Source organism: Phragmites australis, chromosome 22 (assembly GCF_958298935.1).
Source record: "Phragmites australis chromosome 22, lpPhrAust1.1, whole genome shotgun sequence".
In the NCBI taxonomy this organism is placed as follows: Eukaryota; Viridiplantae; Streptophyta; class Magnoliopsida; order Poales; family Poaceae; genus Phragmites; species Phragmites australis.
In genome coordinates, this window is record NC_084942.1 from 24,138,048 (window position 1) to 24,204,415 (window position 66,368).

General features: G+C 42.4%; 5 protein-coding genes and 2 pseudogenes across 10 annotated transcripts in view; 4 read left to right on the forward strand and 3 right to left on the reverse strand.

The window, feature by feature from the left end:
- The first annotated feature begins 3,633 nt into the window (after positions 1-3,633).
- Positions 3,634-10,963, forward strand: LOC133904447 (uridine kinase-like protein 3). 6 transcript variants are annotated; one of them, XM_062345953.1, is made up of 16 exons: positions 3,634-3,851; positions 4,005-4,171; positions 4,305-4,396; positions 4,610-4,679; positions 4,766-4,881; positions 5,268-5,364; positions 5,904-5,983; positions 6,185-6,379; positions 6,515-6,598; positions 6,677-6,737; positions 7,864-7,924; positions 8,348-8,441; positions 8,512-8,584; positions 9,568-9,650; positions 10,132-10,322; positions 10,408-10,606. In XM_062345953.1, exons 1-16 carry the CDS (start codon positions 3,649-3,651, stop codon positions 10,415-10,417), a joined length of 1,677 nt encoding a protein of 558 aa, XP_062201937.1. In that variant the 5' UTR covers positions 3,634-3,648; the 3' UTR covers positions 10,418-10,606. The 6 variants fall into 6 exon arrangements, with proteins under 6 accessions (XP_062201937.1, XP_062201938.1, XP_062201939.1 ...); XM_062345954.1 differs by having other exon boundaries at positions 4,008-4,171; XM_062345958.1 differs by having other exon boundaries at positions 3,707-3,851; positions 3,985-4,171.
- A 6,932-nt stretch (positions 10,964-17,895) lies between these two features.
- LOC133904449 (plasma membrane ATPase 1) lies at positions 17,896-24,142 on the forward strand. The gene is made up of 21 exons (XM_062345959.1): positions 17,896-18,241; positions 18,687-18,806; positions 18,931-19,029; positions 19,155-19,292; positions 19,395-19,529; positions 19,616-19,795; positions 19,887-20,093; positions 20,180-20,299; positions 20,378-20,497; positions 20,586-20,708; positions 20,823-20,927; positions 21,195-21,339; positions 21,418-21,582; positions 21,677-21,915; positions 21,994-22,026; positions 22,367-22,448; positions 22,541-22,701; positions 22,855-23,040; positions 23,122-23,304; positions 23,424-23,602; positions 23,821-24,142. The coding sequence occupies exons 1-21, from the start codon at positions 18,188-18,190 to the stop codon at positions 23,915-23,917; spliced, it is 2,871 nt and encodes a 956-aa protein (XP_062201943.1). The 5' UTR covers positions 17,896-18,187; the 3' UTR covers positions 23,918-24,142.
- A 7,889-nt stretch (positions 24,143-32,031) lies between these two features.
- LOC133904650 (uncharacterized) lies at positions 32,032-41,140 on the forward strand (annotated as a pseudogene).
- Positions 41,141-41,971: 831 nt separating this feature from the next.
- On the reverse strand, positions 41,972-48,150 carry LOC133905187 (pentatricopeptide repeat-containing protein At1g18900-like). Its single transcript, XM_062346913.1, has 3 exons — positions 47,868-48,150; positions 45,913-46,013; positions 41,972-44,846 (listed from the first exon to the last, which is right to left on the reverse strand). Exon 3 carries the CDS (start codon positions 44,841-44,843, stop codon positions 42,282-42,284), a length of 2,562 nt encoding a protein of 853 aa, XP_062202897.1. The 5' UTR covers positions 44,844-44,846; positions 45,913-46,013; positions 47,868-48,150; the 3' UTR covers positions 41,972-42,281.
- Positions 48,151-53,209: 5,059 nt separating this feature from the next.
- LOC133905188 (1,4-dihydroxy-2-naphthoyl-CoA thioesterase 1-like) lies at positions 53,210-59,882 on the reverse strand. Its single transcript, XM_062346914.1, has 3 exons — positions 59,389-59,882; positions 59,042-59,233; positions 53,210-53,639 (listed from the first exon to the last, which is right to left on the reverse strand). Exons 1-3 carry the CDS (start codon positions 59,512-59,514, stop codon positions 53,445-53,447), a joined length of 513 nt encoding a protein of 170 aa, XP_062202898.1. The 5' UTR covers positions 59,515-59,882; the 3' UTR covers positions 53,210-53,444.
- A 4,803-nt stretch (positions 59,883-64,685) lies between these two features.
- Positions 64,686-65,407, forward strand: LOC133904651 (uncharacterized; annotated as a pseudogene).
- A 230-nt stretch (positions 65,408-65,637) lies between these two features.
- Positions 65,638-66,368, reverse strand: part of LOC133905132 (AAA-ATPase ASD, mitochondrial-like) — a 1,856-nt gene continuing 1,125 nt past the window's right edge. Inside the window, exon 1 of the mRNA XM_062346843.1 lies at positions 65,638-66,368. This exon is cut by the window's right edge and continues 1,125 nt beyond it. Coding sequence (XP_062202827.1) covers positions 65,800-66,368 — 569 coding nt within the window. The 3' untranslated portion in view covers positions 65,638-65,799.

The following is a 66,368-nucleotide window of genomic DNA, read 5'->3' on the forward strand; positions in this document are numbered from 1 at the left end:
CATACATACATACATATATATATATATATATATATATATATATATATATATATATATATATATATATATATATACCATGTCAAACTATATTTATATAAATATTCGTGCCTAATGGAGTATATATCTTCCTACCGGTAGCTGCATGTGCAGTAGCTACCGAAGAGGACGTTCACAATTGACAATTCATGTCTTCAGAGGCAAAGTTGTGAGTTCACCATCGGAGCCGTCACGCCGAAGTGCAGGCCTGCAGTTGTGCAAGCTCCGTGGTTTTTAGCAGAGTTGTTGGTGTCCAGAGCAAGTTGCTCCTCGTCGATGTGCCTCTCACGAGAGGTGCCAAAGAAATTTTGTTGTTGGTATAGGGTTGGAAATTGGACAGGTGAGTTTGAATATTTGTGGTTTCTGTATTTGATGGGTTCGGGTCTATATTTTTGCCTCTAAAATTAGTCGGGTTAGGCTTGGGTTTTAAATTTTACCTGTGGGTATCTACGAGTTGCTCTGGATGTTAGATGCAGTGTAACCCAGCCCACACCACCTAGCTTAGCTTAGCTAGGGTTCTCCTTCCCCAATCCCCACCGCATCACACCCAGTCACACACCGCATACCCGAATGCCAGCTCTTGAGTTCTCTACCACCGCCGCTTGACAGCTGCCGCCACGTGTCCGGCTGCCCAACGACCATCGCATTGCTGAACTGAACCTAGCGGGTGCCCGAAATCCGATTAGCGTACGACGGGTTTGGGTTTCAATTTTCTCTCGTTTGGTAATTCGGGTTTGGGTTGGGGCTAGCGGGTTCAGCTTGGGCATGGTTTTGCTCCATCCAGACCGATCTGACCTATTGCCAACCCTAGCTATCGGCTTTCTGCATTTTGCTCTTTATCACTGACAAGCTGAATGCCTATCTCTCGCCTTTGCCATTCTGAAGTCGATGGTCAGAGGCTCTAACAGTGTCTACTCGCCGTGGGTTTTTTTTTTTGGACTGTGGTAAAGCGTGTGGTTCATCGTGCTGCTACTTCTATCCTTCTTTCTCAAGATTCGTGCAATGATGATCCTTCATAGTGTCTAGACTGTATCCGTGTTTGAAGCGTCTGTGTGTCAAAAGGTTTGAGACTGGCGTTGGTCAGATTGGCAGCAATGGCGCATTGATCCTCTTCTTATCCATGTGGTATTGCTGCTATTGGAGGTCTTTGGTGATTGGGGCATAGTTCTGGTGAGCTGCCTGACGATATGGCTTGCGCGGTGATCGCAACCGCTCCAGTCTCACTAGGCCGCTTCAGCTCCCCTCCCCCTTGCCGGATGGGTCTCTTTCCCCCGATATGTCCCACGAGGAGCTTGATGGTATCATGATGGCTCCGTTCGCGGCATGGTCTGGTGATTTTGGTTAGGTTGACCGCATTGGTACTCTAGTCCTCTTCAATGTCTTACAGGCTTCTCTGATCAGATTTGTCTTTCTCCTAAATGGCTAAATCTGGCTCGTAGGGAGCTTTGCGGCAACAATGGCATCAAAGACAGAGCACTATAGCTACTAGAGTTCACAAAACTATAGAATATATATATCAGGTCAAACTATATTTATATATATATTCGTAGCTAATGGAGTATCTACCAGTAGCTGCATGTGCAGTGGCTATCGAAGAGGACGTTCAGTTCATTACATCCTCAGTATCCTTCATTCTTTCCCCCTTTTTGTGCCCCTTTTTTAGCAGATGAAGCATCAATAATCATGGAGACCTAGCGTCAGTATTTTCTTCTTCCTTTTTTGGAGGGGGCGAAAGAGCATATTATTCGATGTATTTCCACACGTGCTGTCGTGGGTTGCTAGCTATTCACTTACCTCCTTGCGTCATTGTCCTTTCTCTTCACACTCCTTGTGTGTTGTGGCCTGTGGATATCGCCATAGACCATAGTATCTTTTGGTCTCTCTCCCACACAAATGTATCATATATGATTCTTCGTCTATGCGAGATAGTTTTATTCTTCGTCGCCGTAAGTAAATATGATACCTAGTTGACATTGCTAACAAAACTATCAAGGAATTCCTAAGGTTTTGGGCGAGATGACCCGCCATCGAGGAATCCTGGTCCGTAGCGCCTGGTATGAGCCTCGTGGAGAAGCAATGGCCGCGCATCCGTTTTCTTGCTCGGGAACGAGACCAAATATAACACCGGGGCTAAGGGTCAAATTGGTAATTTTTCTTACATCTCCCCCCCTGGGGCCCAGGTATCATATACGCCGCCAAAATAAAGAGCCCATTTTATATAGCAATCCCTGATCAAAGAGAGACGGGCTTCCGCCTGAGCTTCCAAGGATAAAGGTAGCTATTCCCTTTGCTTTCAATCTGTCTTGTGGCTTGACATGCCGCGAATCCTCTTGAAAGAGAGGGGTCCTTAGAGCAGCTTTAGTGTATAATTTTAACCAAAGGTGCTAGGTACTAGATGTTGTTGTTTATTCTTAGCGCTAGATGCTCAACTTGGCTCCCGGTAGACATGGTCAAATGGGTCGTGTCTATTGGGTGGATCGAGGTCCAGCACCGTAGGCACGATCCGAGTCGAGCTGGATCGGATCGGCACTGCACGAGGCTATAAATTGTATCTGGGCTAAGCACGCGGCACGGTATGACCCAACTAAGTCGGGTTGGCACGGATGGGCACAACCCGACCCGGCACGTGTAGATTCGACTATTTTATATTTTCTATATATATTTTTAATTTTGCTGTTATTTTTATCTATTTTCTATATTTTATCTCATTTTTATCTCTTTTCTATATATTTTTAAAAATTTGTAGCTATTTTTTATTTTTATTTTTTCAGGCCGCTCATGGCACCGTGCCTGTCGAGCCTATCGAGCCGGCCGTACCGCTAAACTGCAATCGTGCCCGAATCAACCCGGTATGGTACGATATATGACGGATCCTACCGTAAGCCGAGGGCGTAGCACGCGGACCGACACGACACGACCCATTATACTAGCCAGGCTTATCAAACCGTGCCTAATCGGATCCATACCAGATTGATCCGACTAACCCATTTAGCCATATCTAGCTCCAGATACTTAGATAGCACCGGTTGGAAGTTCTGCTCCCATGTACTGCAGCTTTGCCATCTCTATCCCTCTCCTCCTAGCACCATCTAAACACACACACTAGAGCAGCCCTTAGGGCATCGCTTTCCATGGGCCGGTCGACAAATGGATTCTCTTACCATGTTTTTGATTCCAGATCATCTATCAGGCTCAACCTAGTGGTGAATTGTCTGAAAAGACAGCCCTGTAAATAATAATATGGAACCACTCCAATCTAGCGATGAAAATAGTCCCGTCAAACTTAGGTGTGCCTTAGTCTTGCAAAATATGGATCTAAGATTTTAGTTATATTCCACTTTAATCTTGGATGTCATGTATGAAAAAAGATACTATATGGAACTGATATTTTGGCCTTGTAAAGTTGGTCCGTCGGGCTTTCTCTAATTAATACTCTCCTCCCGTCGTTTTAAAAAATAATTTGCTTCTACCTTCTTTCTAAAATAGATTTCATCCTAAAATACAGATAGTTAAACTTTAAAATTTTTAACCATTAATATACATAAAAATATTATAAAAAATGATGAAAAACTAGGAAAGCAGGCCCATTATTGATGTTAGAGCCATTGTTTCATGTCCCGTATTTCATTGGCTTTCCCGAATCATTGTCAGGTCGGCTCTCTCTCCACCGCCCGCCGCGCCGACCACGCCTCCACCTCCACCTCTCCCCTCGATCCAGATCCACCCCCACCCCCCTCTTCCTCCTCCCCTAGGCGGCGTCGGCGTTGGGTGGAGATCCCTCCCTCCGGACCTGGATTGATTCCCTCTCTGTGCTGGTAAGGAAACCTGGCCTCGCTCGCTCGCTCGCTCGCTTGGATGGATGGATGGTTCGTTTGGCTCTCAATAATCTCTCCTTTGATATGCGATCCCTAAAAATCAAATCTTTCTTCTCCGTTCCAATCCCTACAGTTTGTCCCTGGTGATTGCAGCAGGATTCCTGGGCATTCAGTATACATGGGTTCAAAATCGGTGGACCAGGTGCTTGATGCCGCCGCCGCCGGGGTCCATTACTCGGCACTCCGTCTGGATGAGCTGAACCTGGAACAACCAACGACGTCAGGCCTGGAGAATGGGTACCAGGAGCCATTTGTTATTGGTTCGTATACAATGACGCGCGCTGCTCTATCCACCTATTTGTTGCGTGTAATTCAATAGAATATCAATCGCCGCGCATAGTGTAGCCTGTTCGCCCTCGAATGCGGCACCCTCTAATGCGGTTTCGGTTGCAGGTGTCGCTGGAGGCGCATCTTCAGGTAAAAGTACCGTGTGCAGAATGATCATCGATCAGCTACGTGACCAGCGTGTAGTCGTTGTTACTCAGGTTTGTGTTAAACCTTCGGTTCTATTTTCTGATTCAACCTCACATCTTGTGGCATGGGTGCGATCGACAAACATGCTAGTTCAGCATTACCAACCTACATAGTATGCTATACTGCTAGACACCCAAAAAATGACCGTCAATGCTAAATACCACATTGTCATATGCACTTTCCAATCTTACGAGCAATAAGACTATTTCCTTGGAATATTGCAGGAATCCTTTTATTATGGACTGTCTGATGAGGAATTAGTCCATGTTCATGATTATAACTTTGATCATCCAGGTACAATTCACCCTTTCATGAGAATTTGATGTCCTAGTGGCAAGAGATGTGCACTGACTGTGCTGCTTCTTCTGTCCTGTTTTCAGATGCATTTGATACAGAGTTACTACTATCTTGTATGCAAAACTTGAAACGTGGCAAAGCTGTTGACATTCCTAGTTACAACTTCAAAACATACAAGAGTGTCTCAAATGCAAGGAAGGTACTACTTTAAGTTTAGTGCTATTCATAACCTACCCCACCTGATAAACTGATGGTTTCCAAGTCCTGAGTTTTATAGGACTCTGAATATAGCCGTACATTTCCAATAAATATCTGTGCATTATGCTGAAGAATTTACAGTGTTATAATTCTCCCTATAATAACTTGCTTGGAAAATATGATTGCAAGAAAATGCAGTAGGGTAAGTGTTAGCTGACACAATATTTAGCTAACACCCTTTTTCTTCATATCTATATCATCTTGTAACATTTGCTGCAAAAAAAGTTGGCTTTCTTCTTAGTATTTACATATTTCTCTTCACGCTATTTATTCATTTCTGTAATGCTTGATTTGTACAAGCAACCATAATTTTACCACTTCCGCCAGGTTAATCCCTCGGATGTGATTATTTTGGAAGGGATTCTAGTTTTTCACGATTCACGTCTCCGGGATTTGATGAACATGAAGATCTTCGTTGACACAGGTATCAATAATTCTCCGCTTTATAAGCTGGTAATATTTTCTTGTCTCTCGCTCCTATCTATCAATATATCGGAAATTCACTAGAAGTGTTTCATTCTTATCTGTTTTGTTGAATTATAAATATATTATACGGCGTTCTTAATAATTTCCCTCATTTCGTGATAAAAAAGTTTATGGATCATTTCATTTATAAGTTCATTTGTATCAATTCGTAATTATATTGAAGTCATTTCACGTTTATTTGATACACTGTTCACATAGGGATTGGTGATAATCTTGCTGACATATCATTAAGAGATATGCTTTATGCCATGAATTTCTTAGAGGGTTTGCTGCAAACTGCAGCAATGAACATAATCAAGATGCCGTAAATTATGATATCAAGAGATGTCCTCCTGATTTGTTGTAGCTTTGTTTCAGTGCCATACATTGAACGTAATATTGCCTGTCAGTAGACTCTAGGCTTTCAATACACAGAAATTGGTTTCATGGGTGTGTACCATTTCTTGTTATTTACAATCACTTCTATTAATTTCTCAGATGCTGACGTACGATTAACAAGGAGGATCCGTCGTGATACCATTGAGAAGGGTAGAGATATCAAAGCAGTGTTGGATCAGGTTACATATAATCCACTATTGCAATTTTTTGTTTTCCATTAAGTTTAACAGCATTCAGTTCATCTTGAATGTCCGGTTTTTTCATCTAAAAATGTTTTTTTTTTGGTGGCATTAAGGTATTTACAAAGGGTTATCTGTTATCTACACATGGTCTTGATGCTTTTATTAATTTTAGCATTCAATGCAACTCTTTTTCTGCAGTACTCAAAGTTTGTTAAGCCTGCTTTTGAAGACTTCATCCTCCCAACGAAGAAGTATGCTGATATTATCATCCCACGAGGTGGAGATAACGATGTGGCAATTGACCTAATTGTTCAGCATATTCGCACCAAACTTGGACAACATGATCTTTGTAAAATACACCCGAATTTGTATGTAATACAGACTACCTACCAGGTACGTAATGTAAATATATATTTTCCATTTTTGTTAAAGCTGCTCGTTGTTTAATATCCACATACCTACCAGGTACGTAGTGTTTTTTTTTTCATTTTGTATAACTGTTGGATTGTTCATGCTGCTTTCCTTCAGATACGAGGCATGCACACAATAATACGAGATGCTGCAACAGCAACACATGATTTCATATTTTACGCTGATCGGTTGATTCGATTGGTCAGTATATACATGTATTTGATGAGTTTTCTTGTATATGGGTTCACATGGTAGCTTGAATTTCCCTGTGGAAAATAGGTCGTCGAGCATGGTCTTGGTCATCTTCCTTTCCAGGAAAAGCAGGTCATAACCCCGACCGGTAAGTAGTATTGCACGGTGGTCACATATATTTCTCTGAATTCTTTTATTGCGTATAAGTTATCTCTTCAAATGCAATGGGAATACTACTCGATAGTTTGCGTTAAGGTGCTAATTTTGCACCAATACATGATTGGATAAAGTGTTATGTCCTAATGTTTTTCCCATCAAATTCAACTATTCAAGTTACATTTTTTACAGTATTCTGTACCTGTTTCCAAAAATAAGTTTCCTGTAGATACTAATATGTTGCCACATTTTGCTCTAAGTGTGTAAGGGCTGCAGTATCATGGTTGTGTGTTTCTCTTTTGTTTGCATTATGCAGTGTTTGATGTTGTACATGCACATACTTGTCAGATTTATCTCGTTGAAATTCTCAACAAGAACTTGCATCTGATGCAAATGCACAAATATTATTAGTTAAATATATTGCCCAGATAACAAATATTCAAGAGAACGCGGTAAAGTTCAAATCTTATATGATTGTTGAGTCCTGACACGGTTGTTGGATGCTACCACTGTTATCATCCTACTTGCTCCTTTAATATGATTTATCTTTATTAGCTACTTCCATTAGCTTGCACACAAGCAAAAAATAACGGTCATTTGCTTAGGATTTTAAACTTTATATTCAAAGTTAAATTTAAAACTTCTCAGAACAATATTTTTACTGGTCCAGGCCAGTATGGCAAGAATGCTGCGACTGTTTTAATTGCCTATTGAGACATTAATATATGGATGAGCAAATTTTTTAGAGTTAAAGGGGTGACACCACGGTCTCATTGCATTGCAAAGGACCATGCGTTTACAGCACCATATTAAACCATTTACGTTCAAGCTCACAATTGAGCATACAAAGTTTGTGTAAAAGTGCGAATTTGACTTGCTACACATGATTTATCTCGCTTGTTTAGTGTTGCATACGAAAACTTTGGCATGATTGGTACAAATAGGCGATGATATTCTTATGGTTAGTGGAGACAATGATTTATGATTTATCTACCTCCATACTTGATAATTCCGTTCTCTTGTAACATGCCTAGTTGCTGAGTTACCTGCACATGTACTCTGTACGGTTCAGTAAGTACTTTATATATTTTCGCTGATGCACTTTCTTATGCATTCAGGATCTGTTTACACTGGTGTGGACTTCTCTAAAAGATTGTGTGGTATCTCAGTGATTAGGAGGTAGTAACTTTTTCTAAAATATTTTCTTCATATGCTTTTTGAATTTTGAGTCTCTAATTGAGTTAATGACTTTGGCACTCACATAAGGGCAAAAAATTCTTGATTTTGTACCATGATAATATGTCAATGATATCATTATGTTGATACTATGCCCGAGACAGCTTTTACAAAAATGATACAGAGGCACTTTACAAGTGCTCCACACTTGGCGATATTGAGAACTTGGTTTTCAGTCTCCTTTATCTTTACCGTATGATATTTCTCCTACAAATACAATATTGTTGAATCATCTATTAAACATGCTTTGTTGAACCACTCACGAACTATAATTTAATTCATTATTAAGGCGTCTATGATAAAACACACCATACATCCTTGAATAAAAATGCATTTTGTTAATGATTTTCTACAATTGTTTTCCAGTGGCGAAAGCATGGAGAATGCACTGCGGGCATGCTGTAAAGGTATAAAGATTGGGAAGATTCTTATTCATAGGGAAGGAGACAATGGGCAACAGGTTTGGTTTAATCAACTTTTACCATTTATTTTGGGTGAGCCAAATTACTAAGATCTAAATTTCTTTGCAGCTCATATATCAGAATTTACCGAAAGATATTGCAAATAGGCATGTTCTGCTGTTGGACCCCATACTGGGAACAGGTTCGTTTATGATTCCTACATACCTATGCACTGACTACACTACTTTCCATGTGAATGAAATAAAATCCCAATCACCCTCTCCTCCATGCACATGAGTACTATCCTGTCTAATTGCATAACAAAATAGAACTGACATTCTTTTTTTGAGGGCAAAGCACCTTGAATAGGATGCAACGTCCCTTCTGCCATGATTTTTGTGTGTGAAAGGCATTAAACCAATATGATGATATTGAAGTTTCTTTTGCTAAGATAACCTTTATATTCATTAGCAAATTATAAATTTCATACTAATTCATTCATCTGTGGTGTGGTTCTCAATATATACCTTATCCTGACAGTGTACATAATCTATATGTTGAGTTGAATAAAATAGGTTTCTGAAAGCCTGGGCATTTTGACACAATTTACAAAATAGAAGACTTTTAAAAAGTTTAACATAACCACAGAAATTTCTGCAGAACATTTCAGTCTCCCTTATTTGATTTGATCTCATTTAAGCCTGTGTCATTTAACGGTGGAACCATTTATCAAAGAGATCTATCTGTAAATAAAGCAATCCTTCTACCAAATCCCTAGTAGCGATCACTCACACGTGCTGGCTGCTGAGGCTGTTAGAAAAGTTCAAGCTATTCGAGCTCCACCTGAGTTGGAGTTCAGCTCATACTTGAGCTCAAACCCCCCACCGACTTTGAGCTTGACTTAATTAGGCTCAAGTACATAGACGGGAGGTGCTTCAATGCTCTCCGTTAAAGTAAAAGGCACAATTTTTCTATATAAATATATCTAGTTCTCTACTATTGTGATTGGGGAATGTATGTTTTTTAAATCTATGTTTTTTGTATTACTAGCAATAGCATCGAAGTACGTGTCTTCTCTGAATACAGGTTCCAAGTATGGTTTGCATCATTGAGAGGGAACATGCTTTACTATTGGATATTAATGTCATCTCATTTAATCATGTTCTCCCTTTTGATCATTATCAGGAAACTCAGCAGTTCAAGCTATCTCTCTTCTATTGAAGAAGGGTGTGCAGGAAGCAAATATTATATTCCTCAATCTTATCTCAGTAAGTCTTTTGAAGTGTTTAGTATTTTTTATATATTGGAGTGTAATGGCATATAAATTGCACAACTACTCTTTGAAGCTCACAGATGGTGTTTGTTACTCGAGAAATAATATTTTTGTTATTCCCTGTTATAATACCATGGTTTACTGGAACTTATTTTTAGCTTTATCATCGTAACTGTCCATTGTTACTAATATCACTGGAGCAATTTGGTAGCTGCAACACTAGTTAACAATAGTCTCTGTAGTACATTTGGCAACCTTTTAATACAGAACAGATGGACGGTGCGGAAGATGATAAATTTTTAAGTCACTGAGAAATGTAGCTTTTATACCTATTTACCTATAAATATATCTTTTTCAATGAAGTTTGTTTTAGTTTCTCATCATTTTATACATAATTGCATGTTGACCTTCACAGTTAGTGCGTAGTGGTTGAAAACCATACAACTCATCACTGGAACTTCTTGGTGTTATCCCAGGCTCCCCAAGGTGTGCATGTGGTCAGCAAGAGATTCCCAAGAGTGAAGATTGTGACATCGGAGATTGAGTTTGGTCTAAATGATGATTTCCGTGTCATCCCTGGAATGGGTGAGTTTGGAGACAGATACTTTGGGACAGATGATTATCAGTCATCGACGCCATTCTTTTGTGATGATAAAAATCGTGTCAGGTGAGCTGTTATTTGTTTGCTACTCGGAGTGGCTTATTCCATTCATCAGATTCAAGCCTTACCACTTAACTGGTTCTGTTTGCAGGCTTTTGTGAGAGTTTTGCCCAGACATACCATGCCCTGCCTGCGGCATTATCTCCAAATTTTGAGAAATTTTTATCAGCATTTCAAAACTCTGGAATGCACATATTAATGTATTCATTACCGGAAACTGTGTATCATGCAACATTGCAGACTGAGCTCGCCTCTTGACATAATTGGAGCAATTCCATTTTTTGGTGCCACCAGATCTCCCATTCTGAATGAAGTCTCCTCTCCTGCCCATTTATACTCGCGGGCTCCTTCTCCAGCAGTTGCTACAGGGATATGTTTTGCTTTCTTGTAAACTAGGAAAAGATGTTATGTAAATGAAAGGACAGGAAGTTGTGGTGAACATCTGATCGTTCACCTGCTAGGCAGGCTCCTACTACAAATACTAGGTGTTGTGGCAGGCAGTTGTCTTGTCTTCGAAGGCAGATCCAACTTGGTAAATCGTCGTTGTTCTAGAACACTTGAATTGATAGAACACTGCTGTTGCAGGGTTAACTGTCAAAGTAGGACTCTTGTAGCCATCAATACATACCCAACAAACACTTGATTCACATGCTGACAGCATTCTTGGCCTCAATGATCCTGAAGAAGTTATATAGTTGCAAACTTTTCTTGTGACCACGGAAAGTTGCCTAATTTAGGTGCTCATGGACTCCTTGAGGCTTCGAAATGGGAAATACAAGTATGTATGAAAATCAACCCCGTGTCTTGCTGCATAATCTTGGACGAAACCAGATGAAACATTCCTATTCCGATCTACTGCGCTTGTTCCCAGGATCGGCAGAGTATATCATGCAGTTTGAAGGAATAACTTCATGTGACTCTATATCGTTCTCCACATGTTAAGAAGCTACCATGTTGCTAGGAGCATGCATGAGGTTAGCTAGCACTAGCAGGTGAGGATCTATCTCATGATTGAAGAAGCAGATCGCATGCAGAGAGAGAATCCTCCGAATCATTTGGACCTGAGTCCACATGCCTGGGTTTAGTCAGTGCCATCAATGGATCATAAGGTTCGAATCATCACCATATATATGATGAACTTGTTCAGCTGGTTAGGCTAGCTTATATACCTGCACTGCACGCATGACAACAAGATCCATGTGGTCGCAAGTTAAGCCCTGCGATCCTTGAGATGATGATTGGCTAGATAGCTTCCAAAGGATTTGGTGTCCTGTGATCTGGGTGCAGTAGGCCAAAATTGAAGCCTCAACCGTGTAATAGAGTGCCATGTGATTTGTAGCATGCCTCCATTGTCACAAATCATCTTCCCCTCCTTTTATTCTTGCACAATTAGGTACCGGAAGTAGATAGGATTGTTTCTTTTGCTCACAACACATGCATTATATTGCTTAGATGATCTAACACATGGGCATGCCGTAGGACAGGATGCTTTATTCCGAAGTGAGTGCATTCCTTCTTCCTTGCGTCTGAAATTGCACCACATGTCGCTTGTCTGTGTCTAGTCATCACTGCACCAAAGGAAGGAAGGAAAGAAAGAAAGAAAGAAACCCTGTCTAATCAATTCCTCACTTATTTCACCTTTTCTTCTCTCTCAAAGGCCAACCTTCATTTCATGGTTGCTATTTGTTGGCAACAAAAGCATCTCGATCTTATTAAAGGTGCTTTTGGTTCTACTTTTATACTATAAATATATACTGGCTTACTCCTAATCATTAATAAGCTGAAAAAACAAAGGCTAATTTCCTATTCCTTTTGGTTTGCTCCTGAATCCCGATAACATGTTGATGCTTGAAGTAGTCTGGTGACTCCTTGACCTCAGGCCTAATTTTTCTTGGGGTTTCACAAAGGCATTAACACTCTGCAATATGTGTCCTTTTGGATTAGTCAAGATATTGAAAGCACGTAAATGCTGAAATTAATTAGGGCTTGGAAAAATATGTTGCTTAATTTGAAGCAAATGAGAAAAGATTAGATCAAGTGCCTGATCATGCTTGATGCCTGGTTGTAGCTAGGTAAAACAGAAGCAAGCAGTCCAAGAATGATGACGCGCAGCAGTATGCATGACTGTGATTGCAACACCTAAAGTGCATTGTCGCTAGTTTCACCTTTGGTTCTGCCTGCCTTTCTGAAAAGAGAAGGAAAGGGGAAAGGCCTCGTCTTGCTTTGCTGAAAAGAAGAGGGGAAGGAATTAAAGCAAGGCCTGAACCTGACCAAGTTTGTTCTCTCCTCTTGCTCCTTGTTATTTTATCATGGATGCAGTTTGCAGCGTATGCTGCTGTGCTGTGACCAGCGACTAATCATTATGTATTGTTTTTTTTTAAACGAAACTATGAGTTGGTTTTACTTGTACGATTGCATCAACTGACGATGCCTGCCATACATTCGTTTTGCATTTGCCCTAATAATGGGCCAGACGCATTCTGCATTTCCCTCGACAAAGGTCATGCATGCATTTGACCACCAACGTTGACATTTTGCATTCCGCGTGCATTTGACCACCAACGTTGACATTTTGCATTCGGCATGCATTTGACCCACCACCGTTTGACATTTTGCGTTCTAATGTCACAGATGGATCGATAGTGCTCCGTACGTAGTTTCAGTCTAAGATCGAGCTTTGTTGCTCTGTATACATATCGTGTTTTTATTGATCTTATGTTAGATGCTCGATATATCGTGATTTATCTTACCAATTTTTCTTTTAGAATTCTTGGTGCCGACACTACTCCAAAACGGATTTTATACAGATGGATTTCAAACCCTATCACAGATGATTATATGTTTCGTCTCTGTAAAAATATCTGTGATATTGATTTTGTTATAGATGGTATTTATTTAAACCTATCTGTGAGTACTGAGAATCACATATGTTCTTTGGTTAAACCCGTCTGTGATGAAATGATTGATATCATAGCGATGTCATCTTCCAAAAGGACGAAAAGTGATTGGCAAATTTGGATTGATCGACGACGTCTTTCAAAAAGATAAGATGATAGACATTATCTCATGTGTTTTAACATAATGTCAACCCAAGAATTATCTTCAATTAGCAGCTTACAGTTATCCGGATCTGGCTGCACCTTGACGATCTCACGCATTAGCTAGAATAAGACTTTATTGCTGCTAAACCGCCAATCATGATTCAGCAAGAAATGGGCATTTAAGTCTGTCTTACCGTTCATGAAAATATCTCCATTCAGATGAACAGTAATTGAGAAATTTTCATCAGGTAGAATCAAATGGAGAACATGGTTGATGGTGTACACAAGGTCGATGGAGAGGCCTTCACAATAGCGAAGAAGATGAACTCCACAGGTCAAAGTCGGTGCGAAGCATACGCGTCGTCAAAGTCGCTCACAGGGACAACCCCATCCTGTCATCTCCTGATTACTGTAAATTACGTCATTGCAGATCTACAACGAAAACAAAGTTATGCCATCAGTTGTACAGATCGAAGCAATAAAAATCTCGGTGCAGTGAAAGAAACCACATGATACTCACCTCGATGCAATGAAAGGGATTCGCCCCATGACGGGATCTAGCTTCTCCAACATGGATAGCGAGTGACAATGCATAACACTCATCGCTTCTTAATATGGTGGACCACTTGGATATGACGAGTGAGAAAAAAAAACACTTATTGTCGCTTTATATTGAGGAGAGACGAGGATTTGTGTGTGTGAAGCCAAAAGAGTCTTCGGAGACAAGGTGTTGTGTGTGTTGGAAGGTAAAAGAGTCAGAAGAGATAAGTTGTCTGTATGTATTATCATAGACGGATGTTTTATAAAATCTATCTATGTCTAACTACTAGCTACATACAGATCTTATAAAAAAATTTATTTGTGATAATATCACAGATGAATTTTTCTAAAAACTGTCCGTGTCTGCATGATAGAAACAGATAGATTTATAAAAACTATATATGAGTTCATTCACATCTTGACGTTTGACTTGTTACAGATATGTCTGTGTTAACAATCATACGAGAATGTTTATTATGTGATAACTTAAAAAACTGTATATGACATACCATCTACTTTAAATGATTTTGTTGTAGTGCTATTTGAATCAACCTTTTGATAATACGTAGCATCTCATTGTGTATTGTTCTTTTAAACGAAACTATGAGTTGGTTTTACTGGTACGATTGTACGTGTACGCGAAGATCAGTTTATTTATCTATGTTAAAGAGAGAGAGGGAGATTAAAAAAATATTTCAGCTTCATGATCCACCTATTTTGTAAGGTATCTTACGTGGGCGTTAATTAGTACTTCCGTCCACTATAACCATTCCAAAGCCAAAAATGTCAAATTGTTTTGATTGCCGATTTGACAAATTGCGGTGTTATATTACTCAGAGTTCATCATCATAGTGGGTTTCTTAAGCAGCAAATGCCGCAAGTACAATTAATGCTCGATTTTCAACTCAATTCGATCATCTCTCTTAAATTATTGGCACATCATATCATTTTTTTGGCTCTCAATATCTCCTTTATCTTGCTTGTGACCTACATGTTTATAGAAAAAATTCAATAAAAATATCTATATTAAAAATATTATTGGTTGTGAGGATGGCGTAGTAACATATATTACATGTTATAGAGATATTGATAATATTTTTCTAACTTAGGTAATATTTGCTATAGTACTTTCCAAATTCGCTCGAAACCTTAATACTGAAGTGTAAGAGCTGTAATATTTGAACGGATATTACACTTTAATAAGCACGCTAGACCTATAATCTATACTCACACATATTAAAAAAAGATTTACGAAACCTCAGACTCCACAAACAATAGACACGATGTCTTTCTATTATGATCTATATGTGCTCGAGACTATAAAAAAATTATTATGGAGGGCTAGCCCCCTAAAACACTCGATCAATACCGGAAATGGAACTCGGGTGGGTGGCAGCGAACACCAACTCTGTGGTGGGCTATCAGCCCGTTCTCTCTACTTGTTTTGTTCGTGCAGTCTACAACTCAGCTGCTGGGAGGTCAGGTCTTATCACCTTCAACAGCACCAGGTACAGGTACACTAGCTAAGATCATCTCCCGCAGAGGAAGCAAATTTGCAGATTCGGGTGGTACAGTGGTTTTTGTCATTGTAGCAGTACCGTAGCATCTCCAGCAGAATCGGTATCTAGTGATACAGTGCGCTACAGTAGTGCTATACTGCGGGGGAGAATATGGAACTCCAAATCTGCGGAGTTGCTGTAGCACCCGTAACACTGTAGCACACTATTTACAGAGCCTGCCAGTGGGCTCAGAGACTGATAGCGGGACCGGAGAGAGAAAAAGATGAGTAGAAGGTAAAAAAATAGGGGAGCTGCTGGAGATGAAAAAAATAAGGGATGCTGTAATAGTGATATGAGATGCTGTAATAGTATTTTTGAGGATGGAAATTTGAGGTAGCTGTTGAAGATGACCTAAGTACTCTCAGTTATTTTAGCCTCTCAATTATTCTCTAAATATAAGTCTTTATCAAATTTTTATATATTTTTCTCTTTTTTTTTTTCACTTTTTGTCTTTTTAATAAATACTACCACTCTCATAAATAAATAAGTTATTTTTTCAATACAGAATAAATAAAGGGTAACAAGATCATTTATTTTATTTTTTTAATTCTTGTGTATAAATTTAAAACGAGCTATATTTACAATCAAAGGAGTATAACACACTGAAGACGCAGACAAGCACACAACATTCTATTTGCCAAGTCATCCAATCGCGGGGGTTTGTTAATTTGTTTCAGCTGTCACACTCCTAATTGAGTTCTTACGACCACTTTCACTTCACTGTACGTAGCACATGATGCTATATTTTTGGAACGAATGCTGAGAAGAGGCAGGCACCAACAAATTTGTGCCCATTCCTCATCATATATGATGTTTCAGAAATCAAATAATTGACCAAATTACAAAGCAACCATGGATTCATATATATTCAGGAGATGTGTAGGTAGATATTCATGCTACATGTAGATTTCATTTGCCACCTACTAGCGCGAAAGCAGGACAGTTGGTGCCAAGCCACCGATTTTTATCCTTTGTTTGCCAGAAGGATTAAGACAACAGTTTGACCTAATCTTTTATGGAGTACGCGACGCGCGTCACATGCCTGCCTCTGATTCGACGCTCTCAATTTTAAAAGAAAGGGGTCATGTTGATGCATCGAGGCCAGCTGCACAAGAAACACTCAACTGGAGATGCCATGCGTTTTGCATTCTTCTTCTTCTTCGGCAATTGTCCATGAAACGGCCATGCATTCGGCCTGCAAGATTTGGCAATTACCTTCGTGCTGATATCGTTTCCAGATAGACCAATGCAAGGAAATCTTGCATCAGACTTTTTTTTTTTTGGTGAAGTAGGTGTGTGAAATTGATTCCTGAATTCCACCTACTCTGCCTGATTGAAGAGGATGGAAGAAGGTTGAGTTCAGTCTTCGGCGTGAGATTTGGGAGACCAGCAGTCCGGTCCGGTCCTGTCCGTACAAGGAGACGACGGAGTCACGAGGTCAGCCACCGGCTGCTGACGTGCTGATTGAGATGAAACTTGACACCCTCCTTCCTCTTTACTGCTCATTTTCAGACCATCTCAAACAGTAACTTAAAAATTCGTTTCTTACCATATTATTATAATATCTTTTAATATTAATATAATATTTTCTATATTTTTTCATTTCTAACCGCTACTTATTTTCTACATTTCATTACTCTCCGTCCTTTTTAGACGCACGTTCATCCTCTATAAATAGTGTTGTCGGCCTCTTTTTCGTCCGCAAATTTGTTGCCACCGACTCTTTCCATATTACTGTAGTTCTTAGATACGAATATTGTTAGAGCACGTTGAGGCCGTTTCCAATCAGCACAAGGACAAAACAGTAATCGATACAGTGATACGGGAAGTTTTGTCAATCCTGCTCGAGTCGGCCTCACTTAACCTCTCTTTAAAATTGTTGATTAGTAGATAGAGGTGCTCTTGTTGTCTTTTAAGATCAAAGCTCAGCAATACTGTACTGTGTTTTAGTTTAATGCAAGTGCATGCTGTGGTTGATTATTTCTTTTAACCAAGGGCAGGACCTCTGTCATACATTTCAAATAGCAGATAATGTGTGGTTGATTAACAGTAACGAAGAACTTAACTTGGACCTGCGAGAACTCCACTGGAAGATGGAACCAAAATGCACAATAAAGTTGACACTAAAAGTGATTCTCGTAAACATCTATCCATCTCAATTTTACATGCATGTCAACAAGTGGTTAACAGTGCTTACATGTTCTTAAGAAAAATTGCAAGGTTCTCTAGCATTCATTGGCAAGGGAGTCAGGCACCAAATTGCAAGGTTTGAGTGCTGATATCATTCGATCGTCACAAGGTAAATCCTCATGTCTTACCCTTTTGTATTATAAGCTTAAGATTTTTTTCTTTGAAAAACGTTATATGAAAAAACTTTTTCCTAGACAAAAAACCTTTTTATGTTTTCTTTATATCCTATCCTTTATCCGTTTCTTTTCTTTCCCTTCACATTCTTCTCCACTCCTCTGCTGTCCCATGTGTGTATTGGACTCCCACTCCTGCTGCCACCCTTCCTGACCCTTCTTCTTCGTCAGTTCTTCACCGCCCCTACCACCTCATCTCATCTCGCTCTCGCTGTTTCACCGACCCCAATCCATCCATCTAGAGGTGAAAAGCCACATATAAAGATCAAGGTTTCCTTATTGCATATAAATCTTGAAGGGGAGCCGCACGAACAGGGGGGAGAGAGAGAGAGAGAGAGAGAGAGAGAGAGAGAGAGAGAGGCGCCTCCATGGCTGAGAAGGAGGGCAACCTCGAGGCCGTCCTCAAGGAGGCCGTCGACCTGGTACGGCACGCACGCTTTCCTCTTGTTGGGAGTGGTGTCTCTTAGGCTTATTGCACGAGTTCTTGTGAAAAGCTAGCGCCTTTCTGGTCTTTCTCGGTTCCTTTTCGTAGATTGGTGTTCCTGTAAGGCGAATTTCGCATCTTTAAGCAAATTCCTTAATGCTCTGTACACCAGGCTTCGGGTTCTTTTTCTGTGGATTCCCAAATTCGTTCTGACATTTCTGCATAGGGGTTCTTTCTCTACCTGTTTCTCAAATCTGGGTTCATGCACCTCTTCTTCGGGTTCTAGGATTACATGGTGGAAACATTGGCATATTTGTGCTTGTGTCAGATTCTTGGGATAGTAATCGGTCTCATGGCGACAATTCAGTGAGGGCTGTTGCTCTGTTGTCGAGGGAAGGAATTGCGTCAGTGAACTGATGCTTCTTGTTTCAATATTTCTACAGGAGAACATCCCCCTTGAGGAGGTGTTTGAGAATCTGAGATGCAGCCGCGAGGGTCTCTCCACTCAGCAGGCGCAGCAGCGCCTCGAAATCTTTGGCCCCAACAAGCTCGAGGAGAAGGAGGTTTGCTTCATTCACTTCACTCCTTGCGCTTTTAGTGAACTTGGAGAAAACCCATGTGAGATTTGCGTCAAATTGTCAGTTCTATACATGTAATTTCTTAAAGCTGGGATTTTGATGGGAGCAGGAGAGCAAATTCCTCAAGTTTTTGGGGTTCATGTGGAATCCACTATCCTGGGTCATGGAGGCTGCAGCTATCATGGCCATTGCTCTCGCCAACGGAGGGGTAAGGCTGTGACACATATGAACGAATTTCCAACTTTCATTTCCATGATATAGTTTTCTGTTTTTTCTTAGAATTTATGATTGGACTATATTCCAAATTTTAGTTGTCTTGTGTCATATCATCAGGGTAAGCCACCAGATTGGCAGGACTTTGTTGGTATCATAACTCTGCTTGTAATAAACTCGACAATCAGTTTCATTGAGGAGAACAATGCTGGAAATGCTGCTGCTGCTCTCATGGCTCGTCTTGCACCAAAAGCCAAGGTCCTTTGCACCTTCTTTATGCTGTTCTACTGTGCTCTGAAGGAAGGCTTTTATGTTCTACTGAGCCCATTCAATATTCTGAACTGATTTACTTTTCTTCAGGTGCTTCGTGATGGTCGATGGACCGAGGAAGAGGCAGCCATCCTTGTACCAGGGGACATTGTCAGTATTAAACTCGGAGACATTATACCTGCAGATGCACGCCTCCTTGAGGGGGATCCTTTGAAGATCGATCAGGTTCTTCCCATTGTCTTGACTTGTTAAAATCACTTGGTCTTTGATGAGCCATAGTGATTTTTTCCTTATATTTTCTCTTGTTGTAGTCTGCCCTTACTGGCGAATCGCTTCCGGTCACCAAAGGTCCTGGTGATGGCGTCTATTCTGGTTCGACGGTCAAACAAGGCGAGATTGAAGCTATTGTGATTGCCACTGGGGTTCACACTTTCTTCGGAAAGGCTGCACACCTTGTTGACTCCACCAATCAAGTTGGCCATTTCCAGAAGGCAAGATTGAAAAGCTTACCTCATATGCTTTTATTCTGGACCAAATCTATCATTGTAACTCACTGTTTATATCATTACCTGATTGATGCAGGTCTTGACGGCTATTGGGAACTTCTGTATTTGCTCAATTGCTGTGGGGATGTTTGTTGAGATCATTGTAATGTATCCTATCCAGCACAGGGCATACCGCCCCGGGATTGACAACCTCTTGGTCCTTCTCATTGGAGGCATTCCTATAGCCATGCCGACAGTCTTATCTGTAACTATGGCTATTGGGTCACATCGCTTGTCTCAACAGGTTTGTACACGGATCATCATATCTGTTGCATTTCAGTTTTTTTTTATCTGTGTTGATGTACTTAACGATAAATATGATTTCTACAGGGAGCTATCACAAAGAGAATGACTGCAATCGAGGAGATGGCTGGCATGGATGTTCTTTGCAGTGATAAAACTGGAACATTGACCCTGAACAAGCTTACTGTGGATAATAACCTTGTCGAGGTGAGACAAGAACAACTAATCGATATTCTCTTCACTTTCTCATGTCTGATTTAAATAACTTCAAATTTGTCAATCCAGGTTTTTGAAAGAGGTATTACTCAAGATCAAGTGATTCTCATGGCTGCTAGAGCGTCTCGTACGGAAAACCAAGATGCTATTGATACTGCGATAGTTGGGACACTAGCTGACCCAAAAGAGGTATCTTGCTCTGCTGAGGTCTTGAAGTGTAGGCAGATGATTATCTTGCTTATATGATGAAATGACAATTTCCCACATTTTCACGCAGGCACGTGCTGGTATTCAAGAAGTTCATTTCCTCCCATTCAATCCTACTGACAAAAGAACAGCATTAACATACATTGACGGTGATGGCAAAATGTATCGTGTTAGTAAGGGTGCACCTGAGCAGGTACCCCAAAAATGAATTGCTTGTGTATTGATATCCTAGCATTGCCTTGTGAAAGCATCATGTTCATATTTGAATATTGTTGCCTATAAAACCATCCTATAACTTTGGCTACAGATTCTTCACCTAGCTCACAACAAGTCAGAGATAGAGCGGAGGGTCCATGCTGTGATCGATAAATTTGCAGAGCGTGGACTTAGATCGCTTGCTGTAGCATATCAGGTGAGAAAAATTACAATCTACCTTCTATCTTACGCCTGATATCTAGAACGAAGCTGCACCGACCACAAGGATTTCATGAACATGTTAAAATGATGCTAGTAATCCTGATACATGCAACTGGAGAGTCTAGACTTAAGCTAGTTTTTTTATTCAACAATGCAACTTCTTCTGTTTGTCTATTCTGTGCGCCACTATAGTGGCTATGTAGAATCACCTGTTCGATGCATATTTCGTCTTAGTGGTGTGTAATTCTATTTCTGGATACAGGAAGTTCCAGAAGGGAGGAAAGAAAGCCCTGGTGGCCCATGGCACTTTGTTGGTCTCATGCCACTTTTTGATCCTCCAAGACATGACAGTGCTGAAACAATTCGACGGGCACTTAACCTTGGTGTCAATGTCAAGATGATCACAGGTATGCTTCCACAAGATTATATCCAAATAATTCTTTTTTCCTCGGCCCCAATTTCCCGATTTGTTTCCTAATGTTCAGGTGATCAGCTGGCAATTGGAAAGGAAACAGGGCGGCGCCTGGGAATGGGTACAAACATGTATCCTTCGTCCGCTTTGTTGGGACAGAACAAGGATGAGTCAATTGCTGCTTTACCAGTTGATGATCTCATTGAGAAAGCCGATGGTTTTGCTGGTGTATTCCCCGGTATGGTTTTTATGGAATTACTAGGTGGCAAATATTGGATGTTCAGAAGGGAATATTAAATTCTAGATTAATTGAGTAAATTGTTTTTCTCTAGAGCACAAGTATGAGATTGTGAAACGTCTGCAAGCACGGAAGCATATCTGTGGAATGACTGGTGATGGAGTAAATGATGCTCCAGCCCTAAAGAAAGCTGATATTGGTATTGCCGTTGCTGATGCAACAGATGCAGCAAGGAGTGCTTCAGATATTGTCCTCACAGAGCCTGGACTAAGTGTGATCATCAGTGCTGTGCTTACCAGTCGCGCAATTTTCCAGCGTATGAAGAACTACACGGTATGTCAGAGGTGGAAATGTGCTCAAATATGCTTATTTTCCTTGTTATATTTGACTAACACATTTTCATGATGGCAGATCTATGCTGTCTCGATCACCATTCGTATCGTGGTAAGTTTTTCTTGTCTATTACTTCTGAACTAAAAGTTTCAGATCATTATATTTTTTGCTATAAAATTCCACAATGTTACTTCCAAACTGCATGATATTTCTGTTAGGGTCTTAGGGATTAATGTTATACCGAATTCAATAGAAGCAAGACTGTTAGTGTCACTCCGATGCATACATCAGTTATACCGAATTCAATAGAAGCAAGACTGTTAGTGTCACTCTGGTGCATACATATCATGTATAATAGTATCATCTTCAGTGTTGAAGTTATGCATATGGTTCCTGCATATGTTACTTCAGGATTTAGCTCATCACTTTTTTTCCTCCTCAATTTCGACAGCTTGGATTTATGCTACTTGCCCTCATCTGGAAATTTGATTTCCCACCGTTCATGGTCCTAATCATAGCAATTCTAAATGATGGTACCTTCCTCCCCCTCTCTCAATAAAAGTGAAGTTGAAGTAGAAATCACAGAAGGTTCTAATGCTATTCAACCATTTGGTGTGATCAATAGGTACCATAATGACGATATCAAAGGATCGTGTAAAACCATCACCACTACCTGATAGCTGGAAGCTGGCTGAGATTTTCACCACTGGAGTTGTCCTTGGTGGATATTTGGCAATGATGACTGTCATCTTCTTTTGGGCTGCATACAAGACAAACTTTTTCCCAGTAAGGAGTCTTGTGCATATGTTGACTATATTTGGATTGTGATGAATCTTAATCTAGTTGAAAAATGTATTCTTAGCACTAAAAATGGTTAGAGAACTACCAGTAGTTTTTAAGATCTTTACTTAATTTTGCTTACTGGTATTAAAATTTCAGAGAATATTTCATGTTGAAAGCCTTGAGAAGACAGCACAAGATGATTTCCAAAAGCTTGCCTCTGCTATTTACCTCCAAGTTAGCACCATCAGCCAAGCTCTCATCTTTGTCACAAGGTCTCGCAGCTGGTCATTTGTTGAGCGCCCTGGGTTTCTACTGGTCTTTGCTTTCCTGGTTGCGCAGCTGGTCTGCTCTTACTCCCTCTCCGTACAAATTGCTTCAGGAGCTAAAAGTTTCATCGAGCTAAAATTTCATGTTTAATTACAGATTGCTACACTGATTGCTGTGTACGCTGACTGGGCATTCACTTCAATCAAAGGCATTGGGTGGGGATGGGCTGGTATTGTGTGGCTTTACAATATCATCTTCTACTTCCCACTCGATATCATCAAGTTCCTTATCCGATATGCTCTGAGTGGGAAAGCATGGGATCTTGTCATTGAGCAAAGGGTAATAACACATGCATGCATGCATACATACACACACACACATACGCTGCACAACTGTCTTGGCCCACATCTATTGGATTGGGTACCATGGGCTTGTGACTAATGTTCATCGTCCTGTAGATTGCGTTCACTAGGAAGAAGGACTTTGGTAAGGAGGAAAGGGAGCTCAAGTGGGCACATGCACAGAGGACCCTCCATGGGCTGCAGGCACCAGATGCCAAGATGTTCCCGGAGAAGGCTGGATACAATGAGCTAAACCATATGGCTGAAGAGGCGAAAAGGAGGGCAGAGATTGCAAGGTAGGACCACAAACCTCTTGCAAAATATCAGCACTTACCTAAACTGTTCTTTAGGTCCTTTATATGCCCACCTTGCCCCTTTTTTCATCGTTACATTATTACTACTCATAGATCCACTTGCGAGGATGAAAAGTGTCTTTTGTGGTATCTGTAGGCAATAGTTAGAACAGCTTTAAGGTTGCTTGATAATCTAATTTACTCTGTCATGGTTGTTACAGGCTCAGGGAGCTTCACACACTCAAGGGGCATGTGGAGTCTGTTGTCAAGCTGAAGGGGCTCGACATCGAAACCATCCAGCAGTCGTACACAGTGTGAATTTGATGATGGTTGGCTTTCTTTGTTTTATTTGACCGAACTGCAATCACCGACATGCACTCGATATGAAACGGAATTGCTTGTTGTAACCCTGTCTGTCTTCTGCCCCCACATAGTATCATAATTTTTTTTTGCTCGCCTAAATAAGTGCTTCAAGGGGAGCACAGTGGCATTGCTATGCATTTTTATTTGCTCATTCCTGATATGCGTGTCTATTTTCAGAGAGATTCTGTGTATGCCCTTCCTTTTTCTCTTGCAGACGACCTACCGATAAATCAGCGGGTCTGCTTGTGGGTCATGAGACCAGTCCTATCATAGGCTCTGGCATGTGAGCTTCAATGAATGAATGAAAGCATGGAGGTGTGATTGAGATGCTTCCTGGAATGTGGTTTGGTTCCAGATCTGAAGATCTGTGGTTAGGTTGAAATGTTGCCTGCCAAAGATGCAAGATGGCTGGCACTGGCAGGCACCGGGATCAACATGTGGGCCAGCATGTAAGTGATTTTCAATGCCTCTGGATCCATGTCTGGCTGGCAGGGCAGTACATGTAAGAAGATATCTTCCGTTCTGAGCTGTGTGATGGCTCAGCCACCCAGACGAGGAAAGAGAAATGCTTTTTTTTCTTTGGCTGCTTGTCCCCGCTATACACAATGAGATCCTGCTGGTGTTCATCCGGAAAGTTAGAGAACAAGCAGTAGTAAATTTTGCAATCAAAGATCCACGTTTGATCGTGGTGACTCCTTGAGTAGTAAATTACGCTTGTGGTCATCAGAGTTGTGTTCTCTTTAAGATTCTTGTTTTTTCAGATTAAGCTCATGCATCTGCGAGCTCCTTCAAGTCACTGCGGATAGCGGAGTTTTTTTTATTTAAAAAATTGCAAAATTATGCGATTATTTTGGACAAGTCGGTGCGGATAGCGGGCGAGAAGTAAAGATAGCCAACTATACGTTTAAAAATCATAAAAATGCCATGTCTCAACACCCTCAACTTTCATAACACTATCAAAATAGTCATGAAAAATTCTAAAAAAATATTTGGTATTGAGGATGCAATCATATAGTGCTTCACAAAATTTTAACTCAAACAATTACTTGTACAATAAGAAATAAAAAACATATTTCAACATACTTAAAATTTGTCTTTTTTGTTTCTCATCTTATGGGTCATATTTTTGTTCAAAAATTTATAGAGCGCTAGATAATAGTATCCTCTACATCATATACTTTTTTTTTGAATTTTTCATGACTATTTTTATAGTGATTTGAAAGTTGAGAGCATTGTAAGGCAATATTTTTATGATTTTTTAAACTTATCGTCCATTGTATGAACAATTTTTTACTTCTCATCCACTAAACGGGCAAGAGACATCTATTTTACAAATTTTCAAAATGATAGTAGAATTTTATAACTTTTAAAATTCCAGATACCGAGTAAGGACCCACCCAATACAATAACCAGCTCCGCCAAATAGGCCCAAGGAGTAAGCAACAGATCGGCCCAAACTACCCTTTCCATTCCAAGCAGATGAGAGTTGCGGCCCAAACTATGATTTATTAATATTTACAAATTACCTAGCCATTTTGAAAATTACAATAATAGGCGACACTTTATGGGCATCGGTTGTTAGGGAACTAAAAATCGAGTGAGTGATACGTATCGCTCGTTAATCGGGTGAGACCTTGATGTCGCCCGGTGAATAGGCGACACATTTGTGTCACCTGGTGAACAGACGACACCTTAATTTGGCCGAATTAATTTAATTTATAGTAGAATAGGCGTCTGTGCACCACAATTTTTTTTTTGTTGGCGAATCGTTCAGTGCTATTAGATGTTTCTACGATATTTTGAATACTTGGATTTGACGGAAATGAAAAGTTGAACATAGTGGTTTTAATGGGAATTGCAACTAGCATGTACGGTTATACGATTATTATAACATAAATAAGTACCGCATCTAAACCTAACATGCCTTAAAAAATATAAAGAACATGATTACAACATCTGGTCTACTGAGTGCAACGTGATTGCTTTCCCTTCCTCCTCGCTTCCAGTCCTGCCTCACATGCTCAATGTGCCCTCTCGCACTTCATCTCCCTCTCCGTCTTACGGGCTTCCTCCATCATACGGTTATGCTCCTCCCTCATCTTCTGCAGCTCCTCCTAAATGCACTTGCGCATAGCCTTCCTCCTCTCATCGTCTTCCATCTCATGACAGTGTCTCCAAGAGAAACGATGCTCAGTGTGAGGGAGGAACACATCCGCTTCCGACTGCTCAATATCCAACCACTGTAAGAAGTCACATAGTTGTGGTGGTGACTGCAGTGAGATCAAAATGTTAAGTGATAAATCTTAGTTATTTTTGTAGTAGTTTGACAAGAAGTTATTACCGGACGATGGGAGCCAACATCAGTGCTTTTCTGGGGTGGATCATACTCATAGTTGCGGCACATGAAGAACCTTCTTTCGTAGGTGTGGAGAACTCGGAGGACTTCATCACCCTACAAATGTCTCCACACCTATACATGGGCACTTCGACCCCATCAGGTGTAGTATCCGACATGTATTTCTTGGAAAAAGGATCGGATGCCATTTTCGTTGAAGTTGTGGAGGTTGAGGCTAGTGGTTTGGTTCTACATGTGGGCAGGAGATCATCTATTTACACAACAGATTTGTGTAGGTGCATGAACTAAGACCATGTAAATTAGCCCTAAAAAGTAGTTGATTCTGTAGTAAGGTGTGGTCATATCAACTGAAAAGGTTAGTTCTGAAAAGCCTAATTCTGAAAAGACTATTTTTGAAAAGGCTACTTCTAAAAAGCCTACATCTGAAAAGGCTATATCTGAAAATGCTACTGCTGACAAGGCTACTTCTAAAAGTCCTGGGTCTGAAAAAGGCTACTTCTGAAAAGGCTAGGTCTGAAAAGAGCACTGATGAGAAGGCTAATTCTAAAAAGGCTAGGTTTGAAAATGGAGTGCATGTTTACTAATGTGACCAGTTGTAGTAGAAGGTGCCAATTTTATTTTCCTGGTTGGATGTGTAGAGGTAACACAAAGTTGACGGTAATATTACATTGATGCGGATAGGAAAAGACTTCTACTGGGTGGACCGGGATGTTTCCCATTCGTTGACATGTCGTTTCGTGCTCAGCCTCTTCTTGCTGGTGTAGGAGTGCTTCACGCCTTTGTAGGTATTCCTCATGCCTTTCCTCCCACTTCCTTAAAATGTCATGTCGGATACGATATTTCTCCTCATGTTTCTAAAGTTCATCGACATGTTGCTTGTGTTCTTATTATCGACATTAGCATTCTTGTTGGTGCATGCCATGCCTCCTGCCGCTGTGAGGAACAGTGACGTCCTAGGAGGTGAATTAGGACATTTAGAAACTAATGGCTCCAAAAAATTCACAAGATAAATCTATCTCAATTTCTATCTAAATGTGCTCTATGTTTATTTAGTGTGTCTACTCTACCGCTCAAGAAGATTACAACCTACTCTAGCAAGGTAAATTACAAGTATGTAAATACAGAAATATAAATAAGATAGAGAGACAAACTCGACATAAGAGATTTTTATTCCATGGTATCGGCGGCACACAAGCCACCCTCAGTTCACGTTAGAGCTCCACAAAGGATATGCTCTAGGTTACAAAGTCTCTTCCAGTCACGGCTCGTCAACTACCAAGTCATCAAGACAAGACCTTAAGCATGATGAGCCACCATAGTGAGGTCTCATCACTAATATCTCTTCCAGTCACTTATACGTCGTCTTCACTTCGAAGCTTTAGTCACAAAGACAAGGGCCTTTACGTCTATGCACAATCTTCTCGTCGCTGCTTCACACCAAGTCGAAGGGTCAACAAGTTACCCGCGAGTCACAAAGACTCTAAGGTGCCGACGTACCTCTCGGTACACGGTTGGATCACTCCTTGATCCACTCTTTAGGTTGCAGCACCTAGCAACACTTCTCTAGGTCTATAAGCACTAATCACCCTCTAATGGTGTGCTTAATCATCTTGGATGAACACTTTTAGCACTTTGATGGCTTGGATGTCTTCTCAAGTGTATATGGGCTTCTTTAGACTCCAGCACCTTCAAATGACTGAGTGGGTGAGTATTTATAGCCTCAAACTCGTCAATTAGCCGTTGCTCTAACGGCTCACAGAGACTGTGAACACCGGATGATTTGGTGATAACAGTAGTACAAGCACCAGACCATCCAATGAGTCAAGTATTAGCAACTAGTCATTGGAACCCCACTCTAATACATTTTGAATACCGGATTGTCCGGTGTATACTTCACTTCTATCACTAGACTATCAGATGTGTTGACCTTGAAAGTGCATCTAGCCCTTATGTGTGGTTTTAATAATTAATGATAATACCTATGAACTAACAATATTATTAAGAATTGTTAGTAGGTTGTTCCATAGGTGATGCATAGAGCAGAGATATGTGTCAAGATGAATGAGCTCTATATGATGCTCGAAAGGAGAAGCTCAAAGAAGATTGACAATAAACATTAAGGTTAAGTCACTTGTGGATACTAAGTGACTAAAGATATAAAGTTGTCAATTGAGTTTTAATGAACCAATCCATGTGCTTTGTGCTTGAGAGTGAGTTGGAGTTAGACTTCTTAAGAAGGCATGAGTTGAATTGAGATATTCCATATGACAAGAGTGAGGAATAAGATTGGACTCTATATATAAGTGAATTTATTGAAGATGTCAGATACAAAATAGTTTTCTATGGCAAGACAGTGAAGGACAAGAAAGACTCAACTGCGATGGACCATCCGATGGTGAAGGGCAAGCAAATAGCTTGGTGCCGAAGTACTAAGGTGATGGTGAAGAGAGAGTGAAGGGTTTGCACCAATACCATGAAGAATCAAGAAGAGAGGGAGTGAATACGATATGTAAGTTGGCAACCCTCAAGGTTTGTAAGAAAGAAATGATACTTGAAGATATTTAAAGGCTCAAATTGGTTCAAACAAGTTTTACCTTTGAATTTGAGTATATGTATGTCACACTATTAAGAGGGACGCAACCTGAGCTAATTTTCATGTCTCAGTGCTTAAGAGTTTCTAATCAACCCAAAGTGAGAGTTCGTTTTAGGAATCCGGTGCGAAAAGTGTGGAAGTGTACGAATTGGGTTTAGAGTGTTCCTAGTTTGATCAAATGTGTTCGTGATCATGAATTCAGTTAGGATATGTAGCCCTCTGAATAAGCTTTCCGTTGAGTCCAAAATTGTTGAAATCGGTCTTCGGGATCAAAAGTTATCATCGTTTTTAGAGGGCCAGCTGTGCTGAACTCAGATGTTCCGGGCTGATCCGGATACTCCAGGTTTGCCGGAGTCTCCGGGTTTAGCTCCGAGCCAAGTGGTATGTTAGGGCCTAAGTGTTTTATCCGGATGTTCCGGGTTGACTCGGATAATCCGGATTGCCAGAGTCTCTGAACTTTACTTCGAGCAGGAATGCTCGGTTAAGGTCTAAATGTTTTACTCAGAGGTTCTGGGTTGAACTCGGAGTATCCGGGTTAGGCCAAAAAAGCCTTTAACGACTAGTTTTTGGAGCAAGGGTATAAATACTCTCTCATCCCCACCCTTGTTTGCTGCTTGGGCACGAAAGATATTCTAGAGCCAAAAGAACTTCTCCCCACTCTATTTTAGTGTGAGATATAAGATTTTGGTTGAGTACGGATAAGATGAATCCATTAGGCAACATGAGCAGTAGTCATATCACTTGGCCTGTGACTCTATGTATCTACAACCTTCCTCCTTTGTTGTGTATGAAGCAGAAGTACATTACAATGCCGGTGCTGATGCTAGGGACGAGGCAACCTGGCAATGATATCGATGTCTACCTGAAACCATTAATGGAAGATCTTGTAATACTGTGTAACGATAGTGTGGAGATTAGAAGATTGAGTGCAACTGAGCTAAACTCTCCTCTTGAGCACTCGAGTTCATTAGCAAGAAGTTTGCAAAGCGTTTGTTACTCTTGGGGATTCAATCCCCTAGGCGGCTAGGCTTCGCCGGTGAGCACCCAAGATTGTGGTGTGTCGCGGAAAATTTATGAAGGCTTCGATTTCGCCTCTAGAAGGGGAAAAATCAAGAGTGAAAACACAAGCTGAAATGTGACTGAGCTTGGAGAGGAAAAGGATTGAGAGAGACCCGGCTCAAGTGTGACTAAACCCATCAACGGAGATGTAGGAACCTCTAGAGAAGGTATCCGAATTTCGGAAAACAAATCTTATCTCTACTCTCTTGTATCCTTGTTCTTGAGTTCTTGCTTAACATTTATGCATATTGCTCGATCTACTTGCTTGTGTGAAATTGATTGTAGGTTTTCCGTGGATCTACTTGTAATTATCATTTGGAACACACGACTTCACTTGGTTTGAGCTAGAACTCCTTAGGTGTCCTTTAATTTCAATTTCGAGTTTATTCTCTGCTGAACCAGGAAGTTTCGGTTTTAACCCGGAAGGTCCGGATTCTGTATAATCAGATCTAAACCTGGAGGTTCCGGATTGAACCCGGAACCTTCGGTAAACAATGTTTTCAAAATTTTCAACTAGAGTTTTCTTACATATCTTTTGTTCATTTTGAATAATCTTTGTCACCCTAGGATTATAGCTTTTACATTTATTTTGGGTGATTGTGCACTAGTTGAGCCTAGCATATTTAGGATTTTTACTTGTGAAATATTCGTTAGTTTATTCTCCGCTGCAAGTTTAGGTCAACAATAAAAGGGGACGAAATTTTATAAAAACGCCTATTCACCCCCCTCTAGGCAACATCATTGTCCTTTCAGACCTGAGCCTGACCACGCCACTTTTTCTCTGTGCAAAAAGCTGCAGCATTCACAATCTTCATCACTGGACCTTTCGGTGTGTACAACACCCTCTTTTCAGGATTTTTCACACATTCTGTTAAATGCTTCGGTGAAACCTTCGGTGTGCATATTTTCATCGTCGGGCCTTCCAGCGTGTTGATCTTTGGTCTTCCACTATTGCAACCTCTCTGCAACAAATGCTCCGGTGTAAGCATTCGCTGTCTTCAACTCCGAACGCTGGACCTTCCGGTGTATGAAAACTTCTTTGGCTTCTTTTCACAAAAATGCTCCGGTATCTATAGCCCTCTGACCACCGAACCTTCTAGTGTAGTAAATTTTCCTAGGACTATTTAACCAAACTTATCCCGGCTGCGGTGGCTTCTTCATGTATTGCATCCATGAGATCTACTGACATATATTCTTGACAAACATGTTAGTCCCAATGGCTATATTTTAATTAAGCATAAAAATCACACTTATGGCATAATAGGGCCATTTTCGCTACAGCTGCAACCGTGCTTCCTTCATCCTTATCTTATACTCACATTTTGTTTTAGCCTCTCTGATGTAGCCCTCACAGTATGGTGGCTTAACAAGGTCGATCCATTTCTTGAAACGATAAGTCTTAGGATAATAAACCCAAAGTTAAAAGTGATATACTCAATGTATAATTGGGAGGTGTGGACAAAGGCAAAGAGAGAGACGCACAATGAAATCTTCGTCAAGCTCCGGACATATAAAGAACATCCTACCAAAATTCTGGACCTCGAAGGACGTTGACATTCGAGCTCCAGCGCCACACCTACACAATGGACACTCGTGTCATTGTGGCACTCCCATAGGGTGGTTCCTCTAGGAATTCATGACGAGCTATTTCGAGGCGGTAAGAATGACAATTATTATGACAGTCTGAAAAGGCTAGGTCTACAAAAGCCTATGTCTGAAATGGACCACATATTTTATTATCACGATTGCATGTGTGCGGGTAACACAAATTTGATAGTAATATTACGTCACGGTAAAAGGACGTATGCTACTAAAATGCATTTATAAAAGGTTCATGTATCTAAAAACTGAAGCCACAACGTTCAATGGAGGGTAAGGGAGCGAGGGGGCAAGGAAGAAGGGGGACAGGGAGGCTGGCGGTGAGATGTAAGGGTTCGTTTGGTCCAACTGAGTACAAGGAGCCTCTTTACAACTTCCCTTTGCAGGATAGGAGTTATTTCCATCCTCCAAGTCACCTAAGGATTTACGAGCACCTGAATAAGCCGTGGCCCAAGTGCTCCCATGGCTATGATTGTGTCATTAAGATGTATGATGGGAGTATTCATGGGAGGTATTGATTCTTTCGACGTCCTCTTGGTACAATGAGAACTATATCACCATGACTGTCCATATCATTTTTTTAAAATATTATAAATTGTAACCTTCATATTTATGTAGGTCTCCGACGACAACCCTGACAATTGCCAGTACACGAGATGGTTGATCCTCCTGCTGAGGATGCGAGAACTCAAAGGACCCAGGTCCACGGAGGAAGGCTACATGGACCCGCTGCTGGTGTAGAAGTGGTCACCGACATCGGTGAAGGCTGGCCTGGACGCTATGCCACCGTAATGAGGGTCACCGGAGTTGAAGAAAGAATTTCTAGCCTACGCACACAACTGTATTGCGGGTTAGTGGCCCTGGAGAAGTACTGCCTCGCTGAGGGGCCACCGTAGAAGTGGTCAGAAGTTAGGGTGGAAGACAACCTCTATGGCTTGGCGACTAAAGTCAGATGTACCGGTGGGTGCAGCGTCTAAGTGAACATGGCAGACAGGCATGCTGGGAGAGGAGCCGATGGTACAAGATGGACATACCACAAACTAAACAAGAAAAGCATTCGTTGGACCATCACAACACAGATTACAACATTTTATACGGCTTGTTATCGGTGTTGCTCGCTTATTGTATTATGTTTGTATGTTGTGTGCTGCTGGCCCACTTCCGCTGTGTCAACTGGTTGAGGTGGCCCACTTCAGTGAGTCGATGAAACTGACGATCAACGAGGATGAAGATGTCTCCCATCTACAGCTGAGCCGAAAGGACCTGCTTCTGTGGGTTTAACACTTGGAGTACCAACGGTGTATTTCTTGTAAGTGTGCCTTGTTTTCGTTGCACTTGCTACACCATTTCACGCGACGACCAGATTCTATTTTGTCCATATCATTACGGAGCCTTGTAGTCTTGTGTCATCTCTTCTTCTACTTCATCTTGTCGGGATTAGAAATGAACATACAATTGAACACAGGTTCCTTCATGAAAGAACCATAAATCCTAAAACCGTATACTTATGGTTCCAAATGTCGAATAGAGCTTTCTTCTTGAAGTAGTCAGAGACGTACATTCGAGTCCTAATCCCGTCACACCACACACGACAATCACATGTGAGCATAGCTTGTGTAGTAGCATCGACTTATAGCAACTGTACACTCTCGGATAACCCTCTCACGTTTGCCCCCCCCCCTCCTCCTACATTTGTTCATGCGTAGAACTTGGTATCTGTACTTATTCACATTATGGCACCAGTGCCCAGCTTATTCACATTTAAAATTGAAGACAAGCGACTGGCTGAGCGCTCTGGGGGTATTCATGCACAAATGCTATTGCCATTCCCCATGCTAAGATGTGTTCTCTCCGGTCACAAAGGAGTGAAATTTCGGCATTCGTACTGTAAAACCGCATGCATTTTAATTGGAGTTAGTAAAATTGCATATAAAGTGGATGTGTTTTCCTTGTTCCAGCTGCCGGGTATTTCTAGACTTCTGGTTGTAACCATTCCAAGAAGTTATTTCCTCTGTGTATTTCCCGGATCGGTTGCCACATATCTTAGGTTACTCCAAGGAACTTGATAAAACTGCATGACTTGCTTCTTAAAAAAGAACTAATAGCGCAGCGGATTTTTGTTTCTTCAAGTTAACAGAAGTAGAGGAAAGCAACGACTATTACCCTTTTCACCTGCTGTGTAGGTTACTTTTCCAACAGTCAAAGCAAAACTGAAGCTAGATGGCGTCCAAAAAAAGTGTTCCTGAATTAACTCAGGTGAACAGTTAATCTGTTCTCGACAATTGGTTGTCTCGTAGAAAAGCAGTCATAGAACACTAAAGTGTTTGTCTTTACAGACTGAGCCAATGTTAGTAACACAATGGGGGCTTAGTGGGCCTGTTGTTCTTCGATTGTCTGCATGGGGTGCACGTGAACTATATCGGTGCAACTACCAATGTTTGATGCAAAGAAACTGTACAGGAATTGCAGTCTATTGACAACTGGGGAATGACACCTAATTGTATTTCTAATGTTACTCTGATCATGGCTGCGTTGAGTAGATCCAGAAGTCCAGCACATAGAGTAGTCTGTTATATTCTTTCATTGATACATTTGCTAGTTCAGAGCAATGGCTGACTTACATCGTTTAGGGAATTATACCTGCGGGCAAATTTGTTAACATTAACGATGCAATTATGTTAAATTTCATATTCAGCATATTTACATTGTTCAGAGCATTTGAACATCCATGGTACTACTATGCAATATCTCAAATTTACCTTCATTTAGCAATGGCTGCTGCGTTTTGTCTTTCATCAGATACATGATAACTTCCATTTTAGTGACATTTTACTGTGGTAAGGAAGAAATAGAAATAATAGTCAATAGTCTCCACTTTCCTTGTTGAAATCCATGCCTTTCTTTCAACGCAGGAAAGCTTATGGTTGACTTCATACCTGACATTCATATTGAGTACGTGAAGCACATCCTATTCCAGCACAAAGATCAGCATGCGGTCGATTTCTTTCTCTGCACTATTGCCTTTACATGATGAAGCTAATGCTTTAAGTCTTCATCAAATAATCTAAATTTGTTGCCGGTAAAACTCCACTTGATTGTCCTTTGCTTTAGTAAGTTGAAAAAAAGTGCATCTTGCAAATGGTTTCAATAATTCGAATCTTACTTATTTCAGTATATGTCAACCCTTGATATTACAAAGATGGATAATTACTGCAACTTCCTGCTCTGTGTCATATTGGAGCATTTTAATAAAAATTTTAAATGGTCTCATAATTTATTACAAAAATATTCCCTGTAATGATGCGAACATTCTGATTGTTATAGCAAAAATTAATTAAGCTGTACTAAGAAGTTTTAGTCCCTACAGAAGCAATAAGTAAATAACACCTTTCCCACGGAGTTTGGCCTGGTGAAGAGATTCTGGAGATTCCTGCTAGAACAGGAGGTCATAATAATATTACTAAATAGCGCTTTACTAATCCCTTGAATCAGAATTTCATCAGGCAAAGTCTTACCTTTGCAGAGTTTGGATGGTGATATGCACTGGGCCTCCATGCCAAATAACCATCTAAACACAATAGCCCTTCGGTTTAAAACAATGGATGTTTGAGGTTGTTGGCAAGGTGTGTGATATGCTAATATGCCGACTGAAATTTACGAGTCCTTCAAATAGGACACCAACAATATTTCTGTCAAGACTCACTATCAGCTATCCTATCATCATATGTAGGGCCAAGTTAAAGATGAATTTGTGACTGCCGGAGGTGTTACAATTTCAGAGGTTCTAAATCTTAACTGCAGTTTTCTTGAACATGAATCAACTTGCATATAGACCTAACTTGTTTCCCTGTTGTTAAAGATATCACTTGGCACTATGGAAAGCAAGAAACAGCCAAATCTGTTCTTTGCAGGAGAGGTAATATTTTGTTCTTGAATTTGCAACATTCTGGAAAAACAATATTACAATTTATCTTATATAAAGAGTGATCTTGCTGTAGGTACTCAATGTTGATGGGGTCACAGGCGGGTTCAATTTCGAAATTTCTGTTTCACGGGCGCCCGAGACTTGGGAAGTCGTGGCCCACACGATAGCCCAAGCGCGGCCACTCGGGGTTAGGGTTCAGGGGGCAGTGGCCCAAGTCAGCGGGTCTAGAGGAGGTTCGGGTGTGGCCACAGGCGAGGCGGAGGTGGCAGGCGCCCGCGGGGGGGGGGGGTGTCACATCCCAAGTTCCATAATCGTGTGATTAAGTTTAATCATACATCATTAGCGTAATAATTAAATTTGAGGTAAGCTATTTTAACACACTAGAGTACTTCGTTCTGAATTAATTAGATAAGAGAAAGAAATTTAGGAGAGAAAATACTAGAATTCGCAGTTAAAGTAGACTCCTTTCTCTAGCACGTGGGCCCCACTAGATGGGCCAACCACCTCTCTCTCTCTCTCCCTCCTAGGCAGCAGCCCCACCCACCTGCTCCCTCACCCGTGCCTCCCCCGTGCTCAACCGACCAAGCAAAGGAGTAACTCCCTCTCCCTTCCCTCTCAAGTTCTCTCTCCCTTTCTCCCAAAATCCGATCTCAAGAGAAGGATTTGAAGTATGCATGTGGTACTCACACGATCCTTAGCTCATAAGCTTACCATCCCTCCAATTCGTTTGCTCTTTCCCGAAGGATTTGGACCGGATTTGATATCTTTTGGTGTTTAAGGTTGAAACGTGAAGAACACCGAATTTTTTCGTCTCCTGAGCGATTTCCTCTTTTTCCTTTGTCATCCGACGGTCACCCAACTCTATAAGCACCGTGGGTGAGTCTCCTAGGCTCCTATGGTATGGATGCATGAAATGGTTGGTAAAAATCTAAGAATTTGGAGCTAGGGTTGAAGTTCATGAGTTCTTGATGTTTTGGTGGATTTTGGCTTATGCGTGTGGTCATATGCGGTAGAGGAGGTCAAGATGATGCTCTAGGTCAAATCCACACCCCAAAAGCCACCGGAATCACCGGAATGATCACCAGCGAGCTCACCAAGTTCCCTCGGCCGCATACAGCGGTCTGACAGCGTTTCTGGGCGGTCTGACCGCCGTTCTAGGAGTCCGACCGCCCCTCGGGCCGGTCTGACCGCCAGAACCCAAACCTCTTTGTTCGCTGGCGGTCAGACTTTGACTCCCGGCAGTCTAACCACCCCTTTTGGCGGTCTGACCGCGGTCACTCAGACAGAACCGTTTCCAGTACAGTTTACTGTTTGCTGAAACTTGTAAAATTCATAATAAATTCTCTGTAGCTCCAAGAATTACGAAACCAATTTTGTTGGTTTCATAATAACCTAATCGACCTATTAAAAATGTCCCCAGACATTAAATAGTTAATTCAATTTCTGATATTTATTAATTAAGTTAAAGCTTCATTAATTCACCGTTAATTCATCGCAAGCCCAAAATGGGTGAAACCAATTTTTTCTAGTCTCCTTATGACTTGTTCTATCTAGAAAAAATGTTTTCATGCTTTATATGGCATATTTTATGGAAATTTATCATGTGCATATTGTAGCATGCATTATTGTATTTCACTCATGCTCATCATTGCATGCGATTTTCTTTAGTGAATAAGGAGCCGATCGCTGATACGACCGTGGTTGAAGACAATTCTAATCTTCCAAATTTCTGCAAGTGTTTCTTGGGTAATTATAGGCAGCCACCTGAGCAGCAAGGTAAGCAACTAAGCATATTGCACCATTTTGTTCAATTGAATAAAGTCTAAAATTGATAAGCTATGCCTTATGTATGTTTGCATGGTTAGTAAGTCAGTGTCGGGTTGGTGGGGTAGAACCTATGTTAAATTGCATATTCATATCCTTGTAATCTTGGTAGCTTGGTCGATGTTTAAGAGTCTTTCGATATGCTTAGCAATGCATAGGTCAACGGTAGAAGTCGAACGACAGTGCATCCGTTGTTGGCGAGCATAGGGCTCACTTATGGATACAAATGCTTAATGATGTTGAGATGGTTTGATGAGTGGTGAGTATGAGATGAGATGTTGACGGTGCTAGGGTGTTATCTGCTCTGGAGGAAAGTCCTGGGGGCAGGCCGCAAGAGGAACCCGGACACCGTAGACCGCTTGCGTCATTTAAGCACCGATTGTCGGTGTAGTCGGCTTTAGCACTTACCTTACTCACCACATGCCGATCTAATGTTAAGGCGAGCTGAATATCTCTGTAGCTGTGATCATTTGGGTGTGAACATCGACGGTGTGAGCGGACGGACTTGTAAGAGTTGCTAGTTTGCTCCGGGAGTAGTTCTAGCACCTCCGCGCCGAGCGATGCATGATCCAAATAGTTGGGGTTTATTAGGAAAGTTTGACATGAGTACCCCTTGTATGGATCTGTATGATCATGCAAGCCGTATGATCCTCAAGTCATGTGGGTCCAGGAGTATCCCTCTGCAGGGAGTAAAAATATTTCGAAATACCACGCTCTCGGTCATGAGCATGCTTTTGTCCATCTGCATCGGTCATAGAGTTTTCGCTTGTGGTTGATGATTGGATATGTGGAAGATGGTTGTGTTGGTCTTTGTTACATGTATGTTCATAATGGTTCCAATTACTTATGTTCAGTTAGTTTTTGCTGGGTAGAATTATGTTTTGTTGGTTAAGTTAGTTGCTCACATCTATATGTCTAGATTGCTTACCGCTTACGTTTAACTTAACCATGTGGTTTTTTCTTTGCTAATGGTTCAATGCATAATCCTTAGAGTCGAGTTATGTATATATGCTCTATATGGTTTAAATCTTGCGAGTACCTTCGTACTCGTGCCTGTATTTTCAGGTGCTGCTGGTGAGGAAGAGTCGATGTTTGGCTAGTTCGTGCCTGCCGATCAGGGTGGCGGGCAAGAGTAAAATCATCCTACTCACGGAGGTCGTGTTTTTAGGGTGGAGCCTAAGGGCATGTATCTCCACTCTCTTTTGTTGTATAGGTTTATGTTTCCGCTGCATAGTTGTTGTTATCGTTTGCTATAAATTATTGCAAATGGTTGCATAACTAAAGACTTGTAATATAAATGTTAATTACTTGCTCTTTCTTAAGCTATGTTGTGATGCTAAATGTTGGAAGGCATGTGTTCCGATCTTAGGCACAAAACACGTGCCGGGACTACCGGGATAATATTCTTGTTATTCATCGAGGTTGTGATTATGAATAATGATCCCCTGGTGATTAATTAGAATATTATTTGGACGGTTCCTTGTAGAGAGGCAGGGTGGCGGGGGCATCGTCGGCCGGGCAGTGGAGGACCGTTGGTGGGCAGCGTTGGTGGTGTTGGCGTGAAAGCAATAGCCTTGATTAGCGTGGCGGTGGGCGGTGGATCCGGCGGCAGGGAGCCACCGGAGATGGTGAAGGAGGGTGGGGCGGGAGCGATGTAGCGAAAATAGTTCTATTAGGCTATGATTATTATTTTAGTAATTAATGAGAATATAATCATTGAGACTAGCATGTTTATCAAGAATATATATTAGTAGATCTCATGTATGCAATACATCAAGAAGCCCCCGCGGCCGGGATAAAGTTCGATTGAATTGAAGAAGTCCCAGGAGAATTGACCTCACCGGAAGGTCCGGTGTAGAAGAGTTTGCACTCACCAAAGCATTATATACAGAGGTTGGTAGCCTCACCGGATAGCCTGGTGCTCTGTGTATTAAACTCACCGAAGTATTTTTGACAATGGAGGAGAAGACTAAGGACCTCACCAGATAGTCTGGTGATCTGCACAGGGTAACACCGGAGTATTTCTTGCAGAGAAGAATGCGAGTGCAGAAGACTGAAGATCAACCCACTGGAATGTCCGATGCTTGGTTTGAATACACCAAAGTATATCACCGGAGCATTTCTTGCAGAGGCGACTGCAAGTGCTGAAGAATAAAAATAAACTCACCGGATAGTCAGGTGATCACAGAGATAGTTGCACCGGAGCATTTTCAGGGAAAAGAATAGAAGATTCCACTCACCGGATGGTCCCGCGTGAATAGAATGAACACCGGATGAATGCATCAGAGCATTTTACACAGAGAGACTGCAAAGGCTTGGATGGCTCAAGATAACTCACTAGAAGGTCTGGTGATGGATTTGAACGCACACTTAAGTGTCTGGTGTTCACAGAGGCTGCGAGTGGAGTTTCAATGGCTAGTTTCTGAGTTTGTACTCACAGGATGATCCAGTGTTAGTACTATTGTTCTCACTGGATCATCTGGTATTAACAATTTTTTGAGCCGTTGAAAAATAGCTAGTTGGCGGGATTGAGGCTATAAATATTTCTCCACTTAGTCATTTTGACATGTGGCATGCTGCTGTAGTCTAGAGGAAGCTCATATACACTTGAGAAGATATTCAAACCATCAAAATGCTTAAAGTGATCATCCAAGGTGATTAAGTATAAGATTAGAGTGTGTTTAGTGCTTATAAACCTAGAGTGAGTTGTAGCTAGGTGTTGCAACTTCAAGAAGGAATCAATAAGTGATCCTAGCTTGTACTGAGTGGTACGTCGGCGCCTTAGAGTCTTGATGACTTGTTGGAATCTTGGGCCTTGGTGGCTCAAGTTTGTTGACCATCTGACTTGTGTGGAGTGGCGGCAAGAGATGTGTACGGGGACGCAGAGACCCTTGCTTTGGTGGCTCAAGCTCCGAAGTGATCACGGCGGCAAGTGACTATAAGAGAGGCTAGTTGTGAGACCTTGATTTGGTGGTTTGGTGGCTCATCGTGCTTGAGATATTATCTTGGTGACTTGGTAGCTCAAGAGTCATGACCAAAAGAGACTTGGCGACCGAGAGCATATTCTTTGTGGAGCTCCAATGTGAACTAGGGGTGACATTCATACTATCGATATCACGGGATAAAAATTCCTTGTGCCAAGTTTATCTCTGTACCTTATTTACATACTTGCAATTTATCTTACTAGAGTAGGTTGTAATCCTCTTGAGCGATAGAGTAGACATAATAGATAAACCTAGAGCACATTTAGATAAAAATTGATATAGGTTTATCATGTGAAGTTTTTAAAGCTAATTTATTTTAGTTTTCTAAATATCTTAATTTACCCCCTCTTATGACATCAGCGTTCCTCATAGGTGAGCACGCCGAGGGTCACCGAAAGCGAGAAAGAAGGAGGGACGGGTGGCGGGGAGCACATCGAGGGAGCCAGAGGCGGAGGCGGGCACGTCGAGAGAGCGGGAGCTGGAGGCGGAGGCGTCAACTGAGGCTTATCGTTTAGCTGTCGGAAGCACGAATTAGCACACCCCGTTCAATTTTTAGGTAAGCAATATAAATTTTATGGAAGAATTTCACTTTTCTTAATAGAGAAATAATTTCATAACAAACTTTGGAGACAAGTAATTGAATGAAAATTGGATTAAATAGTTCACATTTTAATTGAGAACAAAAGGTACGCAACTAGCACTTGTTCTTTGTTTTCCACAGGATGCATGGACTGGTGGGTATATAGCTGGGACAAGCATTGGCACATTGGCATCAAGTAGAAATCTCAAACAGCAGTCGTCTTTGCAACTGGAAAGATCACAGAAGGAAATGGATTGAGCTATGAAAGATACTCCATTGTTCAGGGATGGTTCTGGGATTCCCAAGTAGAAATTTGGCTGACCAAATTTGTGGCCGCGCGGAGGATAGCTAAGATGACAAGGATTCAGGGAGCTACGTTGATAGTAGTTGTTGTTAGGCGTACTAGTATGATTGGCGCATCCGTTTTTATTTTACTGTATAGAGTACAATAAAAAAAACTAAAAAATTAAGTTCACAAATTTTATACATTTCAATATTTATTTATAAAATTATTAATGTTAAATACATTTAATTGATTATAGAGAAAACAATAGTACTTTTATGCATGCACATAGTTTTAACATGTAGGTGGAAGTAATACTAACTTAAAATAATTCGTTTCATATTTTTTTAGTTTTAGATATTTTTCTTTGCATTTTAGATTTTTTTCAGCTGATTTATTAATGTAACTAATATTTATTTGAACATTTTTCTAGAATGTCCGAAAAAGAAAATTACATATATATACATGTATATATACATATACCTATACGTATACACACACGTATATATACCTATACGTATATATACACACGTATATGCGTGTACATGTATACCTATATGTATGTACATACATAGGCCCACTGCTACAGTAGCAGAGCTCTGAGATTTCACCGATTCCAGGCTTTAGTATAGTATATAGTAGTTGATTCAGGTGTGACCATGAAGCACTCCTCTAGTTGAGCAACTTTTGAATTGTACTTACTGATCAGAGCTCAGAAAGAGTTGTAGTTCCTGTGTCTTAGACATTCACAAGATCAATATTGAATACAATGGCTTTTCGACAAGATTATATGTTAGCAGTAGCTATCAGCTTGTCAATCAAGTTGAAAGAAGAGTTGGAACCATGAACACCTGATGTACTGAAACATGAAACAATTCTCACTGACTAATTTTGACCAATTTATCTCATGCTAAACGCAACAATGCAATCTCTAAATGTTATCGCAATCACAATAAATAGTTTCCAAGCAACCATTCAACTACCACACTACACCTGACTAACACACTCAGACCAAACTAGAGCAGGTGCACTGGAACTTTATCCAAGCTGATTCTTTCACAAAACTGCACCTATCTAATTAAGTCCTTTATTTCTGATCAATAACCTCACTAGCCACTACAACAAATGCATGCGCTCAACATAAGGATTGTGCAACCATTTATTGAGTGGCTCCCCACATCCGACGAAGCAGCCAGTATTTCCTCGAGTGGTGAAGAATGGGAATTCGAAGAGGTTCAGGAGCTTCTGAACGGACTGTCTAACCAGCGATGATCCAGTTACCCTGCTCCTCCTGCCCCAGCCGGTGACAATGTCAATTCTATCAGGGCCAGTGCCCAATGTCAGAATCCGCCTGTGGAACCAGGCTAGTGTCCTGGACAGTGCAGTCACTGCAGTGCCCTCAGACATCAGGTGAAGGTTGATGAGCCAATATGACGAGCCCTTCTCCCTCAAAGAATCTGGGTATACATTGTTCTGCGCAGCAACCTCCCATATAAAACCTGCTTCCTCCTTGAGACCAGACTTGTGTAAGAAGTTTATGACCGCATCCATTAAACCCCTCTTACTCTCTCTGTCCTCACTGTGCATCATGTCCAAGAAATACCTGGTGTGATCTCTAACATTCTGGCCACCAGGTTCTGCATCAGGCAAATACAGCAAGAACATGTGAGCCGGATGTCCAGTGATTGCCATGAGCTGGCAGCATAAGCCCATCTGCAAATGAGCTTCGGTACAGCAGCTGAGCAGCAAGGTGTAAGTCTGCAGAGATGGAACAAGTCCCTGGACAAGCATGTTCTGAAGCACGCTGTAGGCATCTTGAAACCTGCTCATCTTCAGAAAAGCACTCAAGAGGGAATTACAGGTAGGGACATTAGGCTGCAAACCATCCTGGAGCATCATGTGGTACCATCCGAGTGCCTTGTCAACATTGCCAGCTTTGCCCCAGAGGTCCACCAAGAGACCATATACAGGTTCATCGGGAGCCCAATCACGTCTCATCTCAATGAACACAGTTTCAGCCTCATCCAGATGACCACAGTGACCAAGAACTTCCATAACAATGCTGTATGTTATTTTGTCAGGACGAAATCCAGCAACTTGCATGTCCTTGTACAGCTTAACAACATTTGCATAATTTCTTGCTTTGGCCTGGAGCGCAATGATAATGTTGTAAGTAACAAGGTTAGGTGTGCAGCCATTTTCAATCATCTCACAAAAAAGCTTATAAGCAGCTGCCAATTGACCACCTTTTCCAAGGCAATTAACCATGGCACTGTAGGTGAAAGTATCTGGTGACAGGCCTACTTCTTGCATCCTGCCATAAAAATCCATAGCAACTTCCAGGTATCCTGATTTAGCATGGATATCAATCAATGTACAATATGTAACTTGATCAGGTGCATAACCTGCTTCCTGCATTTCCTCAAATACTTTAACAGCCTCCCTTAGATAATTTGCACGACCATATGCATGTATTATTCTGTTATATGTTACCACAGTTGGTTTGCATTGAGCTCTGCTCATCTCATCAAGAAGTTTCCTCAGTGTGCCAAATTGCCTGGCCTGTCCAAGGATGCCTATCATGGTTGTGTAGGTATGACCATCGTGCTTGAACCCAGGTTGCTGCTTTAACCATTGAAAGAAACCGAGAGCGACAGTGTGGTCATGAATCAGTTTGAGTACCTGATTAGCCTGAAATGCATCTATCTTGCAATGAAGACTATCCAGAACATGTTCTGTCATGGGACCCCATTTCATTTGCTGCAGTGTGTGGTAATACTGTTCAACTGCCTGAAGTGACTTCAATGACCTTAAGTTAGATTGAGGTCCGCCACCATGAGCTTTTATTGATCCTGTAGGAACCTGAGATTTGTTGCCAGAACTACTAAAACCATTCAGAACTGACAGGTTCCGAGTTTGAATGTCCTCTTGCCTGGCGTCTGAATTGAAATTATTAGAATGATAGTTTGCATGCTGCTGAACAGTATTCCTTATTTGTGATGGTGAACCAGAAACCGTAACAGATGGCCCTGAAAAACTCTGCCTTGGCTTCGCATAGCCAGCTCTAGGGGCCCCCTTCCCAAAATCATTTTTCATGGAAGGGTTGTAAGGCACTTTTGCCTCAGGAAAGCTACGTTGATCATGTGCCTTGTTATTAGAAGAACGGCTATCAGATAATGGCTGATAAGAATAGTTAGTAGCCATCTGTGGAGCCTGATCGGTGCTTCCATTATTAGATGCGGATTTGAAATTAACCAGATCAGAATATACACCAGTTCCTGCAATTCCAGACTGGGAAATGCTTCTGGGAGTCTGCTTAGATGGCTGTACATGATCACTTCCTAGAACCTGATGGTTACGAGGATGACTGCCCCTGTTGATAGATGCAGGCTCCTTTTCTGGAGTTGAGGTGGAGGAAATGGCATGAACAGCTGGAGCTGGGTAGCCAGTAGAACGACCAACTGATCCAACAGCATGTTGTACAGGAAGCTGAGTCTTCACAGAAGCTCTGTGGGTTGAATGATACTTCTGCTCAATACCACTTGCAGTCTGCCTTTGTGGAACACTAGTCTCATCATCAGGGCAAGTGCATGAAGCTCCATCTGTGCACCTTGATCCATTAAGATAGAAGGATCGCGCACACTGTGTTAGTGTGCCGAGTTGCTTTGTCCTCAACATGAACTGCGAAATTAAGTGCACAGTATGTTATCAACTAGAACAACCCATAAGCTACGAACACATATAATGTTCTGCTTCTCATAAAAAATGACATAAAATGAGTCAAAATAACACTATCTCGAGTTTTTCTTGACTACATATATTCTGATACAATCTAAATAACAAGTAATTGAAACAGTACCAGGTCAAAAGAAAAGAAACTGTTGATACCAGAGAGAAAACGATCCAAGCATTAGACTAAACAGCATATTGCAAGTTCTACAGCAGGGATCCAAACATTAGGCAACTAAAATTAAAATCAAACAGCATATTGCAAGTTCTACATCAGGGAGTTTCTTTACTAGTATCCCAGAATGAGATTGTGCAAGGTGAACGATAATATGGAGTAGCATGTGTGCCTCCATGCATATATAACAACTTTCTAACATTATGATTAACTAATGAAATGATTAATTTTGAGATTTGCACGCCAGCAATGTTGATTAAGTTTTTTTTCTTTGGGCATGGAATTTGCAAGTATTCTTTTCTGTGGTTGGCCAAAGGATAAAATACTCAAATACAATCACATCATGGTGCTTCATCCATTTTGAAGATTAAGAACTCACTAACATATAGTAATAGATGTGGATGACAATGAAACTGCATACGGTAGTAATGACTAGTCATAAAATTGATACCAATGTTTACGAATTGTAGCTATGATGACCCTTGTCATCCAAATGAAAAGCATAACAACATATACTTTGGTAAATAAGGTAGTGCCTAACAAGAAAAGTGTACACAAAAGGAGATGGTGCATAAAAGGGCTATAATGCTACTTCTTGCACTCATTCTTTATGGTCAATAGCCCCATACTTTCTGTTTGTTATAAGTATAAAGAGAACAGCAGTATTGTTGTGAAGGATATGGCGCTAGTATATGGAAAGATATGGTGTCAACTCATATAACGCGAGGGAAGTTGACTGTGATGCTGCAGAATCTTTTGTTTAGCCATGTCTATGTTCAGATTAGCAGAAGCAGGGATAGAGAAAAACAGGGGGCGGGGGCAGGCAAGAAGAGAGGGACATACTGGTTAATATATCAAAGCACAATTTTCAATGACGTCAAATGTGGAATTTTAGACTTCTATCTATCCACCGCTGAACTCCATGCGGCCCATCAACGACAGACCTGAAAAAAAAAAGTTGATGCAAATCAATATATAGGGCTTAGGAAGTACTATTAGCTGTATATCAAACTAGCAGTGCCAAGTCAAACAGCCTACTGGATTATGCACACAAAAAGTCTAGCGTAGATTTCCACAACCAAGTTATGGAGCTCCTAAAGCTAAAACACAATAGTTGAACAAGGTCAAGCTGAAGCTGGCTACAAGGATATGCCGCAACTGCTATTAGCAGATTTTTGGGCTTACAAGTTACAAGAGAGGCTTTCTAGAGAACTGGAAAATTTAGAATCTATATGTTTCTTTTTTTTTTTTTTGGTTCTTGGTGCTGCCAAGTGGCTTCCATGGTGTATTCTCATAAGTCAATTTATTGGAGTTTATGGATCAAAACCGATGTAAGTTGGTTCATCAAAGAGGCCCATGCTAGGCTCAGCAGTCCTTGAAAGATAAGTCATATAAGTCAGTCGCAATAACAGCACATAAAGATCATGCCAAATAAAGCTCAAATAAGTAGATTGGCAAGCAATTTGAAGACAAGTTAAACTTTAGGTCAAGCACATAAATTTGTACAGTGAGAATACGGGGTTGTTTGGTCAAGCTTACGCCAAACTCAAACATGTCCAATAAGCTAGCTCATTGGGGCTTCTACTATAAGCCTGAACCCTCTCCCACCGGCATCTTTATGGATCTTCTAGTACAAAAGGGGTTTAGAGTTTAGACCTACAGGTTAATTCCAAACAGCACTCACATTTTGCAGGTTTCTAGGTGGAGGAGGGCTTAAGAATGAGTCCAAAAAATAATAACCCTGTTTGGCCTTAACTTCAGCTTATATACCCAAAAGGTGACACTGAAGCAGCAAGCAGGCAAAACAGGTCCTTGATACATGCCAACAAAACCCCTGATGCCGAAGCCCTAGATGCTTAATAAAATGTTTTAATAAAAAAATTCCAGGAGAATACAACAAAAGTGCTCTTTTTTCTTCCATTTGGATTTTCTTTGCTGTTCTGTTACATAAGAAGTATACATTGTAGCTCTGTTCCTTTAAGCATTGAGTATGATGACACAATGCCATATATACATAGAATGGTTGAAAGATTTTCTATATTGATAACCAGATAACATTGACTAGGGGGTGTCAATGTGTCGTAGTATTATACCAGGAATTATTGGAAAATGGTCCCATAAATTGGAATTCCTAAGTGTCAGTTCACGGCAACGTAACAGCACAATTGACCTACACCGAACATTGTGATTCCTAAAAAATACCAACTAGTCTAAAATGCATGGGTCGTGAAGAGCACCCTTGTCACAATTAAGACATACAAGATTTTCTATTTTTAAGGCGTGTTCGTGTGCAAATCAGAAGGAAATATGTGTGCTTGTCAGGAGAAAGTTCATGTTCCAAACAGGCCAAATTAAGTCTGAAACCAAACTAACCAACCTCTTGGGGAGGTAGACAAACACAGGAAGGATGTGATCATTTTCATTTGAACAAGTATGATCCGCAATGCAATATGTAGGATTATTAGCGGATGCATGTATGCGGCGTAGAACATTGTACAATGGAGGGGCGGGCATAACGTGGGGCATGCAGGTTCACTTGAAGCAAGCCCCGCAGAAATTGGAAAAAAAATGACATACTGGAATTAGCAGTCCACCACGCAGGCGAAGCAAACAAATTCGCAACAAACTGGACGGATGGGAGAGAAAAAAATCGTTTTTTTTTTTTTGGTTCTCGTTGTGAGGAGAGAAAGAAAGATTTGGATTTGAGGCGTCACCTCGCAGCAAATAAGATAAATAAAGATCCTAAAGAAGACACAAAGAATCCATCCGAAGAAGCGAGCGAGCCAGGGATTCCTCACCACAAAAGGGAAACAGGAAGTCAATCCAAGTCCTGGATCTCCACCCCACGGCAGCCGAGAAGAGGGGATGACGCCGCCTTGGAGAGGAGGAAGAGAGGCGCAGCTGCGGCGGGATCTTCACCTCCGCTCCACTCCACGCCACGGCAGTCAGTAGAAGAAGGGAGGAAGGGTAAAGAATTCCATGGAGGTGGGGGCGGAAGGCGGCGGCGTCAGTGGGAAAGAAGAAGACGAGGCCGGCCGCAGAGGTGGAGAGCCCCGACCCCGAGGGGCTCTTTTTTATATTTTCCACGAATAGGTGGACTGTTTGCTGCATATGGGTACAAGGCGAGGGGTTTGCTAAAAAAACGGCGGATGCCTGCAACTTCTTACGCAAGTCAAAAAAAAAAAAAAAACTTGTTTGTTTAGTCATCTCATGATAAAGAAAAGAGAAAATAAAATGTAACTTGTTTGCTAGCAGCAGTAGTATCAGTTCTGTCTCGACTCATAAAGAAAATATCGGTATAATACTAGTATATAACTTAGGTGCGCAGCGTAATGTAGAATACGCTCAAGCAGCTAATAAGTTTCTGACGCACGCGTCAACCCCACGGACCGAGCGCACACTCCCACCAACCAACCCTGCGGGTCCATTAAAGACCGAGCAGCGATTGCAACTAGTTACAACTATAAGCATGTTGCAACTGTATTATTCAACATATTGTAATTAAATTATCTATCATATTGTAACTGTAGTGTTCATCATGTTGTAACTAGAGTGTCTACCATATTTATCGGTGACATGGGAACCGGGGGTCCCCGAGTCCCGAGGCTAGGACAGCAGAATGCCACGTGGTGTCTTCCCTCGGGAACTATCTTCCCGAGGCCCGAGAAGACACAGTTCCAAGAGGGGTACTCGGGGCCATAAACAGTGGTCCCTGAGTACTCGAGTTTTTTGAGGACCTGAGAAGACACAATTTCGGGAGAGGGTGCTCGGGGCCATGAATAGTGGTCCCCGAGTACCCGAGTTCCCCGAGGACCCGAGAAGACACAGTTCCAGAAAAGGGCGCTCGGGGTTATGAACAGTAGCCCCCGAGTACCCGGAGTTCCCCGAGGACCGAGAAAAGACATATCCGGGAGAGGGTGCTCAGGACTATGAACAGTAGTCTCCGAACACCCAGAGTTCCCCTAGGACCTGAGAAGTCCCTTGCCGGTGGACCCCACAAGGGCTCAGCGGTGAGGTGTCAATTGATGAGAGACCCGATGCTGCATTTAAGAGGGAGCATGGTCTGTCACTTCCAACCACTCCTCCCACGCTTGTCGTATTAAGTACGCCAGCCCCTGCCACCGCCTGGCAGGGGGGTGGGGGTATTTAATGCGACGGGTCCCATCGCACGTCACCCTGCGGGCCCATAAAAGAAACGGCTTGGAGATAACGTCGCTGGGTTCAAGGCATATTGCCTGCCCCCCTGTTGTGTCAGACCAGCTCTGACCGAGCGGGCATGCAGGGTTGTTCGGCAGCTGCCCGGTGGGTCCCCTCTCTGCACTTGCTAAAACCAGGAGTAATGGGCGACAAGACCGGCCGATGGCGCATTTTCAACCCCATATAACATCAAACTGCAGTCCCATGATAGTTGCTTTCCATTTATGGCTCATGGGGACTCGTGCCCTCCTTTCTGGGCACGCCAAACCTCCCCGACGGGATAAAAGGGGGGGTGCACCCCAGAGAAGAAAAGGCGAACAAGTTTATAGCACACAAGTCTGAGAAGCTGAGCAGAGGTTCACCAAGCTCGAAGCGAGACCGAAGCTCTAGACTTAGACAAAAACCTTGTAACACAAGAGATCCACAGAGAGACATTCCTAGAGCATTAATAGCATACACACAGGAATAGGGTATTACGCTCCATACGGTCCGAACCTGTCTAAAATCCCTTGCGTATTTACTCCCACCAGCATCCGATCATTCGTCCCGCCTACATCTCATATACTCGTATTAAATCCACGTACGAGGTAGATTCAGAATCATCCCCCGGCCGAATCTCAAAGGGGGTCCCTCAGGATCCCTGCTTGAGGAGTTCATCCTCCAACAATATTGTAACCAGTTCACACTAAAAAATGCATGTTGTAACTAGAGTGTCTACCATGTTGCAGCTAGAGTGTCTAATATGTTGTAACTGTAATATTCACCATGTTATCACTAGAGTATTTATCATGTTGTAACTAGAGTATCTACCATGTTATAATTAGTACTTACTTGACAATATATATCGTAACTAGAGTATCTATCATGTTGTAACTATGTTGTTGAGCATATTGCAACTCGATTGTTTCTGAATCACAACTACAAATCAAGTTGTATCTGCAGTATAGCATAAAACGCAACTGGGTGATTTACATGGACGTAACTCATTTCAACTGGAGGTGTCTCCATGGCGATTGGAAAGATTGCAACCGACGACGCATGAGACATTGGTGGTGCAAGGGATCCTGCTCTACTGTACGCACCACCGGTGTTGTCGCTATAGTTGCAATCGGGGATGCTTGGGGTGCAGATGACCTTATTGACGTAGATTTTACGAAATTTAGCACGGTTGATGATGTTGGGGTCGAGAATCCGCCGCAAATTTGAGGGGGGGGGGCACAGTTATGATGCGGAGATACCGACAGTGTCAATTTAAAGCTTGAGGTCGTCCGCTGCCATGATTTTAGGGATTTTGGGGTCTGGGACGAGACACCTGGTTGGATTTTGTAGGATGGCACCATCAATTGATTCTGAGTCGGAGGCGGTGGCGTGCGGGACGGATTGAAGGCAGACTCAGTCGGGCGCACATAAAAGGAAGGTCGGCTTGATTGAAGACATGCGAGAGGGGGCTGGCTTGGTCTCGGGACGTACACGAGAAAGGAAGCATGACTTGATGCGACACGATTATGACGCATGTATTGATGATTTGTAGTCCACGCCACACCATTGTAAGTACATATGCTTACAAATTCACCATTGTTCTTATCTTTTCCATCAAAACAAAGGCCTATACACACATCACAATGCACCCACATCGTCACATATGCACAGTCATCTCACCACACGCTAATATATATAAATGCAGATCCTATCACATATCCTTACGTGGACTAGAGACTCATGCATCTCAATATCTTAACCCCCCAGGAAACCAAGGCCTCCCAGGGCACTCTCGCCCGCTGGGAGCGCTCGTGCCACCGGCGCGTGTCCCCATTCCGGCCTTATGGCGTTCTGTTGACCGTCCAATAAATCCTGTCATGGGCGGTGATCGGGTGTTCGACCACGTCGTCTCTCTACGGCCCCCATCGCTCTTCGTTGTGTCGTCGCCGTGCCCCGGCTGGTGCTGGTTTCGTGCTCGCCGCTTGCGTGTGCCATGGACGCGCTACCGTGTGTCCTCCGCTCTCTTCCTCTCTTTTCCCTCACACCCGTGGTCATCTCTTCCCTTCCGTTGTTGCTACAGTGAGACCGGAGCACCAGCATCGACGGCATGCGTTCCGGCCTTACGGCATTCTGTCGACCATCCGATAAATCCCACCGCGGGCGGTGACCGAGTGTTCAGCCACGTCGTCTCTCTACGGCCCCCGTCGCCCTTCGCTGTGCCGTCGCCGCACCCCAGCAGGTGCCGGTTTTGTGCTCGCGGCCTGCGCGTGCCATGGACGCGCTGCCGTGTGTCCTCCGCTCTCTTCCTCTCTTTTCCCCTCACACTCGTGGTCATCTCTTCCTTTTCGTTGCCACTACAGTGAGACCAGAGCACCAGCGCCGACGGCCAAATCCGCCCGCGTTTTCCGAGTTGGAGCCCAGATACGGCGACCCACAGCCGTGAACGGTAAGCCACAAGGTCGCGTTCCTTCTCTCCGGCCAGGCCTCCCTGTCTCCCCACCGGATTTAACACGCCATCAATTTGTTCTCCAAGTCCAACGCCGCTCTTCTCCTCTTGCTCAGGAGGAGCTGTTGCTCAGCATATACCCCTTCAAAATGGTGCCACGGTGAGCTTCCCTGTGTCCTGTGCTTTCCTTCTCTCTTTTCCCTTAACGCACGTGCTTACCTCTCCTTTGTGGTCGCCACTGCAGTCAGAGTGGATTACCTCCGCCCAAATCCGCCCCCATTGATCGACCCCGAGCCCACAGCTCCCCGCCGAGACCAGTGCGTCATCATCTTGTGCATTATCAAGTTGCATGTGGATAACACCAAATGCACTCGTATGTGTAAACAGGGTGGATAACGACAACAACGATGGATTTGGGCCACTAACATACACCAATCAATATACTAACAACTCGATCATAGTTTATTATGAGTGTGGTCTGTTTGGTAGAATTCTACTTATCTAAATCTTTTTGTAGAAAGTGATTTTCTAGAAAAAGTAATTATATGGTTGAAAGTGATTTTTTAAAATAAAATATATAGAGGAAGTGATTCTGTGTGAAAAGTGAATCAGAGGAAACTGTTTTTTTTTTACTCCACAACTTCTAGTTCATTTCAGAGAATCACTCCCACGAATACTGCTCAAAGAGCTAAAAGCTGAAAGTTACCGTTTTGCAGAGCTCCTCTAATTTTTTTTTTAAAAAAAATTGCTCTAAGAGCTATGTGAAATGTATAGTTTCAAATGTTTGTTTTGGCTGACCCTTAGTATAGTTTCAAATGTTTGTTTTGGCTGGATAGTGGAAGAAAAGGTGAACGACAAACATGGCTGGACCGGACCAACTCGTGATTTCAAATACTTACATGGACCACTCCATTGTTTTCATTTTTTGTTTTTTTTTCGGAAGGGAACATTGACCAGGTGCATCGAATCAGCTTCCTTCCTACATGCTTGCTGCTGCTCAAGCCGTCGACGTTGATTTCGGTTTGTTTTATACATCTTCCAGTTTTGTACTGTACTAGTATATATGACATGCATGCATATAAGTGACACGTCATAATTGATAAGATTGCTAACATATGCTGACATCATAATCGATTCCGTTTCCCATCTCTAGCTGCTACTAGGTGATGAATACACTCGTCCAGCTCCGAGATCGATCCAGCAGCAGGCCGGCCAATGGAGTAGTTGGATCCGATTATCGCTCGTCCAACCATGCATGCAATCTGCATTCTGCAATTCCTGCTTGTACACATGTGCACGGTGACTCGACCTCTCATTTCGAAACTTCAAATTCAAAGGAGATCGATCCATAGTCGTTAGGCTAGCTGTTCCAACTTACACTACTTTCCTATCCCAACGAGATACGAAATTTCGAGAACCGGTCGAGCGTACATCCAGTATAGTATACTGACAAATCGATCAAATATACTGTATGCTACTCGATCTATTCTTTTCTTTTTAGAAAAAAATGCAGAGCACACGCCCAATTCAAGTGGATATATACATAGAAAAGCAAAGAACACACATGGTACAGTCTACTTCTCCATGCTGATGAACAACATGGTACGTTTACGTTATTGTATCACTGTCCTGGAGTATCATATCATATATGCAGAAAAGAAACGAAAAGAAAAGGAAGAGATGATGTACATATATGCATATATGCTATGCCAGTAGTGATTGGAACGAAAACACAAGTAGTAGCGGAGTATATCTACAATCTGCTGGTGGTGGTGGTTTTGGCGGCGGCGGCGTCGGCAGCTTGAGCGTACTTCTTGAGAGCGTCGCCGGCGTGCTTGAGGTTGTCCGGCACCGGCAGGTTGCAGAGCAGCGTCACCCGCGACTCCGAGATCTGAGGCCCCTTCCCCTGCGTCGATGGATCCTGCTTCCACAGCTTCACCTCCCACACCTAGCATACGACCAAAAAAGCTAAGGGGAACTTTGTGGAGTAATTGCCTTGCCTTAGAGATGGAGAAAAGGAAGCGATGCCTTCGAGCTAGAGGCTAGAATTTTTTTGGTGCAGGGTCTTCAGTGGTTCTCAGCTCCATAGCCGATGGCCTATGATCCTTTTTATTGCTTGAATTGTTTTGGAAAGTCCAGTTCAATTGGTTTGAACTGATCGACCGACGATACATGTGACAAGGGCTATTAAATGCGACCTACAGTTAGTGGCGTGGTTACACCTTGTGAAGCGGTAGTGGAGCATGTGGTTCCTCGTCGTTGGAGAGTTGTGGGAGGGCGGTTTCGCTCCCCCATAACCGTGGCCTCGTGGGTAAAAGGACGGGGCGCGCGCGTCTCCTAGGAGGAAATAATTTCTTCCTTAGCTTTACAAGAAGAGGGTCTCAGCCAAACGGCAACCTTGCTCTACATCTCTGCTCCCATTTGCATCTGCTTCAGCCCGCCCGCTCTACCGATCCTAGCACTCCCATCTTCCACCACCGTCTAGCGCTTCTTGCCGCCTCATAGGGATCCTCCTGGCTAGTTCTGGTGCTCAAGGCTGGCCGATAATTCGTCGTCGGGTAGGGCCATTGATGTGCGCAGGGCAACGGTCATTCAGACGACGCTGATTCCTTCATCGTTGTTCGGGTCACCGCTGAGCATGGATCTCTGCCGCACCAGCCGGAAGCATCCTTGGCAGACCATCGTGGTGGGGAAATCCATTGTCACCAAGACCGAGCTCGACTGGATGGCCACAGAGGAAATGATCCCCTCCAGATCCGTCGCCCGGCCCCACAGGGCGAAGTGGTTTCGGAGCCTCAGGGCCATGAGACCATGGTGTTTGAGGCTTTTTTCATTGTAGGCCTTGGCTTTCCAGCCATGCCGCTCGTAGAAGGGGGTGCTCCACTACTTCTACGTGGAGCTCCCGCATCTTTCGACCAATGCCATTGCCCGCCTGGCCATCTTCGAGTGGGTCATATGCGCGGAGGGATGTGAAGGGAGAGCGGACATTTTCGCCCTCATCTATGAAGCGACTTGCCAACCGAAGATACAAACAAAGGATGGGGAGAAAAAGGCCCTCGGCTTTGGCAGTGTGAACTTGTTATTGTTGATGATTGCTCTCGCTACTCTTGTGTCATAAGCACAGAAATACCCTCGGTGGTAGGTAAGAATGTATTACAAGAGATTGGTATTTTGGTAACAAGTTAAAAAACTTAAGGGTCAAGTTTTCTAGACCTATAAATAGAGGGATAGAACTATGGGAGAGTTTGAACCAGACACTTAAGCCTCTTGTGTCACCCATTTGAGAGTCTAGTGTTAGGGTTTTAGATGAGAGAAAAATGAGTGTTTAGCCTATGTAATAGGTGAGGGTTTTGAGAGAAAAATCCATGTAATTCACCTAAATAGGGTGGCTTCTTTGAGTAATGAAGTTTATGTTTTTGCATATGCTTGAATTCCCCTTCTTCTAGTCTCTCTCTTTTGGTTCCCTTGCAAGTTTGCAAGTTTTCCTTTTTCGATTGTGATTTTATTTTTCTTATGTAGTGTTTTTCTCCTTTGTGAAGTAATTCTTCTTGTTGTTAGAGGCATAAATGTTCACATACTCATGTATTTAAGAGTGTTTTAAATCGCCTTGCCTCTGGATCATCAACTTGAAGAGTTGCTTCTTTCGGTGACTGTCCTTTTGCTTTGTTATTCATTCAAGTTTCAAGATTTTATGCACAAAGACACATAGAATAGTCTTGAATAGAGTCTATGCTTCATATTCCATCTGTAGAGTCATGTTTCATTGGAACTTTCTTTCTCGTTTTCTCTCTCTAAAGTTTATGCTTTCATTTGTGTGTTTTTTAAGAGCGTTGGGTGAAAAAGGAGTAGATTATCTATTTCGTAAGAAATTTGTAAGGCACCTATTCACCGGCCCCCAGAGCCTGGGTTGGGACGGTGTTGGTCGTTAAGGGAGCGATGGCGGTTATACGGGCAAGTTACTATGCGTCCCGCAAGGCTACCTGCAACTCCTCTAGTTGAGCCTAGAGGGCCATCGTGTGCAACATTTGTTCGGTTGAGGCGGCGTCGACAGTGACAGTAACACCGGCTGCAACCCCTAGGGACATAGCGAGGCCCTCGCTATGTTGCTATTGCTAATGTTGGGCCTTTGAGGTGGTGAAAGTGCATCTAAGCCCCCTAAGTAGGTTTTAGCTTATTGATGACAAAACGATTAAGGAACCGATATATTTATTAAAGCTATGAACATGTCTTAGTCTCAATTATGAAGACTCACGACGATTGACGCCCCTCGAAAAGAAAAGAGAAGCAATATATAGTACTCAATAGGATTTAAATTGTTCTATCTTTGAAATTGAGTCTATGTTGACCGTACTATTAAGAGGGTTGCATTTGTTAGCTTTTATGGTGTCTCAATGCTCAAAATAATCTTTTAGATCCAATAGTTGAGAGACATATTCACCCACGGACACCGAGAAATATTGGCAGAGTTACTGAGTCTGGAGTCTCCGGTGTTCAGCGGACACTCCGACCCTCAGTGTTTAGGCCAGAGTCTCCGGTATTCACGGGGCACTCTGATATTTGGTGAATTTTTTGGCCGGAGTCTCCGAGGGAGACTCCACCAGGGGTCGCTCGGTTAAGAATTTATTTTTGATAGAAAAAGGCCAGAGTCTCCGGTGTTCACCGGATACTCCGGTAGGAAAATATTTTTGGCCGGAGTCTCCGAGAGAGACTCCACCAAGGGTCGCCCGGTTAGTATTTATTTTAAAAGGCCGGAGTCTCCGGTGTTCACCGGATACTCCGGTACCTGGGGAGACCGGAGAGATGGCAAGTCTCCGGACTTTCTCTCTGTGGTAACTAAGTCTGTGCCGGAGACTCCGGTGTTCACTGGAGACTCCGGCAGTTTAACAGAACCGTAAAGGCTAGTTCTGACAACTTTCTGACACCGTTTTGGATTTCAGGCCGGAGACTCCGGTGTTTACCGGATACTCCGGGGTAGGTTTGTCAGAACAGTAACGACTAATTTTTTAGGTGAGCTATATATACTCCCACACCCCTAAGCATTAAAGGCTTGCTGTTGCTGCTGAGCTCCACTTTCATAAAGCCTTCCAAGAGCATTTAAAAGCCCTCCAAACATCTCTAGAGCCTAGTTTTGCGCCAAATTTGAGAGATTGTGTTTGGAGTGAAGTTGAGTCAATTGAGCATTGAGTTCATCATCGAGCATAGATTGTGATCATTTCTCTTGGAGCCTTGTGCTCCTAAATGGCAAGACGTCGCCCGTAGAGCACCCAATCATTGTGGAGTGCTACGAGAAGTTTGTAATCGACATCGACTTGAGTAAGAAAATTCTAGCTTGATCTTTGTGGTCGCTAGAAGAGGATAGGGTTGGAAAAGATCCGGCTCTTTATGAGCTCCTCAACGGAGACGTAGGCACTTCTTTGTGAGGTGGCCGAACTCCGGGATAATCTCTCGTCTCATCATTTGTGCAATTTAAACTAGTTGTGTAGTTTTGGGATTTTTCCCATATAATTAGTTTTTGTGATCATCTTGCTAGTATCTCTTATCATTTAAGCATTGTGATGATATTAGAACCAGTATCATCTTTTAGACCTTAGTTGTACTGCTTAACTTCAGTTGTTCTCGAGTTCCTGTATAGACCGGAGACTCCGGACATACTGGAGTATCCGACCTTCACCGAAGTATTCGGCATCTGTTTAATCTGCTGGTTAGTTTTAATTTTCAGAAAGCCTATTCACCCCCCTCTAGGCATCTTTAAGTACATTCAGGCGGGAGGCCCCTAGCGTCAACCATAGCTAAGGTCGTGGCTAGGTTGGTGGTGGCCATAAGGCCCTCATTCCCCCTGGTTGGGGCGCTGTCATCGGTGTAGCGTGCGTTTGGTTGTGGTGGTCATGTGGATCTTCGTATAGGCATGGACGGGGAGTTGGTCGTCTGTGCTGTGACCTTTGTAGTCTTCTTTTTATGTGGCATCCTATCTCTCTAGTACTTCTATGTTCAGACTCCCCACGGACGGCGCACTGTTGACAGAAGAAATGATGTCATCCGTGAACAAAGTGCGACGAGAGTCTCCTCTCAAGCTTGGGGAAGAAGTGAAGAGGAAGGAGAATTAATAATATGTTGATAGTAAAAAATATTCCTTTTCTGGTCTGATAGCCATGGATCTGTATTTATAGTGCCGTTTTGGGTATAAATGCGCAAGTATGCCCTTACAGAGATAACGATACAAACTATCACTATACCACAGAGACCTAGGGTTAGTCGAATCGCACAACATGGGTCTAGATATGATGTATTTACCCCTAATCAGAATATATTATATACTATAACAATACAGTGGTGCAAGTGACCCTAAGAGCATGGTACTCAGCCAGTCGCCTATTACGACGCTGCACTATCCAAGGTGTCAACCCAGTTTCCACTTGCGCTAGGATTTCAGAACAGTCTTCACTTGTATCGGTATTAAATGCCAGTCACTTCCTTGTAGGTAAAGGATGGCTAGCGAACCCCCTCTTAGCTGATCTTTCTTCAAGACCTAATAACTCGCCCTCGTGCTTCGGGGAGCCTCCCTAGACTCCAAAGGACTGGAGCTCCGTAGAGTTCCAGAGTCTGAAGATCCACAAGCTAGGCCTCCAGGACCCATGGTCTACAGATATAGTCTAGCGGCGTCAGGGACGTCAGGTTCTTAATGATGACCTGAACAGTTGCTGCCTTCCCCTCCCTTGGTTGCTCTCTTCAAGATTTGCAGCGATGTCTTCGGATTTATCATGTGCCATGGCGGCGGCGGCGGCGATGTTCCACGCTGTTGCCTGATCTCCCTGGTTTCGGTGCAGTCGCGGTGTTCGGGCTCACGCCCTCTACATCGCAGAGGTCACGGCCTCACCGTGGAATTCCATGTGGTCCAACGACGTCTCACCCCTTGGCTGGCATGGAGGTGGAGGTGGGTACGTGGTGGCTTGGCTATGGCGGCTTCTGTTATTGTCTTGGGTGTTGAGCGAATTTTATTTTGAACTCCTAGGGGATGGTTGAAAACAGATTGTGTGTACTACATGCTGCAGAAGTTGAAAACTTTTTCCATTATTTAAAAAAATATCAGTGGTGCACAACGTACGAATTAGGTAAGTAAGTTGAACTTAACTGAATTTGAAGGAGATTAGAACTATGTCAAGTTGGTTCCTTTCTCCACATGTGTTGCGTGCAAATAAACAAATGACCACTATTTAATTTAATGGGAAGGACCCGGCCGGCTCATTAATACATACTATATATTAGCATATGCCGCACAGTACATATATATATATATATAAAATAATGGCTTTACTATATATATAATACTATTTGGGCCGCTATATATGGTACCTGGGTTGAGCGGCCGACGTGGACTGGGGCGGCGCGGACGAGCACGACGTCTCCGACGGCGGCGCTGCGGAAGTGGTTGATGCTGAGGCTGACGCCGGCGACGCGGCGGTAGCCCGAGGCCATGTGCGCGCCCATGCTGGCCAGGCCCTCGGCCACCAGCGCCGACACGCCGCCGTGGAGCACCTTGAAGGGCTGCATGCAGCAAGCTCCCAGTTGGAATCATTGAATCGATAGATTGAGCTCCAGCTCGATCCTCCATCATAATTCATAGGTAGAGTAGTAGATGATGCATGATGTATGAGCTGAGATCATGCACGCGATCGATCATCGATGTGTATAAGTTAAACCTGGCAGCACTTGGCGGTGACGGGGAGTCGGCCGGTGAGCTGCGACGGCGACAGCTCCTCGATCTGGAAGCCGATGGAGTGCAGCACCGGGTCCAGGTCCGCCGTCTTGCTCTGCCCATCATCCATGGAAATGGCCAGGTTACTTGCTTGTTGGTGGTAGCTTTTGCTCCTAGGAGCAGGAGCAGCTGCAGCTGCTTGTTGATCGAGCTGCTTCAATTCCAAAGGGAAGGAAGCTGCAGCTGCTTGTTGATCGAGCTGCTTCGATTCCAAAGGGAAGGGAAGGGAAGGGGAAGGCTTGTTAATTGTTTATCCCTCCCTAGTCTGCTGTATTATTGGAGTTGGTTGGCTACTCTCTCTCTCTTGCTCTACCTTGGCAAAGCAAAAACACATCTCTTCTTTAATCTTATCATTGTCCTGTGGAAGTGGGTATGGAGGTCAGTATCGGTAGGTGGAGACTAAACGCCTGCCCAACTACTGTCTATTTCTTGTGGCATCTCCTCATTTCCCAGCAGCAGCAACAACGCATCCGGCCGGCCATCCGGGACAGCTCGCGGGACAGTGATGTGAGTCTGCCTGACTGAGGCCGGGGCAAGCACTTGCAGCTGGGACACCATCATGGTCCTGTCATAAAAGAAAGAGAAATTAGGACTTAGGGGAAAGGCACATGCGGCGAGACCCGCACGTACGGTTTGGATTGGGACCCAAGCTGACCAAATTAAATTTTAATCACGTCTAAAAAATTTGGCTACCATTTTATTCTAGACTAAGGGTATATTTGTTTCAGGTCGCTTCTAGCTTTTGGACTTCTAAAGTTTAAACAAATGGGTTTGCTGAAAAGTAATTTTTTTAAAGCTGAGAAGTTCAAATAAATTAGAAGCTAAAAAGCTAGTTAAGAGTAGTTTTTCTTAAAAAAAAATAGTGTGTTAAGAAGTTAAAATATTATTATAAAATTCAATAGGTAAAATCCAAAACAGCTTTTCAAAAACACTAATTTAATAACATGCAGGTCTCACGTTCTATACTCTCAACATTAGCAACTTTTTGATTTGGTCATGATCTAAACACTAATTCGTAGCTTGGTTATAAACCAAACAACATTTTTGGTCCTGGTTTTAGCCTTTTTGGTTTTGCCTAACACACCGTGACATGACACGAGGGAGCCAAGCCAAGCAAGCCATTCCCCTACGTATGCCTACCGTCAGCCAGACCTCAGCAGCGAGCCTCTACTACTGTTCGACCCGGCCCAGCCCAGTTACTACTTCCATGGAGTAGTCAGGACCTATTTATTTTAACTTCTGCTTTTGATTTTGTTTAAAAGGTTATGTTTTTGGTTTGTTTGAAAGACTGATTTTGAAAATAGATTATTAGTTTTTATAATATTTTTTTTGGTTTCTCAGCACATAACTTCTCAGAAAAACATCTCTTAACGAGTTTCTCGGTTTAAGTTTATTTCCACCATAAGTAGACTTCTGACTTTTCCAGACAAATCAAAAGCAGAAAACAAGTAGTACCTTAGTTAGGCCGATCATTTAAATAGTGTGCTCTTAGTTTATCTTGTAGTCATCTAACTCGATGGAATTAACTTGTATCGTGTGGTTACCATTTAAATAGTGTGATAGGAGTATTTTTCAATTCATACCACCATAATATATGATCACACAAGATGGAAATGTGTTACATAGTGTGGCCCCAAGAGCCACTTGATAGATGGTATTTTCCTATGTATCCATCTCATGAATAATACAATTAGGTACTTCACTTCAGAAGAGAAAACCCCCCTTATGTTATACGCCTAAAATCTCATTAAATTTGGATGCAGTGTAGAAGATAACTTAAATTCGAAATTGAATAATGTTACAGTAAGCAAGTTGATAAGATATTTGAATATTGCAAATAGCATGGATCCTAAAACTACCTAAGTGGTATGAATCTTCAGATTATAAGGGTAAAGCTTCTCGAAGAGAGCCATACGAAGCTGCCACTTTCTTCCTTGCTATATTTTATACTATCTTCGTTTCCAGTAATGTCCATCATCAATTTGCTATGCAAACTTTTACTAATATTAATTTTTAAACGTTAAGTTAAGCAAAATGAAAATAGTCCTGTTAAATTTTGACATGCATATTTTCTACAAATTAAATGTTAAAGTTTGAATAGCAATGCCAATAACGACAATTATCTGAAGTGGTGTAATACTTAATACTAGTCTTGCAAGGAAGTTCGTTATTATTTGTTGCAAATGTGTCATTATTATTCATTAGCAACTGCACACATGTTTTTATACATGTGGAATCAATCTATGATATAGTAATCTGAATAAATAAAAGAATATAATATAACAAAAGAGATATTTGCATACACGAAATTCAGAACATGATTATATAATTTTAGAGACACGATTATGTAATTTCAGAAGGGAGGAGAATGACTAGTATCTAGACAGAATGGTAGAGGGGGCCGAGTTGGCCGTACTAGAGCACCCCGGGTTATCCCCTGTACTTAAAACTATTATTATACTAGTCCCTAGATCAATTTTTGGTATAAGAGTCTTACTCAGATGATATCTCAGTCATACACACGGGGAGTACTGGTGATTAAGACCCACCAACCCAAAAATACATAAAGGATTCTAGCGCTCAACATAATGCATGTTATCAGAGAGCACAGTAGGAATAGCATGGTGACACGCCACTCCACAGGTAACTCGGGTGTGGACATGACCGAGACCTATTCGTCAGCCTCACCATTTGCTTTGGTGAAATCCGGATCATCATCTGAAAGCATAAACAAGGGTAAGTACAAAAGTACTCGGCAAGTCTCAACTCTTGCCCTACGGCAGGGGTGGAAGATACATGCCTATGATATCGGCAAGGAATAAGTTGTAAGGTTAACTTTGCAGAAATGCCAAGTATACACATTCAAGGATTCATTTTCATAAGTCAAGTTTGTGAAACTAACATATCATCATTAGTAAATGAAGGGGGTTTTAGCTGTGGTGGAAGATCACCAGGGCCCAAATTTTGGGGCTACTGGACACCCGTCTACGGTAACTCACGGCACACTGCCAGTCTTATTTCCAAAAACGGGCATACCTTGCTCACTCATTTTCCAAGAAAATGCACACAACTCATGTTAGTTGCTGTGATCGAACTATAGTTCGTCCATGACCGCGGACACGGCTATTCGAATAGTTTAACCTCTGCAAAGTGGTACACTTTACCCACAAACTGAGTTCGGCAATATACCACCGTCGTGGCAGTGCGACTCAACAAAGCTATTACCCACCACAACATTATCTCAATAGCCGCCTACGAGAGCTTACCAAGGGTTCCTAACCTTTAACTAGGCCTCCAACCGGGTTGCCAAGCTTGCACCGCTTGCACCTGTTCCGCGGTTTCTCGTTGCACACTTGCCTCCGGACGACAGTAGACTAGATGGCAGGGTTTAGGCTATCTGCCCATACAGTGTCATGTGGTTGTACTGTGAAGACTAGATAGGATGTCATATCAACTCGGTACTTATGCAAATAGGGCAAACATCTCCACATGGAGCCTTCCACACAGGCATCACTCATCACGAAGCCTGCCACACAGGTAGCATTTCAACTCCCAAGGCGTCCCCAACAGAACCTGATTTGCCCCAGCTCTAACTGGTTCTCATTTGTTATCATCATCCAACAAAATCCCACAACTCACGCAACCCAATCACCAAGTTTTACACAGTTCGCAAAACTATACTTGTTTAACCATGAAATAACAGCAGTGATTACCATCCTAAAAATACTAGTAATAAGGTAATCGTCTTAGCATAATTACCATAGATGAGACAAAAATCCTAGGGTTACTAAGATTGTATTCAAGGTATTCACAAGCAGGCCAGCTAATCCATAATAGGACATAACTAACTTCAATAGTTTAAATAATGCCTTTAAGTAATATATCATGCAATTGAATCTGTGAAAAACAACGACTACGGGAGGTGGCGATAAAACTGGGTTCAATATGATCAAAGAAAAACGGATTGAGACTTACCTCCATAGGTATTATCATAACTTACCCGAGCAGTACCTAAAACTCATTCATCTTGATGTATTTCTCTTAATCACATGATAATCCTCAATGAATCTATGCTCAATCCTCCATGCATCACCTATAAAAATAACCTAATAATAATTCTCAACATAATTGTTAGTCTATAGGTATTATCATTAATTACCAAAACTACGCTTAGGTGCTAGATGCACCTTCAGTTGTCCCGCACCTTCTATGTTCTGTGTGATCTCGCCAAGGTGAGCGTGGGTGTGCACCTTCTATGTTCTGTGTGATCTCGCCAAGGTGAGCGTGGGTGTGCATGTCTCTGTGTCGTAGGCTCTGCGGTCGTCCTCTCTGTCTCTATGCCATGGGCTAGGGTGTGCATATCCTTGTACTAGGGGCGTCCAAGGCATGGGGCTACCAGTTAGGGCTACCAGGACTGACAGATCATGACCTCTCGTCATGCTGCTTGCTGGTGGATTTAGTGAGTAGAGAGAGGTGTGAGAGGGTGTTGCTTTGTTAGCCCACGTTTTACCGCATAGGTTGCGTGTGTTTGAGCACTCGGTGTTGATCTTGCGCGAGTTCGGGAGTTTATTACTCTTGGAGGCCACCGTCTCCTAGACGGCTCGGTGGTGGATTACCGACGATCTCCTCAAGTGAAGATTGTGAGGAGGTCCGAAAGTGGTTGCAGAACTCACCATCTCCGGAGTGGAGGAAGAGTTGGCCATAGTGGAGGTAAGGAGTGCATGTGTGTAACCTCCTGAGAAAAAGGGTTGAAAAAGATCCGGCTCAAGTATGACCGAGTTTCGTTAACAGAGACGTAGGATATTGACAAATATCCGAACTTCGGTAACAAATTATTTGTCTCCGTATTTTCTTACTCTTGTGCATTACTTTGATATCCATGCTTGTATGCTTATTGGTATGTGCATAGAGTTAATTTTGTGATTATGAAATTTGTTGTTTTGAATTGATTGAAACTTTCGATTTTAGAAATCGGAACATCTGATGAACAGTAAAATTGGAAGTTCTGATGAACAATAGTTTCAGAATTACATATTAGAGTTATCTTACTATATTTGAATAATTTTTATCATACGCTAGGATTATAACTTTCACACTTATTTAGAGTGATTGTGCACTAGTTGAGCCTAGCATATTTAATTTTTTCATTTGAAAAATCTATTAGTTTATTTCCGCTGCAAGTTTAGACCAAATAAAAAAAAATCAAAGTTTTATTAAATCGTCTATTCATCCTCCCTCTGGATGACATCGTTATACTTTCAATACCACACTTTTCATATTGATCCCAGCACTTTTGTACTGATATCGGCAGTTTTGCCCACAGCCATGACAGTGATGCTCGTGTATTTTGTCGACGTCCACAATGCACATGAACGGTACAACAAGAAATTCCTAGATGCTTTCTCGCTCATCGCCGTTACAGTTGCCGGGTACCTAATGATTGTCATAATCTGTAATCAAGTGTTCATGATAAGTTCAGTTGTGCAGAGTGTTCGCTTTGCGACACTCTTGCTACTAGTCATGTCTCCAGCAGCTTTTGTTGTAAAGGCCCAGAAGTCAGAATCAATACAACAAGAAGAATCAACCTTAGAACAAAGAATTGGATTACTCCGGAAGACCTGTCGAAGAGTGGCAGCTCAACTACTGCAGTTGTGGGATGTCTCCAAGACCTGTCGGCAGGCAAAGAAAACCTGAATCTACTGCAGGCCATGTGCAAACTGAACTTCTGGTTGCTCTTTCTTGCGATGGCTTGTGGGATGGTGTCAGGTCTCGCCACGGTGAATAACATCAGCCAGATCGGCAGCTCCCTTGGCTACAAAACCAAGGAGACCAGCACTCTCGTGTCACTGTGGAGCATCTGGAACTTCTCAGGGAGGTTTGGTGCAGGCTTCATATCCGACCATTTCCTCCGCCTGCGAGGAGTTGGCAGGCCATTCTTCATAGGTGCCACGCTAACGACATAAACTCTATTCATATTTTTACAAGTATATTATGTCAGCATTTGTATACCCCAACATTTTTTCCGAGAATACATGGGGAGAGCACGGCCAGGATGGATGTGCATCTTGGCTTCACAGCACGTATATGAGATGAGAATGAAGTGCAATAATAGTTGTCTTCTGTTCAACGTGCTTCCACATCACATTGATGTCGGTTTAGCTCCTCATGTTCAGTGTTAATTTGTAGACGAATATAATGTTGCATTAGTCCTCTGGATTTATTGATTGATTCATTTGAACTGATGGAGTGATACATATATATTTTCTTCGAACACGAATGCATCGATCACATGTTGGGTAGGTCACAGCATTCAGTTTTCACGATCACTGATAAATTAACAAGCTCACTGTACCTGTCATTTGTTAGCTCCTTTGATCTCTCCGTTGCTCATCTTGGCTTCCTCTGAATCCAATGTTTTGTCCTTTCCTTCCACTTGTCTTCCTTTCTTCGCCTCTGCCTCCGCTTCCTCCTTTGATTTCTTCGCCTCCGCCTCCTCCTTTGACTTCTTCGCCTCCGCCTCCTCTTCCTCCTTCGCCTTGGCGTCCGCTAGCGCCTTGGCCGCGGCATCCTCCTTGGCCTTCTTTAGAGCCTCCACCAGACTCGCTAAGCATGTGTTCGCGTCCCTCTTCTTCTTCTTGGACAAGGGCATCAGGTTCTCGGCCACATCTGCCGGCGACATGTCGGTGTCATCGAGCAGTTGCCGTATCTCACCAAACAGCTCGTGCTCGGTGACGTCCAGATAGTTGTTGGCCAGCACCTTGAAGGCTTCGAACTTGCAGTATGACATCTCGATGTGCTTGTCCATCCTGCCTCGCCGGATCAGCGCCGGGTCGAGCTTGTCCTTGTGGTTGGTGGTGAAGATGACGATGCGCTCGCCACCACACGCCGACCACAGCCCGTCGATGAAGTTGAGCAGCCCCGACA

Coding starts and splice junctions, on each gene's coding strand:
- LOC133904447 (XM_062345953.1), top strand. CDS start 3,649: ATGTCCCGTATTTCATTGGCTTTCCCGAATCATTGTCAGGTCGGCTCT. Junction 3,852..4,004: donor TTGATTCCCTCTCTGTGCTG/GTAAGGAAACCT, acceptor TGGTGATTGCAG/CAGGATTCCTGGGCATTCAG. Junction 6,599..6,676: donor CTGATCGGTTGATTCGATTG/GTCAGTATATAC, acceptor TGTGGAAAATAG/GTCGTCGAGCATGGTCTTGG.
- LOC133904449 (XM_062345959.1), top strand. CDS start 18,188: ATGGCTGAGAAGGAGGGCAACCTCGAGGCCGTCCTCAAGGAGGCCGTC. Junction 20,928..21,194: donor CGCTTGCTGTAGCATATCAG/GTGAGAAAAATT, acceptor TTCTGGATACAG/GAAGTTCCAGAAGGGAGGAA. Junction 21,583..21,676: donor TTTTGCTGGTGTATTCCCCG/GTATGGTTTTTA, acceptor GTTTTTCTCTAG/AGCACAAGTATGAGATTGTG.
- LOC133905187 (XM_062346913.1), bottom strand. CDS start 44,843: ATGTTGAGGACAAAGCAACTCGGCACACTAACACAGTGTGCGCGATCC.
- LOC133905188 (XM_062346914.1), bottom strand. CDS start 59,514: ATGGATGATGGGCAGAGCAAGACGGCGGACCTGGACCCGGTGCTGCAC. Junction 59,234..59,388: donor TCACCGCCAAGTGCTGCCAG/GTTTAACTTATA, acceptor TGCTGCATGCAG/CCCTTCAAGGTGCTCCACGG. Junction 53,640..59,041: donor ACGTCGGCCGCTCAACCCAG/GTACCATATATA, acceptor GTCGTATGCTAG/GTGTGGGAGGTGAAGCTGTG.